Source organism: Lygodium microphyllum, chromosome 2 (genome assembly GCF_053477565.2).
Source record: "Lygodium microphyllum isolate KBCC chromosome 2, Lygodium_microphyllum_v1.1.10, whole genome shotgun sequence".
NCBI classification, from domain to species: Eukaryota; Viridiplantae; Streptophyta; class Polypodiopsida; order Schizaeales; family Lygodiaceae; genus Lygodium; species Lygodium microphyllum.
The window spans coordinates 80195309-80267397 of NC_141136.1; the positions used below are offsets into that span (position 1 = coordinate 80195309).

General features: G+C 42.2%; 1 protein-coding gene across 2 annotated transcripts; it reads right to left on the reverse strand.

Moving 5' to 3' along the window:
* Positions 1 to 5400: 5400 nt before the first annotated feature.
* On the reverse strand, positions 5401 to 30523 carry MEE21 (PIN domain-like family protein). 2 transcript variants are annotated; one of them, XM_087695346.1, is made up of 7 exons: positions 30248 to 30523; positions 8751 to 8831; positions 8535 to 8655; positions 8081 to 8416; positions 5871 to 5936; positions 5711 to 5789; positions 5401 to 5609 (listed from the first exon to the last, which is right to left on the reverse strand). In XM_087695346.1, exons 1-6 carry the CDS (start codon positions 30436 to 30438, stop codon positions 5715 to 5717), a joined length of 870 nt encoding a protein of 289 aa, XP_087551472.1. In that variant the 5' UTR covers positions 30439 to 30523; the 3' UTR covers positions 5401 to 5609; positions 5711 to 5714. The 2 variants fall into 2 exon arrangements, with proteins under 2 accessions (XP_087551472.1, XP_087551477.1); XM_087695351.1 differs by lacking the exon at positions 30248 to 30523 and adding an exon at positions 30107 to 30192 and having other exon boundaries at positions 8751 to 8817.
* Positions 30524 to 72089: the final 41566 nt, after the last annotated feature.

Genomic DNA, 72089 nt, shown 5'->3' on the forward strand with positions numbered 1-72089 from the left:
AACAATTATGATATTCACTTGTTTTTAAGATTTAATATAACAGAGAATGAACACTTAAAGCTAAAAATGAAAATTACTCACAAAATTATAGCCATGAAAATGTAAAAGTAATGAAGACAAGATTGAGGGTTGAAGATGGGCAACCCCCCTCGAAGGAATGTATTTCTGCTCAACCCAAGTCCCTTAGGGAAGAGCTCAGTTACAATCAACCTGAGAGTGAGAAAAAGGTAATTCTCACTCTCACAAGATCATGCAAAGATGTACAAACACACATGCATTATCTATTATGCAATGATAAGAACTGATTTCTTTACAGTATGAGAGAAGAAAAAGGGGAAATCAGCCTTTCTCCATCGTTGATCAGCAGTACATGGATAGGGCTTGCTTCTTGTTGCTAAAATGGAAGAAAAAGCTCGAGAAGGAGGTGCTATGATGAATTTACAGGCTTGCTGTCCTGTAAACAGCAGTGATAGAAGAGGGCATATGGAGGAATTTGATAATGGAGAAGTGGGGGATGATGATGGGGATGGATGGGGCCAGTTTCTAGCTATCTGTGGGTGCTGTACATGAGTTTACAGCAAAGAAAAATGATGATCAATGAAGAAAAACGAGCTCTTATTTATAGGAGAGGGGAGAGCTAGTACAAAAGGGGAAAGTGGAGTAGCACAAGACAAGTGTCCAGCCACATGTCATGAGATGTGACAAGTGGTGGGACACTTGGAAACTTGTGTGACAAGTGTCTTGACACTTGTCTCTTCTCTATGGCCTTCCTTTTTGGGTTGAATACTGTCAAGAATAGAAACAACCAAATTTAGTAAGCACAGTCAGAGTACAGAACTTACTATTTTGAGAATGACATCCCTATTTTTTTAGGACTAGCATTTTTAGGCTAATTCGAGGCTCCTAAAATTTAGGGATCTCCTAAAATTTAGGGACCCCCCAATATGGGTATCATATGAAAGCTTTTTCCGTGTACATCGCAAAAATGGTATCCGAATCTTCATGTGACTTTCCTATGCAAAGAAATGTGCATTTCAAGCTTTCAGCCCACACATGCACATTATACAAGCATTTCATGATCATGCCATCTTGTTGATTGTAACTGTCTGTTCTGGTGGATCTAGCCCACACTTCAAGGCATCAATCCTTTCTGTGTGCGAGTCTAACCCTGATATGCGTGAGTTCTAGTCACAGGCGCCCAATCGAGTCATATAGGTGGAAGTGTGAACTATCTTTTCTCTAACCCACCCCGTGGGTCCACCATAACCTGTGACCACTCATCAATGGCCAGCTCCAATGCACTTTTCTTTATATCTAATTAGTGCAAAGGAAATAAATTTAATAAATCATTACATAGACAAATTAATGAAAAAGGATACAAATTCTGTTTCTATAGAGTTGTGACAAGCATCTTCTCCTTATACTATCTGTGGCAGTTTAGCTACTCTTCAAGTCATTCTTGCTCTAGGAGGGTCACATGGAGTCAGTTTTGCACCTCTGCCAATCTTTTAGATAACACCTCATCTTTCTGTGCCTCTGTATCGTGCAGTTCTTTGAGCAACCATTTCTTTTACTATTTCTCCTTACGGAACTCTGGATAGGTCCGAGTCTTCACTCTTTTCAATTCCTCAGTGAGCTCATCTATGATTTTCTTCAATTGCTTGAGGTGCTCCTCCATGTTCTTATTTTATTGTAGGAGAATTGAGAAATCCATCTCCAGTCCTATCTTCTTCATTGCCTTCGCATCATGGGGCTCTGTTTGCACTTTCTTCTTCCTTCCTTACTTCCAACTCCTTCTTTAGGTTGTTGGGGGTAAAGGCGCCTCTGCCTAGCCACCCGTGTATTACTACACTGACAGTACCCACGCCTGCACATTGGAGGCGGCGGGCGCCCGTCACCGTCACTTTATTATTTATTCTTTTAGTAATAAATAAATAAAGGGAAGGCTGGTTACACATTGTGACTATTGGAGTTCCCACATTGTGAGTCTCTCTCTCTCTCTCTTGCTCTTGCTCTCCCGCCATAGCTCTCCCATGTAAGCTTCAATCCTTCTCACCTTTCAACTGGTACTAGAGCATGAATGCTTGAGCATTCGATCTTGGTCCATGACTCTTTTAGCATTCATTCAAATCCCTACACCATTGGTTCTCACTCTTGGCAACCATATCCGACTCCTTTGAGCTCTGATCACTCCACACCTTCTCGAGCACCTACCCGGCCCATTTGGATACCCTCATGGCATTCATTCAAAGGTATTGAAGCATTCTTTTGAGTGTTTATTTTAGTTTGTAGGGTATAGCAAGAAGGGACTGCAAAATTTCGTTTTTTACTTTAGCCCTCCCTTGGCACTCATTGGCAGCTTGAAAACACTTCATTTGGCACTTATGAACACCCCCTTGATGCTCGGCATTGGTGGTTATCATTGGCATTGATTTGTGGACTAATTTACCTCAGTCCAAGACTATTTTCCACAGTCTACAAGCAACCACAGACAATATTACATCAACACTTTATGTTTATGCTTGGTTGGCATTGACATTTGATGCCCAATTGGCCTGAATGGTCCCCGAATGTTAGGAGAATATATGCCTATTGATTGGCCATCATTTGGAGCTGATTTAGTGGCCTAAAATACTTAGTTTTACACCGTAAATCACTACTGTACACTTCAGGACTGAAGCTTATTTAGTCACTTTATGCTTTGCATATTGGTCACACGGATGCTTCTCGAGTGTCTCATATGGCTATTGGGATGCAAATGAAGGTTGGCAAATACTTTGGATGGTTCTGAAATGTATTTTGAGCCTTGTTTGAGCTCTGTTTTGGTTGGCATTTACTTGACATTGGTCTATACTAGCATACTTTATAACAGAGGTTATACCTATGATCTATATATGACTCATTGGTACATGCTTGATGCTTATATTACCTACACATGCTAGTTACATTGTTTAGACTTGAATGCTACTAGAGCTTCATTTGGGCTTGACTTTGGATTTCTGTCAAGTCTTGACAGTGGTATGCACATTTTGTCTCGTTGATTTGGGAGGGTGTACTGACTTTACTGACAAACTTTGTTTGACATGCTTGGGTGTTGGCTCATGTCAGTTTGACTGTTACATGCTTGTTTATGCCCACTTGATGCTGGTTTTACATTGGCAATCAGTGATTTGACTTTGAATATTGTGTTTTGCCTACTATCAACTCTCATTGTACACTGCTGTCATAAATTATAAGCATATATCTCTGGACTGTCATGTATTTTTCATGCTAAATCATCCTAGTTTGATGTACTTTTGATGATACCTAGTGGACAGCATCATTAAATACTCGTTTCTCACCATTTTGCCTTATTTTTTATGATTTTTTTGTCATTTTATATAGTTTACAACAAACAATTTTGAATTGTTTGCATTGTTTTAACTTGCAATATGACATCTTCTTCCACTAACATTGCTATCTTCAACATCACTAAACTTGATGATACGAATTATGCCTATTGGAAGAGCCAAGTTTGGTAGGTATTGATACAAAAATCGCAAATAAAGCCACTAAGGTTGAGTGGAGAGCAACTTGAAACTATGACTAATAATGAATAGATGCAACTTGATGAGTTATGCAAGTCCACCCTCATCTTGTCTCTCACTGAACACATGCATTACAATGTGGTTGAGGAAGGAGAGAGCGCTTGGCAACTTTGGGATAAGATCAAAAGCCTCTATAGCAAGCGAAGTCCTACAAGTCAAATATATTGGCTAAAACAGCTTATATGACCATGTCAACTTATATGAGTCAATTTCATGCTATTTTTAAGAACTTGGTTTCATAAACCATTGATTTCAAAGAGAATGTCACTCTCTTGTTCTTACTTGGAACTCTTAATGAGTCTTGGGATATATTCCACACTATCTTATGTGCTTCTGCCGCTACTTTGAAGCTATTTGATGTTGAGAGCTCTCTTCTGCAAGAAGAGATAAACCGTAAGAATGTGGATGCCTCTCGTGTGTCTCATGCTTTGGCAATTAGAGAACGATATGATGAAAATGCAAAGAATGACCGTGGACAAGATTCGTAAAAATCTCAGTCTAAGTCGCATGGCAAGTCGTACAGTAAGTCTCGTCGGAGAAATGCAAATCTGACTTGTCATCATTGTGAAAAGAAAGACCACATAAGGCCAGAGTGTCATGAATTACGCAATGAAAGACAAAGACAAGGAAAAAGAGAAAGTACAAGAAAAGTCTTCTGATCGCAACATAGTATTTGCTAAGTCAAGTGTTAAAATTAAAGAGATCAATGTTATGCAATAGCCCAAGGATAGTGATGGGGATTATATCCTTGTAGCAGCTTCATCTAGTGCTTCACAGATGTCAAAGATGCACTCTATGTATGCACAGTGTTAGCTTTTGGACTCAGGTGTATCTTTTCATGTGACACCTTGCCAAGAGTGGTTCCATTTATACCATTCTATTTTGAGTTCTGTGTACTTGGGTGACAACAAATCTCTTGAGATTGTCAACATTGGTGACGTTAGACTGCTGCAGTTTCCTTCTAGTAACAGTTTTGTTATGTAAGATATATGCCATGTACTTGCATTGACACGTAGTCTCATGTCCACTGGATAGCTTGATGATGAGGATATCATGTATCTTTTGGAGACTGCATGAAAGATTACTCGTGGCATGCTTGTGCTTGCAAGAGATGCCAAGGCTAGCAACCTCTATCCCTTAGTTGTTTCTAGATCTATAGTTGATCATGTTTTGTCGGTGAGATTTTTACCTCATGTTTTTTAAAAAAGAAAAAAAATTAAAATGTTTTTAAAAAAGAACAAAATAAAAATAAAGAAACAAATATCAATTTCACATTGTCCTAGATTCCTAGTATTTTTAGTCCATCAATCAATCATGAAATATGGTAGCAAAGAGCAAACACTTGGACAATATTCAAGGTAGCACCAGCTCAACGCAAGGCAAGATGAGCATTGAGACTTACCAAAGAAAAGCATCTAGAGAAGGAAAATGAATAGCCTGCATATCTAGCAAAGTAAAAACACCAGCCACACAAGTAGAACTATTTTTAGCTCCATACATGTTCCCTCTCTTTCACATCACATACAAACAAGGTATGAACTTGATTGGGTAGTTCCATGGTCCATTATACAGAAGGAGAAGCATCAAGCAATCATGAATATGGTGGCTAGGAATATAAGATAGTAGCCATGGACATTCAAAGTGCCTCAAAGAGTAAAAATGTAAACAATGAGACCCCCCAGAGTAAAAGCATCTAGAAGAGAAGGGAAATGAATAGCCTGTATATTCTCTGGCCAACTATGTGAAAACACCACCCACACAGGTAGAACTAGTTTTTCAGACATAAATTTCCAAAAAGAGGAGGCATCAAGTATATCAATCAACCCAATAACATATTCAAAGATTGCAACTTCAGAGATTATCACATCACATTACATTGCTTGAATCATAATCATGATTTATAATTTCACCAAATACAACATCCTGGTGGTGCATATAGTCTTGCCCTTGGGCTTGCAGTACACTTGAAGGGCTTCATCCCTCTTTGTATAAATTTTCCTCATAAGATCAAAATGGTGTTTCCTGGGTACAAGGTTATCTCATAAGAAATATGTCCTTAAATCATTACATAAATAAAGAAAAATGCATCAATCATAACAGAAGCCAACATCTCATACACCTACCCAGTTACACCTTGGAGACTTTCTTTCTGTTCCGATGCTTCCGCTTTTTTACGACCATTTCCCCATCTGCTCCTTGCTCCTAAAAATCAAGGAGATGTTTATTTTCCACCATGATCATATATTGCAAGCTTTGGAAATCAGAATGACAGTTGTTCCTTACCTTCTTTATGAGACCTTCCATTTTTGCTGGTTTCTTCGACTTCTTGCAGGACAATGGATTTGGACCCTGCCCCATATCCACATCACACTAAGCTTCAGCCCATGATCAACAAGAAAATGATCGTTTCACTAAAAACTTTTTTGCTAGCATCAGGAGTTGACAAGAAGTAGAGAGGCCATTAAATGAACTGCGCGTAAAGAGACAATTGAGCTTAGAAAAGAAATAGTGTGAAACTTCAAAAAGTTCATTTACAGACCAACACCTCAGATGACAGAAGCTTTACATAGAGCTAGATTTCCATGCATTCATACAACAGATGTAAGGCTTGAGAAAAGATTTAAGCTGCAGGTGAAAAGCACTCTTTCACAGTAAAAATGGAATCTGGGTACATGCTTTGCTTCATTGGAGCTACCTATAGTTGGTTAAACTGTCACAATTAACCCAGAAAAAAAATAGAAGTCATTTTGCACTTTTTAAGATAAAACAACTGCTTCTATTCTTTAAATTTCTAAGCAAGAAGTTCCCCATGTGAGCGATACTCAAATCTCTGCAGTAGAAAATAGTGGAAAAGTAATCTTACAATATCTTACAAACAAAACAGTAGAAAATCTAATCTTTTTGCTGCTGGCCTATCTGCTGTACCAGACCACAGATAGTTGGATAATATATGCAATTGTCGATCTGAGATTGAGTAGAGGTCAAAAATCTTGTCTAATGCAAGGATCATGGATAAGCAACCAATTGTCTGCCATATGTTCGAGATGTCCATCAAGAAAAAGTTCACACAACCTCACTGCCCAAAGTGCAGAAATCTTGCTTTGAGATCTCTGGTATTGGTACAATAACAGAATAATGTTGTAACAGTGTTCATGGCAGAATGAGGGGATCATGCAATAGAAATTTCCCTTTTTGCTAGATAGTCTCAACAAGCAGTAGACATTTTCCTTTTTGCTAAAGGCTCTTCAACAAGGAGCCTCTATATTTTGCTAGAAAGCTTCTCACCGCTTCAAAGAGAGCTTCTCTTTTCACAGTTTCTTTGGAGTTAGCTTCCACCATTTAGCTGTTCAAATGAAATTTTCAATGCTTTGTGGATGCATTATGACCATAAAGAGAACCTTGTAACTAAATACACCTAGCTTGAGCCAGAAAAGCCCTCCAAGTTGCCTGCCTTCCTTTTCCCTTTACTCCCCCATAATTCAGGTTGTAAAACTCCAGCTGGGCCAGAGCTACAGAAGACAACATAAACCACACATGAACTGTCTTACTGATGTACACAAACACTGCACAGCACTGTTGTATTGGAATTAGGCGCACACAAAACTATGCAAGTTAAATCACCAACACAAATGAACCAAGTTTCCCCTCTCCAGTTGACATATCCCTTGTTCAGCTTGTCAACCAGGCTAATCAATTCTGTTGACATATCACCAGGGCTGTTTGAATAGAACAAGACTGAAAAACAAGATTTCAAGAGTTCATCTTTGACTGAAGTGCTCAACTTTTATTGCAACTTGTTAATTGTTGGTTTCAATCTTATTAAGCTGCATCGAATAAACCCAAGACTGGCAAGACAATGGACATAGGACCCATGGTGTCTTTTAATTGATGATAAGCCAGGATTTGGATGATGCAGCACTATTAAAATGGTGAAGATTTAAGCATTGTCTTGAGGTGCAGTATGATAGCCCTTAGTTCTTTACAATGCTTGTGCAGAACTGAGGTCTTATCTTCTAAATCAGTCTCAAAGTTCAAGCAAATTTGTATTTTGAATATGGTTTTTTTTTTCTTTTGCATCTCTTACTTACGCCTTTACTTAAAAATTCTGTGACTAGGGTCCTCCTTCACCCTATGCTGGTGTTCCTCCCTTAATTTACTTACTACTAATATTGTGCATCAAGTTAATTGAAGAGTATCAATTCCTGCCCCAGTAGAGGGACCTCTCATTCTGTATCATGGGCATCTCTTTGAGAAAATTTCAGCCAGTTTCCAGCTCAAATGTCTTCTTTGTATATTTTCTCCACTAACATTGACATTGTAAAAACCCTTTTATCTCCTAGAGTTTAGGTAGTTCAAATTGCAAGTTACCAGTATCAGCTATCACTATGAAACTTCACATCTGAGCATATCTAAGTTTAACAAAGTAGGATGGACCCAAATATGAGTCTGCAACAGGAGCGCACTCACATCTCTATGCCATACTCAAAACTCACCTTTGCCCGCTTCTTCTTGAATTGAGGACGATCCTTCGCTATGAGGCCCTTTTTCCCCTTTTGATTTCCTTCCGAAACATTTCTACCCTTAAGGGAGAGCTGGACAAGATGATTGGGACCTGCCCCTGGATCCTCTCCTGTAAATTCTGTAGTTTCTTCCATCTGTAGCCTTGCTGCATCTCTTTTCCTTCTCTGAGCTTCAAGAATCTCAAGTTCCCTCTCACTAGCATGAGTTCTCTGTGCCTCACTGGCATGTGCAAAGTTTTGTTGCTTCTCAGATGGTGGTTCAAGAACCAAATAATTATTTTGAGCCAAAATGATGGGAACAGCAGGAAGCTTGAAACCAAAGATCAGACAAACAAGAGCTCATTAGCTTTCCATTTATTGTTCATAAATTGCTCCTTGCACCAAGAAAAATAATGTGCAACCTGTAGCCAGTCCAAAAAAATTATACCTGCCGTAGCTTTACACGAAGCTCAGCATCTTGGGTTGCTACCCAGAAGTGTTCAGAGTTCCCATCCCCTGTGAGACTTTCCAGACACTCAGATCCAGATTTCAAAGGTTCATGATTGCACCTAGCCAGACCACAACAATGTAATCGATTGTTTAAGCCAGCTTAACCCTCAAGATTGTGTAAGCTCAACTTTTACTGAAAAATATATGACCATACTTGGCTGAGTCAAGCTTGTGAGCAGCAGAAAGAGTCCCAGAGAATGAATTCCCAAGCTTCTTTAATTCTGCAATTACACATCTACAAAAAAATTATCAGGGTTGTATTTGGACCACCCACATTGCTGCAAACATGATATTTAATCAATACAAAAACTTACAATTTGTTACTCTCCATAAAAAATACCCAACATCAACATGCATAATCCCGAAGACCTTTAGCAATGTTACTGATTGCAAATGGCACAAGACTTCCAAGAATAGCATTTTCCATTGTAATAGTAGTTAAAAATCTAGTGCACAATGTCAAGGCAGTATTTTAAGGACGTGCATTAATCATGTAAAACAACACTGCTCCAACTTAATCCATTGCCTCAATCCAGTGATATAACCGAAACACACATCACAAGCTACAGCTTAATTCCAAGGAAGAGCTCCAAGTTGCTTGAGACCAATCCTTTAGACTGAATCTTGCTAAAAGCTAATAAGCGCAATAACAAGAAATGTTTGTAGCAATATGGAACAGAGGGAATGGTGACTTGGAATGGGGAATGCTGTTCCCTGCCAGTGAGGAACTGGGGATGTGTTCCAAGACAAGGGAAAGTTCCAGCCCCATTCCCTAGTTCGAACATCCCATCCCACTTCCCTTGTAGGGAACAAGCTGGCACCTTTTTAATCATCTTATTTCACCTTGGAGTCGATCATTTTTTGTGCTCCTTCCCAACACTCATGTCTCGATTTTCCTTGCCCTCACTTGTTAGAATGACCAAGTGACCAGAGAGACAGTAGGGTTTGCAAGGGAAAACACAGTGTGTATACGGCAAACACTGAGAGAGAAAAGAAACACAAAAGATGATGAAAGATGAATCATGTTGATGAAGTGAATCTGATACAAGGGCGCCGTAGCACAAAGGAAGCCTTGGAGTGCAGGAAGACTGCTGAAGAAGCCTCTCAGTCTGCAAACGCAGAATGAGGAGGTGTCGCCTAGAGCGGGGAGACTGTCATCAAAAGGTGAGGAGTCTCTGAATCTGCAAACACAGGGATAAAGAGTGGTACCTACGAGCAGGGAGACAGCCGATGAAGCCTTTGTCTACAAACGCAAGCCTGATGAGGTGACACCAGTTGCTAGAGTGACGTTAGAAGGGTGGGAAGTAGCCAAGAACCAAACGCAATGTGCAACTGCCTCCGATGAAGGTGACCCCTGCTAGAGAGCGACACCAGATGGTGAGGAACCTCCCTGGTAGCCAAACGTAAGAAGGTGGAGCCGCCACAAGGGTGGAGGATGATGCCAAAAGAGAGTGTGGACTCCAAACACAAGGTGTAGGAACACAGAAGATGCTGTCGCCAACAATGGAGGATGGACGCCAGCTGAAGAGGAGCACGCTGCCACCATAAACGCAACCAACTGGAGATGAAGACTGGCGTCAGGAGAGTGTGGAGATGGTGATAGGAGAGGAGAGAGAGAGAGAGAGAGAGATGATGGAAAAGAGAGAGTGTCAAAAGACTGACGAAGAGAGAGTGGGAGTGACAGATTGAAGGATCAATTGTTGTCGTGCCATTACGCAAACACGGTGTGAAAAACTCTAGAGTGCATCATCATTTGACTTTCTTATTGATCTAGAGAGTCAATATCATTTGGGTCATTAGTGCTAGTGTCCGTGACATGGATGGTCCAAAAAATACTAGATTTTTGGATAATTTTAGCCTATTTTGGATATTATTTATTGTAAATGTCCTAAAAAGCCAGGGAAACTACTAAAATAGGGTGGCATGTAAAAAGCAAGTGGCTTTTCAACCATTTTTGGATTTTTCATTTTTAAAAAAAGAGGTGAAATCACGCGTCGTGATCACAATTGATAGGTAGCAAACAACACTTTGAATTGGGAGAAAAAGGAGTGATCTGTGAGATTTCTGACCAAGTGTCCTAAGGTTTTATCCCCCTTTTGAAGCCAATGGAATCAACTGATTCGGGTTCCAAGCAGCAAAGAAGAAGTAAATGTTGAATGCACGTTTTGTTCTATGAGAAAGATCCAAGAGATCTAATGCTTGGAGATTGCTTCTGAGTAGTGCCAAACAAGGGATTTCAAGTTCTATCAATACATAGAGATTTGATTCATTGTACTGTGAGTCTTATCATGTTTACCTCTTGTCTATTCTTTTTCTTCTCTTCCATCTCCTATTCTCTACTTCCTTCTATCTCTGATCCCTGGTGAATACGACCTTTCAACAAAAACCCCTCAGACGTTGGTGAACCTGACGTGAAAGGTCGCCAGAAGAAAAGACAAGATAAAAGAACCTTCGAGCACAATTTCCAGTGATGTTTTGCAGTAGTTAGTACACAATATAAATATGCTTATGCAGGTACAACAAGAACAACACGTGATGCAAGCTTTTGCTCAAACAAAAACTATTGTGATGAATGCTCTACAAGCAGTTGAACGTGAGATGAAGTTGTTCAATGGCAAGAATGTATCTACATATGTGCATACCTATGCTCAAAATATGGAATTCTTTGGGGTGGCTTAACTTACATGGAGCAAGTATTTTGTTCGAATCACTATACATGAATTGAAAGCGCGAATTACTAAATTGTACATGTATTATGCTACTAATCATTGGACAGCATGTGAAAAAGAAAAGAAAGTAACTGAAAATGCATTATCTTGTAGCAATATGCATGGTGGAATAAGGCAGATGCAACAATATGGGAAAGAGACTCTAGGATTTATTCCTCGAAGTCATTATACCAGAAATCATTGGGTCAAGGCTACCACTGAAACGGTAGTGAAAATAGGGAAGCGTGAAACTCCTTGTGTTGCTTTGCTTGACTATGGGTCTGAGATTAATGTCATTGAGCGTGGATTGTATGAAAATGGTGCATGGCCTGTAGACACTAATCATGGTTGGTGTATGAAGGCTGCAAATAATTCTTCAAGGGAGCTCTATGCTACATATCCTAATGTAAAAGTGACAATTGGTAATGTACAAGAAGAGCAACACTTCTTTGTGCAAGATAGTTCCTCATATGCAATGATTTTGAGGCAGCCCTATATTCCAAGGGTGCATATGGAAACAAAGGTGCTTGATGATGATTCTGCTTATGCAAGAATCAGAAGTAAGGATGGGAGGAAAGCAGTCCAATTTCTTATCGTTTGTGTTAATCATCCTACGAATCGGGATACACTTCAAAAGTCTCCTTTGCCAGCCCTTGATCCTATTCGGGCTGCATGGATAAACTATGGTTGCTCCATTCTCACCGACGAATGGAGTGGTCGTAAGAAACAAGGCATCATCGACAGGACACTTACTTTTTGTAAGCCATAAATATCAGCAAAAGAGGGGGAGAAAAATGACGGGCGCATTCATCTACTGCCACATTTAGCAAGCTATCATTGAGGTATACATTGCCTTTTAAATTTGTTTCACTTTCTTTCATTATGATAATTGATTTATGCATAATTATCTATCTCCCTATTCTAATTTCTCTCTAATATCTATCTCGATTCTCTCTTTCCCCCTGGGCCCCAACCCCCCATCTCTCTTCATTCTTGAATCTTGAAAGTTGAAGCTTGAAAGGCTCAACTCTTTCTAACCTCCAACTTCCAAGTATTGTTACTAATAATTTGTAAATTGTGATTGTAGATGGGCCGTCGAATGTGATGCAAGTTGTTACCGACAATACATCGAATTGTCGACACATGGGTCATTTACTTGAGGCCGAGTTTCCCACAATTATGTGGATTCCATGTGCAAGTCATTGTTTGGACTTGCTCATGGAGGACATTGGGAAGCTCAAGTGGGTAAAGAGGGTGGTCCGCAAAGCTACATCAGTTGTCACCTTCACAGTAAAGGTAAAGGTGCTTGCACACTGGAGTTGAAGAAGCCTTCTTCAACTTGGTTTGCTTACATGTGGTTATTGTTGGAGCGCCTTTATGAGGTGCAGTCCGCCTTGCGCCAGACAATGATACCCACTCTATGGAATGAATTGGAGTCCAAAGCCATGCAATGCTTATGCCTTGATGAGCTATTTTGGTAAAAAGTCTGTGCCACTGTCATTGTCGTAACTCCCTTTTATAGGGTGTTACGTATGAGAGATTGCGAGGGATCCACCATGGCCCTTGTCGTTCGTTTCTTTAAAGCGGCATTGATGAAGGCATAGTGATCACAGAGACACAACGTGCACATGTTTTAGAGATAGCAAAGAGGAGATGAGCATGGATGCATAAGCCCATCCATGGTTTTACCGCATTGGTATATCCGGCCTACAAGTCACCGACGCTCATGGATGATAGAGAGCTCCATTCAAACCAGCATGCTTATTTGATTCATGAGGTCCTTGTGGGTGACCACAATGCAGTGTTGGAGAAGCTTGGATGCTATGCAGATCAAAGCAGGCATGTAGCTTTTGCTTCTCCTGCTAGCTGAAGGAGAGAGTCACTTGTGAAGATTTTATTTTGGTGACAAAACTTTGGATACACATTGGAGACGCTTCAATCCTTAGCCATGAGGATCCTTGCCCAAGATTGCTCTTCACATGTATGTGAGAGAAACTAAAGTGCCTATTCTCTCATTCACACGAAGATTCACAATCGGCTAACTTACACATGATGAGGGCTATGATAAGCATGGGTAGTCCAAAGCAAGTAAAGTTTAAACACTTAACCATAAAATTTAAAATTTGTTGTTTTAAAATTTGAACTTTGAAGTTTATACTTTACAATTTAGACTTTAGCATTTACAATCTTATGTGCATTGTGTAGATGAATGTTGACACATTCAAGTTGACGGGCAACACTCTTCCAAGTGTACATCAAGAGGTGAACAAGGAGAAGAATGAGATTTTTGCAAAGCTCTACAGAGAGCTTATAGCACCAAATACTCGTGACACTCGCAGTCAACAATGCTCATGGACGAGGAGTTCAAGTAGGTGGTAGCAAGGGCATGGTCATTCGGCGCCCTCCAACATCGAGGAGGGGTGGTTCGAGTGGCTTGCAAACATATGTAAGGTGAGGCTCTAGTAGCTCATATCCTGTGCCTTATGATGACATCCCCCCTTGCCTACACAATCGCCACCTAGGTAGCCATTATTTGATGATGATGGTAACCTCATCAATGAGGATGAATATGAGTGTGTCTCGTCCGATGCCGAGGAGTCATCTTCAAACTCTCTTGATGAGCACTCTGATGGTTCTAATGATGATAATGATAATGATGCCTCATCATAGATTCATAGGTGTCTCTTTCTTTTGTATCTACTATCATTGTATCCACATGCATGATGCCACGATGATATACTAGACAAGTTGTATCGCATGTTTTGCATAGCCCATGCAACCATGATGATCACCCTCATGTATTCATCTTATTTTGTAATGAGATGGCTATTTCCACTTTAAACATGTATTCTATCATTTAATGATTTATGGTTTTTTTTAATCACATTTAAAAAAAAATCGTGCTAACATCATACCACATCTTATAAAATCATAAGGTACCATTTAGTACAATATTTTATTGTATCATACCTTTTATACCTGACAACTGTGGATGGGTCATCCTATCAATCCTCATCTTCGGAAGTATGCATTCGTAGTTGGTGATCTTCCTCGACTCCGATGGCATCTGAGGACTTCGCTGCCTCGACAACTCTCCATCTTCAAATTGCTTTGACATCCCATTGTCAAAAGACAACGTACCAACAAGACAATAGGGTTTGCAAAGAGGAACACATAGTGAACTCGGTAAACACTAAGAAAAGAAGATAAGAGAGAAGAAACTCTGATGAACGGAATGATGAAGATCTGAAACATGGAGTAAATGTGATACAAAGGAACAAGGGTGCTGTAGCACAAGGAAAATGATGAAGACAGCCACGAACCACGAACCGCAATGTCCTCCTGAAGGGGTGTGAGGACAGTGGAGAGACCGGAGAGAAGAGGTGATAGATGAATGAATCAGCCGTAAAGAATGAATGACAGAGGCAACCTATAAATAGGCAAGAGACTATCTAGGATGGTGCCCGGAGGGAGGGCACCGGCTTGTCTAGGGTGGCGCCCCACTGTGGGTACCTAGCCCCTTTTTGGGGTTGTACACTATGAAAACCTAAATGCAAAACGCGAAACACAAAACTGTGGATGAAAGGTTTCTCAACACTCCCTCTCAAGCCCAAAAAGGGAAACAAGAGAAGAGTGAGGTGGAGATGGAATGCTACATCCTGAAGAATACTCATGCAGCAGGTCCCACTTGAACAGTATCCCTCCTAGGAAAATTATTCACTTGCCCAAGCATCCTAGTACAAAGATGATGAAAACATGCAATGCATAGGAGGAATTTCAAACTTTATGTGGTGCTGACAACCATAAGGATATGCCCATACTCGATCTCGAGAGTTGGCTCCGTGCTGACCAAGTGACCAAGGCAAGAATAAGAGGAGGAAAAATATGTAGAGGATCCCTAAGATCCAAGATTTCCACTTGAAAGGTAACCTACAGTAAGAACACTAGACAGAGTGAACTCGAGAACCCGACACTCAACCTCGAGAGAGAAGCCACTAGCTCCGTACATCCATGCAAGAAGGAATACGAAGGCCTCATGACCAAGTTGCGGCTAAACCTCCAAGGCCCCGATCTAGGTAGATCCTCAAGATCCTGGGTAACAATAGGTGAGATGACTGCTGGAAGTAAGCCACCCCATCCAAGGGTAGAAGAAGAAGGTAAAAGGCCTCCACCAAGGTGTGCGAAGGATTGAGCAAAGGGTGGGGATCCCCTTTGAAATTGGAGAAAAAGGAGTCCCCTCTGAAGTCATAGTAGATGTAGATGCCCCCTCAGAGGGCAAAGGAAGATCATCCCCCTCTAAGGTAGATAGAAAATCCAAAAACTCATGGATCATGGACTCTGAAATGTCTCAGGATAAAGAAAGTGCGGTTGGTCATGCCGAAGAAGATATTTGGGGTGGTGAAGAACTCCCAAAGGTGGCCTCTCAAACCTGAGTAGGCAAGGGTGAAGCATGGGGCTCAGACTGAGCAATGAGTGGGCAACAGTCGCTTCTTCTCAATGGAGCAAACCGGGAAGCCGAAGAAGAGAAAGGAGTCGAGCAGCCACTGTCTCTCGAAGGAGCGGACTGACGAGGAGACGGTATCAAACAATCATTGTCTCTCGATGGAGAAGACTACAGAACCGCGAGCCGTGGTAGCCATTGTACCTAATAATAGGTGGGAGAAGACAATCGTTGGCATTGCGACAATCTCCAAGAGCTCGTAGCGCCAATCGATCCTCCATCTGCTTGAAACGACTTAGTGCACATCGGATATGTCTTATTGCCTTTAGCATAGTACTCTAGTAGCTGATGCAGAATGATCTCTATGGCCCAGAAAGGAGAGGTGGCACAAGGAGTGACTGGTGGAAGACGCAAATACTCCAAGGGGTAGGAAGCAAAGGTCAAAGTCGACAGTCTTTGGTGGGATGATTACTCATGCCGCAACAGGAGCACCCAGTAGTCGGGTCATCTGTTGGTAAAGAAGCCATGGGTATCAATGTGCCTTATTGAAGAAGGAAGAGGTCAACCATGAACCATGAACTGCAATGTCCGTCTCAAGGTCTAGGAGGCTAGTGAAAGGGTGGGAAGTGAGCTGCCAATGGAAGGAGGATGCGACCAACAATAAGAGGTTGCAACCAATAGAAAAACGCAAGTGAGGAGAAAAAAAGAATAAAAACACAAGCTACAAAAGAGAGAAAACAGCAAACGCAAGCAGTGGAGAGAGAAAATCTGCTGCGACAAGCTAAGGAGAAAATTTGCTGCCACAGGTTGCAGAGAACAACTGCCAGCAACAGGTAGATGGAGGTGGCAACAGCAACCCTGAACGCAAGCTGGAAAACTGCAAATGCAGGAGAAAGCAACCGCCAGTTAGGATGTTGATGCAGCAGAAGAAGAAGAGAAGTGGATGCCAAACCCGCCACCAGTCTTTGCCTTTAGTGGAGTGGAGGATCTTTGCCACTATTTGAGCAGATCTGGCTCTGATACCATGTTAAAAGACGGCATACCAGCGAGACAGCAGGATTTGTGCAGAGGAACACAGAGTGAACTTGGCAAACACTAAGAAGAGAAGAGAAGAGAGAAGAAACTCTGATGAATGAAATGATGAAGATCTAAAACATGGTGAAACCAGCCTTCCTTCTCGGATGGAGGTAGAGCTTGCTCCCTCTAATCACCTCTCTCTCTCTCTATTCTCAGAAGAAATGCTTTGCATAATGGATTGATTCCATCGAAGGTACAATTCTGTGTTTTCTCTGTTCATGCTGAATAAGAACAGTGAACTCTACTCATGTTGAATAAGAACAGTGAGCTCTGCACATACTGAATCGTAAGAACAATGAACTCTGTTCATGCTGAATAAGAACAATGAACTATACATATACTGAATAAGAACAGTGAACTCTGTTCATGCTGAATCAGAACAGTGAACTCTGCATATGCTGAATCGTAAGAACAGTGAACTCTATTCATGCTGAATCAGAGCAGTGAACTCTGCACATGCTGAATAAGAACAATGAACTCTATTCCTGCTGAATCAGAACAGTGAACTCTGCACATGCTGAATCGTAACAACAGTGAACTCTGCACATGCTGAACAATAAGAACAGTGTGCTGGACAATAAGAACAGTGAATTTTGCACATGCTGGACAGTAAGGGATGTTGATCTGGACATGCTGTACTGTTCCTATGCAGCTGGGATTTACTTAGGAGAGATGAAAACCAACTGTTCACAGGTTATGTATTTTGGAACATTACCATTTTTGTAATTTTCTATCTTTTAATTGATAAAGAAATACCAAGAGGGGCGCCGGTCTTCGGGGCCAATCTCATGTTGAGCGAGGGAGAGAGGTCTCTGTTTATGTGTGTGTATGTAAAGTCCAGGTGTTAATTGAAGGAAGTACCGCTTTATGTGAGTCATAGAACGGTTGCAGTGACCACATGAGTAGCCCATGGAGAAGAGACAAGGACACGTGGGGCAAAGGATGAAAATCCTTGCATGGGAGTGACCCATGGGGTGTGTGACGACACATCATAAGCAAAGGATGGGAATCCCTACATCTAGAAGGTCAATAAGTGGAGAGGTGAGTGACCAAGGGTAGTGAGGGGGATGCCGATCACAACAATCCCAAGGTGAAAAGAAGTGCTCACTTGTGGATATATAGAAGGTATAGTGTTAAAGGGTGGCATTCCCCCTAACGATGTACCAAGGTGGAAAGAGGTTGTGAAGTGAGGGTAGGTAGAATATGGTGTGGAGAAAGAGAAAGTGCTAGGAGCAGAGATGGAGGATCCAAATCCTAGTGTGCTCGATCCAAAAGTGAAGTGTAATTCGAGGTTTTGGAATAAAGAAGATAGGAAATCGAGGTGTGGATCAAAAGAGGGTGGGATGGAAAGGATTTGGAAAGAGTGGTTTACATGCTCAAATTAAACAAAAAATAGAATACTTGATAAAGGATGTCGGCTTCGACAGCCTCCTTTATTGAAGTTTACATACTAAAAACGATCAACATCCTGCATACCAAAAGGAGAAATAGGAGAGGATTTTGATACATACACTCAAGGGGGTTGTACATGTTGAAAAACCACTTCTTCACTTACACACTTCAGTTAGGGTTTTGCACTGACAGCCCCGAAAGGACTTGTGTCCATATTTTGGTCACTTTTTCAATGGGCGCCCACATAGTGGTGCGCCACCCTAGACAACTTATGCCTATAAATAGGCAATCACTTCATTCATTCTTCATCACCACCCACAGCCCACTTCAATCATTCTTCAGACTTCTTCCCTCTTCCTCTATCACTCAGACACTCTTCCCTCTCCACTCCACTACTGCCCATATCCCTACTGGAGGACACCGCAATTCATGATCAACCTTCCCCTTCTCCTTCAGGCACCCTATCCCCATTACCTTTCAAGCTACATTTGGAGGCTCCTCCTTGCTGGTGACATCATCTGATAGCTGGCATTTTCAGCACTTGGGTTATTCCTGCTTTGTGTTTACAGCTCCTCTCCCCAAGTATTTACGTTTTGCAGCCTAGTGACTTCTACATCATCTAGCATCATCCTATTCCTCCTGGCATCAACTTCTGGACTGTCATCATCTACATTTGGCAACTCACTCACATTTGGGATTTGCGTTTTGCTGCCCAAGCCAATGCCCTAGCAACTCAGAAGTGCAGTTCGCTCCCTTGACAGCTGGCGATCATCTTCCATATCTTTGACAGCATCACAGAACTATAGTTCACTCCCTTCTTCTTGTATTCATGAGTTTTTCTTCTCTCTCAATGTTTGCCATACACACTCTCTGTTTCTCCCCACAAACCCTATTATCTCTCTGCATTGTTGCGCATTTTGACATGGTATCAAAGCACACCTGTTGTTTTGATAAGATGAAAAGGATGGGTCGCCAATCATCCCAAGACGCCATGTCCTCCATGATTGGAGAGGTGGCCAGCCTTACCAACCCATTCAGATGGAGTAGCAAAGCTAGTAAGAGGGGTGTAAGCTCAACTATACATGTTGTGCAAGTACTCTTCAAGCTCCTCCTTGGTCAAGAGATTGAAATCTGAAATAGGAGAAGAAAAAGAGGGTGAAATTGAAGGTGGGGTGTCGTCTGCCTCGCCAAGTCCATAATGCCTCCCTGAGATCTCCAATGATGGAAAAACCTCATAAGACATTGTGGTATCTCGAGAAGGTGTTTAAGACATTACGAACCAATTACGTGTGTTCATGTACCTCGCATAAAACCAAGCCCTCACAATCTCCGCACGATACTCTTTACAAGAGCACCAGCTCTAATACCAGGTGAAGATATGCTAGGATTTGCATAGAGAAAACACAAAAAGTACAACCACGAGTAAAACACAAAGACTTAAATAGTGACGTACAAAGCTCAAACCCTAAACACAAAACACAAAGGCAAACAAATAAGAAAGAGAACTCTCAAATGAATGAATCAATGTTGTAAACGAATGAGAAAATATACAAAATGCTCAAGGGTTGAGTTATCCAACAACCGATGGCTCTCGTGGGAGTGGGTTGTAGGAGGTGTCGATATGTGTTGTCCACCAAAGACAGATCCCGAGTGAAGCAAACCACCAATCGAAGTCGAGGCTGATGAAGAAAAGTGTTGAAAACACAAAAATGACCTCATATAGACAATGAAAGTAGATCACCGACAGCAATGGAAGGCTGGGTAATAGCTATAGACCATGTAGCAACAATTGCCGGGGACTAGACAACTAGTGAAACTTGCAAGAGAGCTAATGGGTTGAAACCTACAAGACAAGGATTGGAGCTAAATGGTGGGCAGCCTGTCTATTTATAGACATGGAAGGATCTCCCCAAATTAGGATTTTGCATGTGGGACACAAAAGCACTCTAGAACCACTCCCCCCTAAATGAAACTTTTAGTAATTCATTGTTTTAGGGTTGTTTTATAAGAGATAATCAGAATGGAATGACGTTTTAGCTCAACAATCCTAGCCTTGTGCAAGTTGAGCGAGCGAGCGAGAGAGAGAGAGAGAGAGAGAGAGAGAGAGAGAGAGAGAGAGAGAGAGAGAGAGAAGGCTGCCATTGCTGCTACAACAATTAACAAGCCATTTCTAGCCAACAAGAGAACCTCCAAGAGCTGATAACATGCCTAGAAGAGACTATAGCAATGGGAGACAACAGTTTGAGGGCTATTTCAGCCAAGTAACATCATATTTGGAATGTTTCATCAATGGAGACAATTTTCATAGTTGTCTAGAGAAGACAACATATTTTTTTTCCATTTTCTCACGATGAAAGTCTGCTTTTCTCTCTCCTCAGCATTCTCTCTCATCCTCCAACCTATTCTCATCATTTTTCAACAATTTCCAATAAAATCAACCATTGGAGGTGAAGACTTTGACTAATCTCTCCTGTAAACCCTAATTTACAGCAAAAATTAGGGTTCGACAACCAGCTTGGAAAGCATGCTCAGAAATTGAAGGCCTAGAGACCTCTATTGTAAACCCTCATCAATATGCTGTCCAGCCCCTAGCAACTAAAGCCCTCCACCTTCTAGCACCTAGCATGTCATCTTCAGCTACCGCCTTGCTACTTGGAGCTTTCTTGCTACTACATTTCCTCTAAACCCTAATGTACAACAAAAATTAGGGTTCGACAACCAACTTGGAAAGCATGCTCAGAAATTGAAGGCCTAGAGACCTCTATTGTAAACCCTCATCAATAGGCTGTCCAGCCCCTGGCAACTAAAGCCCTCCACCTTCCAACATCTAGCATGTCATCTTCAGCTACTACCTTGCTGCTTGGAGCTTTCCTGCTGCTACATTTACAACTTTTGTTGCTAGCTGCTTCCCTATCAACCACTCCCATTCTATCTACATTTGTTGTCCCTGCAACCAAGCAATAGGATGCTACCACTTCTGGCATCTGCTATGCAGTCTATGTTTTGCTACCCAACAAGCCACCCTCCATCAGCACTCTTCATTCCAATTGTTGCCTAACTATCCTCATCTTCGAGTGATCAATTCTCAGCTTGTTCAAGTGGTACACTACTACATTTACCAAATTTCAACCTCCAAACTCCTGTGTTTTGGTGATCATTCTACTACCCTTCATTATTCAGCACTCTCTTAACTTTGACTAGTGGTTACAACACAAAGGATCTGTCTCCAGTGGATGTCATCGCTCACCACTCTACCATGAGCATTTTGTACACTCTTACATTCATTTACTGCATTTATTCATTCACTTCAAAGTTCTCTTCTCTCTGTTTGTGTTTGTGTTTTTACGTTTTGAGTTTTGACTTCGAGTTTTGTGTTTATTACGTCACTATTTAAGTTATCATGTTTTAGTCATGTTTGTAAATTCTATGTTTTCTCTATGCAAACCCTAGCATATCTTCACATAGGTGCATGCATGTGGAGCTTCTATCAATGGTGGGCTGCAGCAATCAATTACTCAAGCCAACATTAAATTTCAGCCAGTTTTGGTTATGAGACTCTAAAATTTCTCTCTCCACCTTCCTCTCTATCCTCTCAACCAATTCACAGCTTTCCTCAAAAGATCTCAGCCACATTCAGTCCCAAAAAGGTACAATTTAAAATTTTCTGCTGCTAAACCCTAATTTAGGGTAGAAATTAGGGTTTACCAACCACCCTAGGAAGAGTGCTTAAAATTTAGGGCCAAGTACTTGAAATTCAATGGTTGAAATTTAGCAATTTCAGGGAATTTCAAGAGGCTAGTCAGTCAACATTAAGTTAGGGGCAGAATTCATCATCCAAGGAGCAAATTGAAAGCCAATCGCCATGTAAACCAAGGGGAAATTTGGTTTAAAGGCTTACTGATTGCTATGGACAGCAAGATGTATTGAAGATTGAAGGAGATCAAGCTAGATCTCAGTATACTTCAACTTTTAGCAATACAAGTTAAATAAATACCGCAAGAGGCACCAGTTTTGGGGCCAACCAAGTGTCAAATGTCCACGATTAAGTGGTAACATTTGCATTTTCAGTTTATATGAATTTTATGATTATTGTAATTAGTACGTAATTAGATTATTTACCACCCTATCTAAAAAGGAAGGCTAGTTTCATAATCCTCCTCTAAAACTAGACCAAGGACGAGAGAATCCACGGCTAGATCATAGATGGAACCACCAAAGAAGATCATGGAAAATGTGAAGAAAAGTATGGGATGGAAAGTAGCATATAAAGAATAGGTGAAGCAAAGGAAAATGGTGAGGAAGACCCTACTAAAAAGGAGTAGTTACAATGGAATGGAGCTGATAAAGCCTATGCTCTTCACGACTTCTCCAAAGCATGGCTCATAAGGTAGCATCCTCCACAACAAAACTTGAGTACTGAGATGGGTAATGCCATGAAATGGGGGAAATTGACACACAAGATAGATTAACAAACTATGTCAATGACAGGGCTCTCAAAATCCTCATCTTACTCAAATTAACGCTCACAAGTAGATGTATACATTACAAGACAAAATCACATGTCTAGTAGCACACCTTTCAAATCTTAAGTGTGGCCAAAGGCAGGAGATGAAACCAGCCTGTTCACTGGAAAGGGCGGTAGTGTACAACCAAAATATATAAATGCTTTCACCCAATTCACAGTCGCCCACTTTACCTGAACTTAAAGACACAGAATCAAGAAGAAATACAGGAAGCTAGAATGCTCTTGTTGTGACATAGACACCCTGTTGGCCCCTAGGTCAGGCGCCCCTTGCGGTATTTCTTTATTCATTAACAAAGGGATAATCCCACAATAACCTACCTACAAGCTGTCCCTGTACAAAGTGGAGACGCAAACACAGTTTCAACCCGATTTCGACACCATAACGGCAGTACAACTTGACCTGGTCATTATCCCTACTCAATTGGTGCCTCCATACACCTAAACACACTCAATGAAGTGCCTGGTAAGATATTCAGCACGCTGCATTTTCTGGTTTTTGTCTTTAAACTGCTCCAAAATACAAGTGCAGTGTCCCTAGAGCTTTCTTGAAGCTTTTAGAGCAAATAGACACCAAAAAATGTCCAAAAACCCAAACCTGCAAAAATATACAGCAGGCTGTAATTTCCTGTTTTGGGCCCTATTTTACCTACCAATCACATGTGTGCGTAGCCAGCAGGCTCCCGCACCTTATGGGCCACTTGCCCTTTGAATCTTGCGAGATTTCACGCAAGAAATCTCAGGAAAACAGCGTTTTCCACACAAGTATCTGCTTGGAAATGCAATTAGCAAACCCTGTACCTGTTCAAGAGGCTCTTGCCTCGGCAATTATGCATAAACCCACAACACTATACATGATCCATCTGATCAGCCCACAACACTGTACATAATCCATCTGCTCAAAGAAGGAGAGAGTGACCTAGGAGGAGCAAGCTCAACCTCTCTACATGAGTCAGAGATGAAGAAGTACCCTCCATAGCTGATGTATTTACAGCAATCTGCCCTCAGCCCCATGAGTTCCATGCTCCAATCTGCCCCTCATGCATTGAAACTCGTTTTTGTGTTGCTCTCTCTCTCTTTTGGGAATTTATGCCCAAATTGTGACACATGGCATACATGTAACAATTTTCCTGTTTAAACCTTTTGGTCTAAAATTCTCTATGATCGGTGCAAAATTTGACCTCGGCACAGACCAGAGAATTAATCCTCGTGCAAAAATGAAGATAATGACGCGAACAGATTCTAGAATCCAAAAATAGTAACTCCCTAAATTTTAGGAGCTGCTTCCATTGCATCCCCACTAGTCTTCTGAACATCTTTGCAGACTATGGCTACATCCAAATTTGCAATGTAGCTCAACTGAAAGTGAATTTCCACTGATGACCCCACATGGACTAATCTCTTGGAGATTTGTCCATCTTCACTTTGAACTAGTCTCTTCCAGGCTAGTTCTTCAACACACGTGTCCATATACACTTTCACAAGTCTCTTCCAGGCTTGTCAATCTACAGTGCCATCAATCTCTTCCAGACTTGTACTGGACCTTAACTGTCCAGTCTTGACTCACTGGACATTCCTGTCCGTTTCACATACTGGCCATGCAACTCAGGCGTTTAGATTTCAAGCGGGATCCTTCCAAAAAGAAAAACCAAATAAAGTAGTAATAAAAAAATCAGCAAAAAGGTAATAGTTGTCACAGTCTTATGACCGGAGAAACAAAAAATCCAATGGAAAATTAGACCGCCGTGTGATTGTTGATAAAGTTCATTGATGAAGTTATCTGGCAGAGTAGCATGAAACCCTTCCCAAACAAGACCCACCGAGATGGATGACAAGAAAACACGAGGTCTCTGACAAGTTACACCAAATGTATCCAAGTCTCCAATCTAACAAAAGATGATAGCAAGGAGCTATCGAAGGCGAGGAAAATACACTCTACCAAGGATAAGTATCAAGGACCATAGGGTGTTAAGAAATACTCAAACATAGAATACAAACACGATCATATGATAAAGTTGTCAGAAGTGGAGCAGCGGTGGAAGCATAAACATGTGTTGAAATAAACTGCTGAAACACAAGACAAAAAGAGAAAAGAAAAGAACACGATACAGATGAGAACTCGGATGTATGCACGGGAAATGGAATCCATATATCTGAATACGAGACAGTCGCATACAACAGTGAGTCACTGGCTGCGTGGGCACTCGCACTGGCTCCTCTCTCCATAGAGTCTGCAGATGGTGAAGATGATGATAATGCTGACTGAGGAGGAGCAATAAATAGGCTGAAAAAGTGGGGAGTAATAATGCTGGTCGGACAGCATTAATGCTGGCCGACTGGTGCATAAAAATGCTCCACTGGCATAAAATGCCACACCAGAAAAAACCTAAATACCTAATAAAAAAGCCCAGCCAAGATCAAGCTCAGACTCACACATGAGCTGACAAATACTTTGCTAACACCCTCTCTCAAATCATGAGTGATCTGATACAATACAATAGGATAATGAAAAGGGATCAGAAACTATACAACATAGAACCACCAAGTAGAACCATGGATACCCAAGCAGTGGGTGATCAAGCCACCACCAAGGTGCCTCGGAGAGAACCTGATGTCGATGTCGATTGTACCAAACACCTGAAAATAGAGAAGATCATAGCATGTCTCTGTGTCCATCATCAATGTCTCGCAGGAGCATACAAGACCATCCTGTCAAAAATGCCCCTGAACATAGGTGACCATGGATTCCCACCTTTGGCCAGACCGCCAAAGTGTCCCCTCATGTGAGCTCCAAACAAAAGCCTCCCGCTCTCGGTCAGATAACTAGCTCATCATGAACCTGGATGTCAATCCCAGCTCCAGGATTTGATTCCGCCAGACTGAAGTCGATGCGTCAGGGACGGCCCTCTCTGGAACCTGTGCACCTGTATAAAAGTATAGAGGGGGCTCGGCGGCCCCATCTGAACACCCGCTCACACTCCCTCTCTGGCACAAGAGAGTCGTGAGGGATGACCTCATCACCACCACTAGAAAGCAATCGAGGAAGGGGCCACCAAGCCCTTCCCGCGATCCGAAGAAGAGGATCCCTTCCGCGCCTTGGACTTCACCTTGGTCGGAGGATCTAAGTCAGAGTCTGATGAAGGAGAGAACTCATCGGTAGGGTCAACATCCCGCTTCGTCTTCTGCTCCTTCTTCTTGGAAGCCGCTAACGTCTTGCAATCCTTCCGCAAATATCCCTTCTTGCCACAGTGGTAACACTGGGCCTTCGACTTCTTCTTCCCGTTACCCCTCTCTGAAGCTACATAAGCCTCACCTCCATAATGTGCCGGAAGCCGCCCATGTAATCTCAAGGATGTCTCATGCTCAAGAAGCATCGAGGTCATATGTGTAAAACTGACAGGAGTCGATGATGTCTGCGCCCGCAAAGCATTGGCCACTCCATCAAACTCTGGGGGGAGCTTGTAGAGGACCGTCCCGACGAGATGCGCCTCGGGAAGAGCAGATTGCATGTGCCGAAGCTGGTCCTGTACATCTGTTGCAACTTCTGCCATACTTCAAGAGGAAAAGGACGGAGAGGTCGAGCAATAGCTCCACAGACGATGTACCATAGCCGCTTCTGCACAAACCAAGCTTTCATGACAGCACTCCATGTGAGATAATCAGGTCCATGTAACTTATCATCAGTGGAAGTGCACAGAGGAGCCATATGGAGAGGATAAGGAGAGAAGTAGAGAAGAGATGGAATTTAGAGAGGAAACACAGCCAAAACACAAGCACAGACTACAGAAAATGAGAGTTCACATGCAATAGAACCAAAATCTGATCAATAGAAGACAAAATCTGCTGCAGAAAGTCAAAAAATCAGTCAAAAACTGCCAAAAACAGAGAAAACGGCCTGAAGTAACAGTCATCCAGCCACGAGAGATGCTGAATCAGCAAAACGCAGGCTGTAAACTGGAGAAAAACAGGTAGAAAACTATCGCCAGCAGCTGCAGATGAAAAACGCAGGCAGCAGAGGGTGCGTAGGCAGCAGAGGGTGCGGAGCCAACAGGCGATGGCAAAACTGCAAAAAACGCAGGCTGAAAACAGCCCCAAAACAGGTCGCCTGGCTGCGACAGCAGTCGTCTGATCAGCAGGGGTACAAAACAGTTCTGAAATCAGCAAGAAAACACAGCAGAAACACAAATCCTGAAAACTGATACCATGTCAGAAGTGGAGCAACGGTGGAAGCATAAACATGTGTTGAAATAAACTGCTGAAACACAAGACAAAAAGAGAAAAGAAAAGAACACGATACAGATGAGAACTCGGATGTATGCACGGGAAATGGAATCCATATATCTGAATACGAGGCAGTCGCATACAACAGTGAGTCACTGGCTGCGTGGGCACTGGCACTGGCTCCTCTCTCCATAGAGTCTGCAGATGGTGAAGATGATGATAATGCTGACTGAGGAGGAGCAATAAATAGGCTGAAAAAGTGGGGAGTAATAATGCTGGTCGGACAGCATTAATGCTGGCCGACTGGTGCATAAAAATGCTCCACTGGCATAAAATGCCACACCAGAAAAAACCTAAATACCTAATAAAAATGCCCAGCCAAGATCAAGCTCAGACTCACACATGAGCTGACAAATACTTTGCTAACAAAAGTATAGATTGATAAAGGGTATCTCAAAGGCAATGAACACAAAAGATGAATGATGAATAAATACCATGCTCAATGCAATAAACACACTATGCAAGGTGAATACTAAACCTCGAACTCTAAAGTCTTTGAAGGACCTGAGCAAAGGGTATGAGTTGGAGAGTGTGTCATACTCTATATGGATCCCAAAATGCAGCAAACAGCCTCTGAGAGTGTTCAGCAGCAACAAAAGCAGATCGGGAGTATCTGGATCAGGCGGCTACTGATGGATAGCAACTCGAACTATGATATTCACCAAAGAGGGGATATTCACCAAAGAGGGGTATGGACAACAGAGAAAGGGCGCTAGTAATCTGCAAAACAAGATAGGTCTGGGTCATGGGCAGCCTATCTATTAATGAATGAGTGGAACCTCCCAAATTACGGTTTGGCATGTGGGGCACGGACACTCTCTAGAAAAGCAGTAATTCAATGAAACTTCTAGTAATAAGCATATTTTGGGGCTGTAATAAAAAGCTTTTCAGTATATAACTCATTTTTAGCTCAACAAAGAGCACAAAGTTAGCTTCTGAGGGTCCTTTGTATTCCAAATGTTAAGTTTTAATCTTCTTTTTATCTATACTCCCACCCCAATAGATGTAGTTGGTAAAAGCCTTAATGGTTATTGTATGACAAGACTCCTACTCCAAATTAGAAGGACCTTAATCTTCTTTTTATCTATACTCCCACCTCAATAGATGTAGTTGGTAACAGCCTTAATGGTTATTATATGCCAAGAGTCCTACTCCAAATTAGAAGGACCCAAATCCTCCCATGTCAAAATCTCATGCACTAGTGAGGTCAGTAAATTGGATTACTAGATGTCATGTCTAGAAGAGAGAAGGTAAGCAAGCAATGTTACCACATCATTTGAACCTACCCCCTTCCCCCATGCAACCAATTCAGCCACCTCCTACATCTTATTGATATGATTCATGGTGGGGGGATTCAAACGGCAACAAGTATTGCAACCATTCATAAATTGTGTCTACCAAAGTGTGAACCTCATAGAGACACTAATTTTTTGTCCAAATCCAATTAGCAATGATATCTTTCAAAGGAAGCAAAACAAAGCTCCAGCATTGGTCCAGTTCCACAAATTAAAGGATCACCATCATCAAGTATAGAGCAACATGCAAGCTTGATAATGAAAACTCTCATGTTAGATGTGACCATTGGCAAAGTCACAAAGCTATATAGAGCTAAGTAGCTCTACCCTATAGTCATTGACCATGAGATTTTTAGAGAATCCAAACTATCATATCCCTTTACCATGGACATTCTCAGAGAGCTTAATCTCAAGAGATGCCATCATTGATGTTTTGAGATCCTTCCATATGTGGTTGTGGAGCAAAGGGCTCTTGTAAACACACATGGCTCTACTTTCTTCATATTTATTTGTTTATCCATGACAAGACATGCCATGGATCAATTGTCAACGCCAATTTGATCGCATAGGTCATTTTCGTTTTATGGGTCCTTAACACAACCTACTTTCTTCTTTCTCTCTCAAATGTGTTAATATTCCTCTATCATAAGTTCCAAAGATTGTGTTCTAGAGTTTGCTTATCCATGACAAAACACATCATGGATTGGTTGATTAGTTACATCCATTACTTTGGGTTATAGATCCTTATGGACTTCACCAAACATCACATATCCCTTGCTATTTGGAGGAGACGCCTTCCTCACACTAGTCATAGAGTCCCCACACTAGCACCACCTAGGCCAATTCCTAGTCAAGATTCAGAGGCTCCGCACATCACTGCTACAGGCTGGCATTACATAGAGAGGGGAACGTCAATTACAGTTCACTGATTTCTTCTAAACAGTAACCGCACACATAGCACCCACACAGAGGAGTGACAAACTACGATCCAAAGAGCCAAGGAGATCAAAGCAACACGCCGCCCACAAACACAAGGGTACCAAACACAAATGTTGCATCAGAGAGAGATGAGAGAGATCCGCCAGTGACAAGCAACAATTGACAAAGTTGAGAGCCCAATCTAGATGCTACCCTCATACTATCTTATCCACGATGTATGACATACTCTATCCACCGATCATGACTAGGTGAAACTAGATGTAGGGATATCATTCAGCCACACAACTAGACATGTAATACCTCATCCTCCCATTGTATCCCTATATAAGCATTGTTTTGTTTTGTACATCACCTTAACTTCTTTCCACAATATATCACTCACCATCTTTTAGCATGTCACACTTTGATATCTAGTGATGAACAGAATTGTACATGGTTTTGTCTCATAGGCTGAGTTTGGCCTCAATAAACCTCTCTCTCTCTCTCTCTCTCTCTCTCTCTCTCTCTCTCTCTCTCTCTCTCTCTCTCTCTCTCTCTCTATACACACACACACATATACACATATAGAACTCGAAAAGTAGCCCATGCATATAACAATGTACATATTTACATGCTTTGGCTTAAAGTTCACCCAAAATACTTTAAAATGGGTTTTTCACAACATTCACCCAATTCTTTAAACTCTTGGCCTTCCATCAACAAAACATTGGCCCACCTATTTGCAAACTAAAAATCTCTCTCTCTCTCTCTCTCTCTCTCTCTCTCTCTCTCTCTCTCTCTCTCGTTTAGAGAACCGATTTCTCATGGAAGACTGATGTGAGAACAGTTCAAATTATAGTCACCCAAAAGACGAACCCACAATACTGCTAACGATTGCAAAAGACGAATGCACTTTGGATGCTGTCATAGATGACCAACCCCCACCCCAATACAGCCAGCGATCAGAAATCATTAAGCAGAATTTCGGTAAGATAACGTGGAGTGGCGAGGGTGTACCTGGTTATGAAGGGCCTAGTGGGAGCAGAGAGGAGACGGGAAAGGTGGTCGTTGGGGCTGCCCATCTTGTGGGTGAGAAGGTGGTGCAGGAAGGTGCCATCGCACAGCACCTTAAAAGGCTCCCTGAACCCGCCGCATGTTTTGTAGAACCGAATAGAGCGCCTGTGTATTTTCTGCCTCTTCACCCTCATCTCCCTTCCCCTCTCTCTCTCTCTCGCAAACAATCGCTTCTCTAAGTACTTCTAAATTTCAACTATCGACCCGCGCGCTCTCTCTCTCTCTCTCTCTCACATATCTAACAAAGATTATTTCCAAATATAATCACATTTAGTTAATTACTTGTAGCGGTTTTTATTTATCCTTTTTTGTGATTTCTACTTGAAACTTCTAAAATTAAAACTTAATTTTATTTGTCAAGAAAGCAGGTCATTAATGAGGGTTTTTTTCATTTTGTATTTAAAAATATTTTAAATTTAAAACTTAGTTTTATTTCTTGGCTTTTATTTTGTTATTTTCACTTTATGGGCTTTTATTTTGTCATCAAGGTTGACATTGGTGAGCCACACCCACTAATGGTGCATTGTGCAGCTTGCAAGCTCGCAAAGCTTTTGTGAGCATGGTTCCTTTCCTTTGCTCATATAAGAAATACCGTTTGGCATCAAGGTTGGCATTGGTGAGCCAGGCCCACTAACGGTGTATTGTGCAGCTTGCAAACTCGCAAAGCTTTTGTGAGCATGGTTGCTTTCCTTTGCTTATATAAGAAATACCGTGCTCCATGCACAACAAATAATGCACTCTGCACCTATTTTAAAATACCATGAATCTAAAGGGGCTATTTGTTAAGATTATTTGCATATAAGCATGTAATTAATTGTCAACACTACAATTGACAACATATGTCTATCTACATGGAATAATGCATTCACTCTTGTGTTCTTCAATGTGTGTGAATACACACACACACTCACTCACTCACTCTCTCTCTCTCTCTCTCTCTCTCTCTCTCTCTCTCTCTCTCTCTCTCTCTCTCTCTCTCTCGTGTGTTCTTCGATTTGTGAGCCACATAAAATATCACTTTTAATGGAAGCATGATAAGATGTAGATAGGAGAACATAACTATGACATATATATAACATGGAAAATTAGTTGAACTTAAGACTTGTTGCCATTTGCTTTGAAGACATAGGCAACTTTTTCATCAACACAATTTAAGGACTCATAATTAATAGCAAATGAGATGATTGGATTACAACCATAAGAACATCGACCAAAGAACAAAGATGTTGCAATCTAGACCATGCTGGAAAAAAACTAACAAAAAGCAACACTATCGATGCACATTGCAAGAATGCTACCCTTAAAAAGTATTTCTTTGTACAAATGTGTCTTATTAGAAACTATTGGTGCCTATACTACAGTATGCATTGGAGAAGCAATACATCTGTCATATGAATGGTTGCAATGTTTCATAGACATTCCATTAGTCTTCAAAAACTTTATTCTACCTGAAAAGACGTAGGATATGTCTTTTAGCAAGAGATGTGGCTAGAAATAGAAATGAAACAAAAGAAAAATGGTAGTGAGATTCACTAAAATTTAAAGCTACTGCATGAACCTTTGCTCTCTGCCATAGGACATGATTGGACTTATGTGCAATTGATGCACCCTAACCAAGCACGAGAGATTTAAAAACTAATGATACTCATAGAACTAAGGGATCCTTAAAGACTATGATCTTTGGATTGAAATTGAAAACTGACAAGAGGAGAGAGAGATGAAGAATCAAGAGCATACACACAAAGGCAATGGAGACTTGAGCACATAGAGAGACACGGCTAAAATCTTCTTATTCTTATTCCTTCATCTTCCACAAAAAAAGCCAAGTCTACAATATAATAAAAGACTAACATGAAAATACCGCAATGTATGTACATGTGGTCAGTAAGTGTGAAGTCTTCTTATTCTTATTCCTTCTTCTTCCACACAAAAGAACTAAGTCTACAATATGATAAAAGACTAATATGAAAATACTACAACGCAGGTACATGCAATCACTAGGTATAAACCCACAAAGAAAAAAAGAGGTGGGACAATGAATGTGCCATAACCAAGGATGGTTGGACTATGTGAGTGTAGTCCAATCGTAAAATCACTCGTACATCCACATGTTAGTGACCTAACATGCTAGTGAATGATATATTGTCACATCACCGAGCGTGTAGTGGATACCAACTCATGTAGAGCTTGACATCTCAACACTCCCCCCCGAGCTCTGCATGAGCTCATGTAGTGGATACTAGCTCATGTAGAGCTCAAAATTTCAATACTTCCCCCCGATCTTTGTATGAGCTCATGAACTCCAAGCATAGTCTTGAAGTATTGAGCTTCAGATCCTAAGGCCTTGGTAAAAATGTTAGCAACTTGATCATCTATGCTAATGTAAACCAAGTCAATATCACCTATTAGAATCGATGAAAGGTGAGAAGGATCAAAGCTTGCTTGGAAAAGCTATGGCGGTAGAGCAAGAGCAAGAAAGAGAAAGACACAAAATGGGAACTCTAACAGTCACAATGTGTGACCGGGCCTCCCTTTATTCAAATTGTCACTAAAAGAATAAAGAATAAAGTGACGGTTACGGACGCCTGCCACCTGCAATGTGCAATGGCGGGTACTATTAGTGTAGTAATACATAGGCGGCTAGATGGAGGCGCCTTTACTCCCAACAACCTCCCACTTAAAGGCGAATCTGCCCCAGTGAGGAGTGAAAAGAAAAAAGAAAAGGTAGTACAATGTACACATGTACAATAGGATGAGGAAAAACATCATCTCATCCAATGCCCATCAATCTCATGAGGAAGGCAAAGCGCTCAGTAGTGAAACTTTTCGTGAGCAAATCTACAGGATTTTCGTCAGTGGAGATCTTGATAAGGTTAACAGACTTGTTCTCCACTACCCCACGTATAAAGTAATATCTCACCTCAATGTGTTTCGTCTTCGCATGGAAGACAAGATTCTTGGCTAGCTAAATAGCACTCATAAAATCCAAATGTAGCGTCAATATAGCATCAATCCCAAGGTCATGAACCGAACGACCTAACCATATGGCCTCCTTGCAGGCCTCGGTGGGTGGCTGCAACATACTCGATCTCAATCGTAGATAGAGCCGTACACTTCTGAACCCTAGACATGAGCCCTAGATATCCAAGAGATAGCACCTCCAACATAGGTGAATGTATAGCCAGAAGTGGATTTCCTACTATTTGCATGTCCTACATAATCAAAGTTTGTGTACCCACAAACCTGTATCTTGGCTGCCATAGTAAAGACACATATCTGTTGTACCCTTCAGGTATCTCATGATACCCTTCACAACATCCCAATGCTTCTTGCCAAGTGTGGCCATATAGTGTGCCACATGAAAGGTGAGAAGGATCGAAGCTTGCATGCGAGAGCTATGGCGGGAGAGCAAGAGCAAGAAAGAAAGAGACAAGAAATGGGAACTCCAATAACCACAATGTGTGGCGGGCCTTTCTTTATTCAAACTATCACTAAAAAAATAAAGAATAAGTGACTGTGACGGGCGCCCACCACCTGTAGTGTGCAGTGGCAAGTACTGTCAATGTAGTAATACACAGGTGGCTAGGCGGAGGCACCTTTACCCCCAACAACCTCCCACTTAAAGGCAAATCTGCCCCAGTGAGAGAGAGAAAAAAGAAAAGACAATACAACATGTACACATGTACAGCAGGATGAGGAAAAAGACGTCATCTCATCCAATGCCCATCAATCTTCTGAGGAAGGCAAAGCGCTCAGTAGTGAGGCTCTTCGTGAGCAAGTCTATAGGATTCTGCTCAATCAAAATCTTGACAAGGTCAACAGACCTGTCCTCAACGACCTCGCAAATGAAGTGATACCTCACCTCAATATGTTTCATCTTCGCATGGAAGACTGGATTCTTCGCCAACTGAATGGCACTCATAGAATCTGAATGCAGTGTAGGCATAGCATCTGTCATACCAAGGTCTGCAATCAAATGGCCTCACCAGATAGCCTCCTTGCAAGCCTTTGTGGCTGCAATATACTTGGCCTCTATAGTAGAAAGGGCCGTACACTTCTGCACCCTGGACATCTAAGAGATAGCCCCTCCAGCATAAGTGAACACATAGCCAAAAGTGGACTTCCTACTATCTGCATGTCCTGCATAATCAGAGTCAGTGTACCCCACGACTCCTATATCCTGGCTGCCATAACAAAGACACATATATGTTGTGCCTTTCAAGCACCTCTTGATACCCTTCACGGCATTCCAATGTTTCTTACCAGGTGTAGCCATATAACATGCCACAATCCCAACTGCAAAAGCAATATCTGGACAAGTGGCTATCATGGTATACATAAGATTGCCCACGACTAATGCATAGGAATCTTGGCCATTTCGGCCCTCTACTCATCTGCTTGCAAACAATCGACCAGTGAAATCTTCAATCAGAAGGTAATGGATACCCGATAGGCTTAACATCCTGCATGCGGAAGCACTCAAGGACTTTATGAATGTACTCCCTCTATGACAGATAGAGGGGTCACTGAGATCTATCGCGCGTAATGCACATATCAAGTATATGAGAGGCATGTCCCAAATTTTTCATCTCAAAGCTCTTCTTGAGCTGAGCCTTAAGAGCATTGAGCTCCTCATGAGCTGTCCTTGCTAAAAGCATGTCATCCACATAGAGTACCAAAATCAATAAAGAACCGTCACGGGCTTTCTTCATATACAAGCACGGATCCATAGCACTGCGGTTGTAGCCCTGTGACTGCATGAATGCATCAAGCTTATGGTACCATTACCTAGGTGCTTGCTTCAAGCCATATAGACTCTTCTTTAGCTTGCACACTAGGTGTTCCCTGCCAGGGTTTGCAAATCCCTTAGATTGCTCCATGTAAATCTCATCATGCAAGTCTCCATGTAAAAAAACCATATTGACATCCATCTGGTACAAGTCCAGGTCAAGCTGTGCAACTAAGGCCAAGACTAAGCATAGGGTGGTCATCTTGACCACAGGAGAAAAGACTTCATCAAAGTCAACACCATGCTCCTACTTAAAACCCTTAGCAACCAATTGAGCCTTGTATGCCGGCTTTGGCTGTCCAGGGGTACTTTTCAGCTTATACACCCACTTGCATGGCAAAGCCTTCTTACCCTGAGGTAAGGAAACCAAATCCCAAGTCTTATTCTTATGCAATGAGTCAAGCTCAGACTGCATAGCCCTCTCCCAAGAGTAACAATCACCCCTACGCATAGCCTCATCATAAGTAAGAGGCTCTCTTACATCTGTAACCAGTACATAATCCATAGAGAGTGCAAAACAGTCAGGAGGTCGTCTATCTCTAGTAGAACGCCTCAAGCTAGGCTCTGCTACCTGACCAACATCTTGTCTAGCATCAACATGTCTAACATCTAGGCTATGAGCATTAGGTGATGTTGTGTAGTGTCTAACTGGCTGTGGAGTGGGCTGAATAGGAGCAGGTGGCTCCTCCTGAAAGATAACTCTGCATACTTCAATCACTTTCTCAGGATGTATATGCATTTTGTCCTCATGAAATATGACATCATGGTTGTGGATTACTTTTCGCGTCTGCGGATCCCATAGATGGTAACCCGTCTCTCCTACATCTCCATAGCCAATGGAAATGCATTTGACACTCTTAGGATCCATCTTATTGCGTTTGTCCTTGGGCACATGGCAGAATGCCTCACAGCTAAAGACACGAAAATGATTATAAGAGGGGGGTTTTCCTGCCCATACCTTCTCTACAACCTAAAAGTCTATGCCACTGCTAGGCGACCTGTTAATGAGATGCACTGCAGTAGTAAATACCTTAGTCCAAAAGTGCTGCATAAGCCAGCTTAGCTAAGCATGCTACGGACCCTTTCCTGAATGGTTCTATTCATGCATTCAACCATACCATTCCGGGGTGGGGTGTAAGGGGCGATCAACTGACGCTTAATACCTCGCTCATCAGAAAACTGCTCAAAAGTACGTGATACATACTCACCCCCATTATCTAACCTTAGGTATTTGAGCATTTTCCCAGACTGGTTTTCTGCCAATGCAAGCCAACGTTGAAATGTGTCTAAGACATCGTATTTTCTCTTTATGGGATAAGCCCAAACCTTACATGAGTAATCATCTATGAAAGTAACAAAGTACTTTGCTCCACCAAGTGACTGACAGGACATGGGCCCACATACATCTAAGTGCACAAGAGCCAAGGGCTCACCCATGCGTTTCTTACCAGACTTTTTATGCATATTTCTAGTCTGCCTACCATACAAACAATAATCAGAAGAATCAAAATGTGAAGAGTCAAAAGGCGGAAGATACTGCAAAGCACAGAGCATTTTCATTCCTTTAAGAAACATATACCCCAAACAAGCATGCCAAAGGGATACATGGAAAATAGAACCCACAGACAAAACATGATCCAATGTAGCTCCAGATATAAGTAAGGGATAGAGGCTGTCAGACTTGGCACCTCTTGCAAGTACAAGCCTGCCACGAGTAATCTTCCATGCATAGTCTCCAAAAGACACAAAATACCCTACATCATCAAGCTGTCCAGCTGACATAAGGCTATAGGTCAACGCAGGTACATGGCATACATCATGTAAAACAAAAGAGCTGCCAGAAAAAAACTAGAGCCTAACATCTCCAATGCCCACAATATCAAGAGACCTGTCATCACCAAGACACACAGAACTAGACATGGTACGATAGGTATGAAACCAATCTCTACAAGGTGTCACATAAAAGGACGCACCCGAATCCAAGAGCCAGTACTGCACATACATGAAATGTATCTCCGAAGTCTGTAAGGCATCACATGAAGAAGCTACAAGTATGTAATCATCTTCTGAATTAGTAGCGTGCGTGACATTAACCTCTTCTATCTTCACACTAGACTGGGCAGGTACTATGCTGCGCTCAAAATACTTTTCTTGCACTTTATCTTTTCCCTTTTCCTTGCGCTTATCATCGCACATTTTATGGCACTGCAGCCTAATATGTCCTACTTTCCCATGATCCGGGTTTTTTACAACCCGGATTATTACCACAAAATTTGGCCAAAGCCCCTATCAAGAGCTTACCATATCACTTTAGGTTTACTCTTCAAGCACTAGGTATGCTACATTGCTTCTCGATTATGATAACTCTAGCAAATGGGGGGAACAAGTTCTTAGAAGGCATGTCAATGTAAAGGGTAAATGGGATGGTTATCTTAGTGAAGATGAAAATGGATTACACCTAGGAGTTGAGTGAATGCATAGATTTTTCAAAGGACTAGCCTCCAACTACATATGGGCTCCGTCTGCATCACTAAGATTTGGAATCTATCACCATCATTAGAGGACACCTCACCCTTTCACACAAGTCAATATCCACATCATGGTGTCATTTGGATCTTGCACAAAAGCTTACAAGCATGGACCCCTTTTGTCACATGCTTATATGTATTTATATACATATGGGATACTAAAGTCAAAGCAGCTTTTGGAAGCCCTTTTTTATAATCTCAATAACTCCCAAGAAAAAGCGAATTTCAAGAAAATTCTCGCGAAGGCCGATCGGTTTAAACCTGATCTACAAAGTTGCAGAAGAAACTTTTTCCAAATTCCTCACGGATTTGAAGTTACGAAGGCGCAGACTGCTGGCTACATGCAATTTTCTTCTCTCTTTCACCACACCAACTTTCCACTCTATCCTTCTTGTAAATATATTATAATAATGTGCTTTGGGCACCCACCTCTTGTAATCTAGCTCAATTTCTCTATTTTGTCTACCACCACCCTTGGCTTCTTGCATGATGACCAAGGTGGGGACTTGTCCCATCCACTACTCTCCATATTTTCAAAGATGCCATACATCATCTAGGATTATGTTAATCAAGAAGATTAGCTTAATCTAATCCCTCATGGAGGCTATATAAAGAGCCCATGGAGAGAGGGGGAGAGGAAAAATGACAAGTCCATGAGAGCATTCTAGAATACCCTCATCTCTTTGAGGGAAGCTATGAGTGAGTTCTTTTATTATGTAGCATAATGGCAAGCTTCTTCTATCTCTTCTCCTCTTGTCTCCCTCTCCTCTCATCTCTCTCTCTTATATTCCAATATGGTGTCTAGTACATGTATTCTCTCTTGTAAATTTGTGTCTTGGTTCTCTTGATTCTCTTTGAGAAAAGAGAAGAAGAAGAATGACAAGTCTATGAGAGCATTCTAGAATACCCTCATCTCTTTGAGGGAAGCTATGAGTGAGTTCTTTTATTGCGTAGCATAATGGCAAGCTTCTTCTACCTCTTCTCCTCTTGTCTCCCTCTCCTCTCATCTCTCTCTCTCATATATTCCAATATGGTGTCTAGCACATATATTCTCTCTTGTAAATTTGTGTCTTGGCTTTCTTGATTCTCTTTGAGAATAGAGATGTCCTAGCCCATCCTCTCTTTGGCTAGGTGGTGCCCCTCTTTAGTTCTCTTAGTGAGGATTGGAGGTTGGATGGGTAAGAGGCAACCCGTTCATCATTTCAGCCCTCACCCACAATAATGACAGGTAAGATCGGACTTTCGTCCATGGGATTTACTGTGACTATGTGACTTGGACTTGGACTTTTGAGAGTCCCTGCCCTTATGATCATTATCATGCCTGCCATGTCTGCCACCTCTAACGGTCAATGCATGTGAAGAACAGGAAGTATCATTGTTTCTCCTGTTGATTTCCTCAGTCAATAAAGCACTCTCAACATCTTTGATTTTCAGTCCATCAAGCTTATTCGTGCATATGGCAGTACTGAATACATCCCATGATTCAGGCAAGGTGCCAAGCAGAAATAACAGGTGTAGTTGTTGTTGAACTCAATACCCTGTGTGACAATAGACTCTTCATGATAGCATGAAATTGACTAAAATGAGATGATAGGGATGACCCGTTCTTCATGCGAAGGTCCATTAACTACTTCAGCCCAATACATCTATGACGCAGGACTCTGCTGCGCATAAAGCTCCTGAATTTTCTCCCATAAATCCCATGCACTCTGATTCTCATCTTCAACAACATTATGTGGACCTCTTCTGAGAGTGACAAAATAATGGTAGACTTGTATAGCTCATCAACTTCCATCCAAACATTATCATCCATATCCTCAGGTTTGATACCTTTGAAATGCAAGGGTTTAATCTGCAACTTCTGCACCAAAACCTGCCATATTTGGGACTTCCAATACCCATAGTTGGTACCATCCAACTTGGCAATGTTAAAGAGAGCCGTGTCTTTCAAATGACCATCCATACTGTCCAATGCAAAAAGGTAAAATTACAGGTTGTTGTAATTAGTAGAAAATGCACTAAAACCACTGCTAAAAGTGGCTGAAAGAGTGGATTTTACCAAGAGAAGCACCTATCCACCACATATGACCAAGATAACATCAAATAGTAAGCATTATCCTCAGAGAAGTGCTCAAAATCTGCAGATTTCAGCTTGCTGTAATAAATGAGAAATTTCAAGTAATGAGAGCTAACTGTGCCAGAAGTGGATCCCAAGTCAATCATATATTGCCAAGACCATAACCAGCATCATGCGGGCATAACATAGGTATATGACAGTCAATAAGCATGAATTCAACACCCAAACATGTCATGAAATATTTGCCAGTGAGTAGGCACACCCCCTAGTCAATGGAGCAAAGTGTGCCTGCAACTACCAAGACTTGACACAAGTAGGTGTCAGCTCACAAGGAAAGGGACCCAAGTCAAAGAGTTAGCTCATAAGCATCGGAAGGAACCAAGACATATGAACCATGCATCATCCTAAAGGGTAAGAAATCCCAAATAGTCTCAAAAGCTCAAATAGCATAGACCGCCTGCTCAATGTTTGTCAAGCATCCAAAGACGCTCCCAGTGGCACAAAGGCCATAAATATCACGCAACAAAGCTCGAACAAAGCATATACAAGCACTAGTGACAAGTGTCCAAGATCAAGCATCAATGAGACATCTTGGACATGGAGGCGGTGTGACACCCATATGTAGCATCCATAGACATCAAGTATATCCTAGAATAAACTCTGGCAATCCAATAAATCTCCAAAATATGCTCTAGACAACCTAATGTCAATCCCAAGTAAAGCTCCAATAGCTTCCAAGCTCAAACAATGTAACTGACATAGGTAGGTGACATGAGCATAAGTGCATGTCCAAAGCGATCAAGCATAGACCGATAAGTGTCAAGATGCATCCAAGATAAATATCCAAATGCTATGGAAAGCGGAGCTCAAGCTCAACCAATGATTAAGAAGCAATGTCAAACTCTTTTCCAATCCCTGATGGTCAATACATCAATGTACATCTAGCATGGGCATAAGCATACATGAGTAGAATAGCTTCAGCCCAACTGTTTACAATAGACATTCACTGCTCCAAACTAAGTATTTTAGGCCTCAAATCAGTACCAAAATGATGGCAATCCATTAACATAGCATCTCCATACATGTAGACATTATCTGGGCATCATTATGCATCAAGTGATCAATTCGGGTAAGCATATACTTCAAGAGATAAGTGCTGCCTTGTTTTGGCCAGATTTGGGACTATTCAAAATAGTCAATGACTGAGCTAAATCAGCTCCAAATGCATCTCACATAAGAGGCATAACATCCATAAGTGATCCGGTATCAATAGACATCAATAGAAGCATCACATAAGCCATAGGTATACAAATACATGTTGTCTCAGACTTGAAATCTGTTGCAAAATATTTTGTCATCAAAATTTGGCAAATCTGACATCACTATCACGTCTAGAGTGTGCCAAAACCCCAACTTAGACTCTTACCTTGCCTAAATCGAGTTTTGAATGCCCGAGATATGACAAAAAGAGTGATTTTTGAGCCATTTTTACAAACAGGCGCAAATAAAACGTGAGCATACTGTTGTACTTAAGGGGCCAAATCAGGGTGGGTAGGGGATAAGTAAGAGCCCAATGAAGGCCTACAATAGGCCTACACAAGCCTAGGACAAGTCCAAGCAAAAGATGAAGAGAACAAGCTTCAATGATGGAAGCTATGGTTGCCTTTTCATGAAACTCTATTATTCATGTCAAAGAATAGTTGAGAACTGAGTGAGAAGCAAGCTCTCATACCTTGTGTAGATGCCGGGGAAGACCGGGAAGCGCTCACAAAGGACCTGCTATGATACTAGTTGAAAGGTGAGAAGGATCGAAGCTTGCACGTGAGAGCTATGACGGGAGAGCAAGAGCAAGAAAGAGAAAGACAAAAAATGGGAATTCCAATAACCACAATGTGTGGCTGGGCCTTCCTTTATTCAAACTGTCACTAAAAGAATAAAGAATAAGCGACTATGACGGGCACCTGCCACCTGTAATGTGCAATGGTGGGTACTGTCAGTGTAGTAATATACGGGTGGCTAGGTGGAGGCATCTTTATGCCCAACACCACAACACCAAACTGAAAAGGTAATATCTGGTCAATTGGCTATCATGGCATACATCAAACTTCCCATGGCTGATGCATAAGGGATCTTGGTCATCTCGGTCCTTTGCTCATCTGCGTGCGGACAATGGGTCTATGAGACCTTCACATAAGAAGGTAATGGACACCCAATAGGCTTCACATCCTGCATGCGAAAATGCTCAAGGAGTTTATGAATGTACTCCCTTTGTGAGAGGTAGAGTAGTCCTTGATGCCTGTCACGCTTAATGCATATACCAAGAATGTGAGAGACTTGTCCCAAATCCTTCATCTCGAAGCTCTTTTTCAGCTAAGATTTAAGAGCATCCAGCTCATCATGAGCTTTCCTTGCTATCAGCATATCATCCACATAAAATACCAAAATAAGCAATAAGTCATCATGGGCTTTCTTCGTGTAAAGACATGGATCCATAACACTCCTGTTGTAGCCCTGTGATTGCATAAACACATCAAACTTATTATACCACTCCTGAGGTGCTTGCTTCAAGCCATAAAGACTTTTTTTCAACTTGCACACTAGGTGCTCCCTGCTAGGTTCTACAAAGCCCTTAGTATGCTCTATGTAAATCTCATAATGCAAATCCCCATGCAAGAATGCAGTCTTGACATCCATCTGGTATAGATCCAAGTCAAGCTGCGCGACAAAGGCCAAAACCAAGCGTAGCATGGTCATCTTGACCACATGAGAAAAGACTTCATCAAAGTCAACTCCATGCTTCTATTTAAACCCTTAGCAACAAGTCTTGCCTTATAGGCCGGCTTGGGGTTTCCAAGGGTACTTTTCACCTTGTACACCCATTTGCACGAGAAAGCCTTCTTGCCCTTAGGCAATGCAACCAAATCCCAAGTCATATTCTTATGCAAGGAGTCCATCTCAGACTGCATAGCCCTCTCCCAGGAGTGATTGTCACCCCTACGCATAGCCTCATCATAGGTGAGAGACTCTCCTGCATTTGTAACCAAAGACATAAAGCATCGAGGGCTCAAATATATCAGGCGGACGTCTACTCAAGACCATCTCATTGCAGGCTCTATTGCATGTCCAACACCTTGTCCATGTGTACCAACTGCTGTTGCATGCTGTCCAACTGGTTGTGCAGAAGCACGTGGCCCCTCCTAGAATATAACCCTGCGTATCTCTACCACCTTTTCATGCTGCCAATGCATCTTGTCTTTATGGAAGACTATATCATGGTTGTGGATGACTTTCCACGCCTACAAATCCCAAAGGTGGTAACCCATCTCGCTTGCATCTCCATAGCCAAGGAAAATGCATTTGACACTCTTAGGATCCAGCTTACTACGCTTGTCCTTGGGTACATGGCAGAATATCTCAAATCCAAAGACACATAGATGCACATAAGATAGAGGTTTCCCAGTCCATACCTCCTCTGTAACCTGGAATTCCAAACCACTAGAAGGTGATCTATTTTTGATATGCACGGCTGTACTAACTACATCAGCCCAAAAGCTCTATGGTAAGCCTGCATGGCTAAGCATACTGCATACACACTCCTGGATGGTTTTATTCATCTGCTTAGCCAAACCATTTTGGGGCGGGATATAGGGGGTGGTCAACTAACGCTTAATACCCCTCTTGTCACATAGCTACTCAAAGGCATATGACACATATTCTCTCCCATTGTCAGTCCTAAGGCATTTTTGCCTATGCCCAGTCAAGTTCTCAACCAATGCAAGCCATCTTTGAAACACAGTCAAGACATCTGACTTAAGCTTAATGGGATAAGCCTAAACTTTACGCGAAAAATTGTCAATAAACATCACAAAATACTTTGCACCACCCATAGATTGACAAGACAAACCCATAGACATTCAAATGTACCAATGCCAAGGGCTCACTCATGCGTGTCCTACCAGTCTTCTTATGCGTATTCCTAGTATGTCTACCATAAAGACAATGCTTACATGAATCAAAACATGCATAGTCAAGGGGCGATAAGTACTACAAATCATAAAGCATTTTCATTCCCTTCAAGGACATATGGCCCAAACGGGCATGCCAAAGAGATACATGTGGGATGGAACCCATTGACAAAACATGGTCAACAAAGAGGACCCATCAACTACAAGAGGATAGAGACTGCCAGCCTTGGCACCTCTAGCAAGCACAAGTTTGCCACGTGCGATCTTCCAAGCAGAATTCCCAAAAAAGACATGAAATCTAACATCATCAAGTTGCCCTACAGACATAAGACTACGTGTAAGTACAAGTACATGACGTACATCTTGTAACAAAAAAGTATTGTTAATAGAGAACTGCAATTGTACATCCCCAATGCCAATAATAGCAAGTGACCTATCATCACCCAAGCGAACTGAACCAAAGATAGTGCAGTAGGAATGGAACCACTCATGGCATGGTGTAACTTAAAATGAAGCACCATAATCCAAAAGCCAGCACTACGCATACATAGAGTGAACCTTGGTCAACGGCATACTATCACAAGAACTAGCTGCAAGTATGTACTCCCCATTGGAGTCCTCATTTATCTTCTCAATTTTCACACTGGATTTCACAAGCACAATGCTGTGATTAGAGGACTTTTCCTGTACTTTGTCTTTCCCCTTCTCTTTGCGCTTCTTATTGCGTAACTCATAACATTGTGGGCATATATGACCCTTCTTGCCACAATGATGACATGTCACATTAACGTTTCTCTCACGAGATTTGTTGCGTGACTTACCACGCAACTTAAACTTAGACTTCTGCGAGTCTTTGCCATGTCCATTCCCACAGTCATTCTTTCTAGTACCATCTCTGTCTCTAACAGTCAAAGCATGCGACACATGAGAGACATCCAAGTTCTTATGGTTGATCTCTTTCTGTAGAAGAGCACTCTCTATATCAGGCAAGTTCAAAGTAGTAGCAGAAGCACATAAGGCAATGCGGAATACATCCCATGACTCACTCAGAGTCCCAAGCAAAAACAATGGTGTAGTCTCTGTCCTGCGAAGTCAAGTTCTTGAGAATAGCATGGAACTGGCTCAAATGAGCAGACATCATCACATTCTCCTTTATATGCAGGTCCATAAGCTACTTCAGCCAATACATCTGACTTGTTGGACTTTTCTTGTCATAGAGGTTCTTGATCTTATCCCAAAGCTGCCAAGCACTCTGTGCTTTCTTAACCACATTGTAATGTACTTGTTCAGTGAGAGACAAGATGAGGGCGGACTTGCATAACTCATCAAGCTTCATCCATTCGTCATCAGTCATAGTTACTGCAAGCTGAAATAGTGTAGACAACTCAAAACTTCTTGTTGTTTTCTGCAGTAAACATCCAAAATACCACCAAAACCAAGGCAAAAATGACCATGAACTGATAGCTAATGATGTTTCCTACCAAGTATTATCAAAAGTACATAAATCAAGATGATTCAGCATGAAAAATACATCACATTCCATGCATAACTGCTTGCTGTAATAAATTACAGCCAAGTACAATGAGAGTAAATTGTAGGCAAAATGAATGCACCAAGTTATCCACTGACTGTCAAAGCATAACCAGCATCAAGTGGGCATAAATCAACATGTGACAGTCATACAAGCATCGATCAAACACCCAAGCATGTCAAATGAATCCATCACTAAGCTGGCACACCCCCTGTGTAATAGAGCAAAGTGTACTCAACACTGGCAAGACCTGTCACAAATAGGTGTATGCTCAGGGAGTGCAAAGCCCAAATCATCCCAAGTACATCTATGAGGACAACAACATATCAACCATGCAACATCCAAATGAAGATCCCAGTCTCAAGTATTTGAATGCTCAAGTAGCATAAACCCACCTGCTCTATGTCTGTTAAGCATATCAAGATGCTCCCATTGGCACAAAAGCCGTAAATATCAAGTAAGAAATCTTGAACAAAGCATGTAAGAGTGCACCAGTGACAAGTGTCCAAGATCAAGCATCAATGAGACATCTCGAGCATGTAGGCCCTGTAGCATACATAGACATCAAGTACATCCAAACTGTAACTTTGGCAAGTCAAGAAATAGCCAAAGTAAGCTCTGGGAAATCAAACGTTAAGCCCAAGTAAGCCGTAGTAGTAATCAACTCCAAGACAATGTTAAAGATGGTGATTATTTGATGCTTGTCTTTTCCTTCAACTTGAGTCCCATCCTTGTTGGTAAAATCACTGAGTAAACACTCAGATTAGAGTGACAGTACAAAAGCCACTGCAACCCATTTAAATTCATCTTCTCTTGCCCTTGATCACTTGATCGAGTACTATCATCAAGGGTGGTGGAAGAGGTGATTAAGCTTTTAATGCGGCTGTGAAAAATGTGGCTAGAAGAAAGGACAAGGCAACCAACACTATTGCAAAGTGAGCTAGCCAAATACTGGGAGGATAAAGTGATGGATAAGCATACTGAACCTCCCATAAGGCAGCTACAGGACAGACCCCTTTCCAGCTAGTTTATGGTATAGAAGCCGTCTTCCCTATTGAACTGGAATTGCCCTCTTTGCGAGTGGTAGTTAAAGAACACTTGGGAGATGATGAGTCATAGTTACGCTGCCTCCTACATTTGGAATGTTTGAATGAAATATGGCAGATGGCCCTGCAGTGTATGGAAACCACTCAAGTGCGATGCAAGGCCTATCATGATAGTTTCATCAAGCATAAGGAGTTCAAAGAAGGTGATTTGGTCCTGGCCTATGATTCGAGATTTGGTAAGTTTCCTGGCAAGCTTCAACAACGGTGGATGGGCCCATAAAAGGTACTTGCTGTCAATCCTAACAGCTCTGTTTAGGTGTCCAAACCGTTGATGCCTTTGATGATCCCTTCTTGATCAATGGCTATCGTCTGAATAAGTACTTCCCTCCTTGGGAATCTTGACAATCACAGTTGACATATCCTCTTCCTTTTGGGCATTGCACTTGTTGGGGGTAAAGGCGCCTCCGCCGTGCCGCCCCGTGTATTACTACACTGACAGTACCCGCCACTGCACACTGCAGGTGGCGGGCGCCCATCACGTCACTTTATTCTTTATTCTTTTAGTGACAGTTTGAATAAAGGAAGGCCCGGTCACACATTGTGACTGTTGGAGTTCCCATTTCTTGTCTCTCTCTTTCTTGCTCTTGCTCTCTTGCCATAGCTCGCGTGCAAGCTTCGATCCTTCTCACCTTTCAACTGGTATCAGAGCTTGGCATTCTCTTGCTCGAGCTCGACTCGGTGCTTCCCGACCTTCGCATTGACTCGCTTCACGCATTGGGTCTCCATCCCGGCAGCCATAGCCGACCTCTTGAGCTCCCGACTCTCCCCGGCTTCTCGAGCTCCATCCTGGCCTTCTTGAGCTTCATCAGGGCCTTGCCCTTGAGGTATTGCTTCAGCATTTGCAGGCATTTGAGTGTATTCTCAGATTGAAACAGGGCAGGAACAAAGGGCAGCCACTCTTCTTGAGCTCCATAGCTCATATCTTCCCTCCCCTTTGCATTGGGCCTTCATGGCTTGGTATGTGCCTACCTTGGGCCATCATTGAGCCCCCCATTACCCCCTTTTCAGCCCATGTGGAGCAACAGCAAGTTCAGCACCAACAGGGCAGATTGCATCATTTTTTCCAGGCTGTGAGCACTCATCTACTTCAGCTCCACACTTGGCCATTGCTTCTTGCTCTCTACCTTGATCAAGAGGGCTATAGACTTCATGTTTGATGTCATTCAAGCTTTGGGTATTGGTCTTGATCTTTCGGGGCTGATTTCTTCAGATTTGGGACTGTCATAAACTGTCATAACAGGCTGAAAACAGGGCAGCACCATTGGCATTAGCATTTGTTGCTTATACTCCATTCCGGTTGTGCTATTTGATGCCCGTATGCGGTCTACATGATGCCTAGTGCCTTGGGAATGTATGCACATGATTATGCCATGATTTTGGCTTGAAATATTGGCTGATTTGGGACTGTTATTTACTGTTATACAGTGCTGGAAACAGGGCAGCCACACTTGGCATTGGCATTTAATGCTTATACTCTACTCCGGTTACCTTGTTTGATGCTCGTATGCGGTCTACTTCCTACCCGGATGTATTGGGGATGTATGCATTTGGTTTGACCATGATTTTGGCTTCAATTTGGGGCTGAAATCTACTGTTTAGAACAGTAAATACATGCTGGAATAACAGTGGGCTGAAGGTACTTTACATGCTTTGGCACTTACCTACCGATACCGGATGTATGCTTTGAGCTTTGGCATGATATCTCTGACATTTGGGGACGACTTGGAGCATATGTATGAGATTATGGGATGCTTTTGAGCTTCGCATTAGCTCCGTCTTCACTGGCATTTGGACCGACTCGGCATGCTCGTGGACCGCCTATGCCTCATGTCTCTGCTTGACAGTTAGGCTTTTGCATTACATGCTTTGGTTCGTGACATATGCTATTTGGTTCGTGTATGCCATACCGACATTTGGAGCTTGGATTTGGATGTATTTGAGCATTCCCGGCTTACTTGATCACTGATCTTGGTTGCTATTTGGATGTCATTGAGTTGACCGAGAGCTTATTTGGGCTTATGTATTGCTTCATGGTTAATACGACCGGTGCTTCATGTATGTCATGCTCTCTCGGATGCGCTTGATGCATTGACAGGGTCACTTATCACTGGTGCTTTCTCTTGGGTTGTTTGAGCTTCTGAGCTCGCTTTATACGCCTTTTGTGCCAGTGGGAGCATTTTACATGCTTTCTTGACCTTTGACAGTTGCATGCTATTGGAGCACTTACATGTATTTGGAGCAGTTTATGTCTTGAGCAGCTACATACACATTGAGACTTTGGGATCATACTCCGATCTTTATGGATATGCATTGATGTACTCTTGGTTCACAGGATGCTTATGAGCTGAGTCTCATATTTGGATCTTTCTCTTTGAGCAGATACCTATTTGTGTCAGGTTTTGGCAGTTACAAGAACACTTTGCCTAGAGTGTCTGGGGGTGTGCCTTTCACCTTTCAGCATTGTCCTTCTCAACCCGACCTTGTTCTCTTCTCGTCTGATCCAACAACGGTGGCGAGGTTGGTCTTGACACATGATATTTCTACCATTCTCCTTCTTAACGAAAAAGAAAAGAAAAGAAAAGAAAAAACAAACGAAACTGTTATGGGAGAAAAGGAAGAAATTTCTTGTCATAACAGGCCTCGTTCCAAGAAAAAGTGGAAACACCCTTGGACGAGAAGCTGACTGTGGAAAAGGTGGTAACACCCCGCAGTTCACGATATCTAACTCATCAGCAGTACCTTTCCAGCAAGTAATTTGATGCCACCTCCCTTGGTGCTTTGTTTCTACAATGTCAGTCAGTCTGCCCTTCTTAACAGATGATCTTTCTTATAAATCATTGAAGTATGAGATTTGTAGGCTGCCTCCCTGGGTACACCTCGTCTTCAAGATCCTGATGACAACAGCCGACATGATCTTCATCACCAACCCCTTGAGTGATGTGAGCTTTCCTCCTAACAGGATGGGGACGTGAGTGTGGGCTGCCCTCTGTATCTATCAGCGAGTGAGACAGAGGGTGGGGTGAGTGACCAGTCTTTCCCTTAAAAAAAAATGAGAGGTGAGATGTGTGAACAGAGTGTTGCACGCACGAGTTGGGCCTCTCAATGCACAATGCACGATTTGTTCCTGTGCACTGCACCATAAGGCTCCCTGGCCTTCCTTCTTGCACCGTATGCTGGCACAGGATTGGATGCACAGTTGCACCATCAACAGAGAGTGAGACAGAGGGTGGGCTGAGTGTGACTGATGTTTCTTCAATCAATTATTGAGAGGTGAGGATTGAGGGATGTTACGATCATTGGAGCCAGGTACGATTCTGTTTTCTTTATGCACCCACGTGATGAGTCTCTTCCATCAGGGCATGACACATTACTCTGTTCTGTACATTGCACTACAAGGCTCCCTGGCCTTTCTTCTTGCACCTATGCCAGACAGGGTTGGACGCACTAATGCACCATCAATTGTGTACCCTGGCATACTCCCTCTACACCATCCACTTATTGATTCCTAAACCGGGTGTGCGATCTGGGTTTTCATCATTATTTCCTCAAGTGATATTAGTAATGGGGCGAGTGACTGCTCTTTCATTCCATTGGAGTGATCATGAGTTGAGTGCAATATCCCTCGTCATCGACGAATTTCCTGCGATTCTTTCAACTAGCTACCTCCCTGGGTGCTACCGCATGGTCCCTGCTACAAAGAACGTGTGCTGTAAAGACACCTTGGTACCTCCTGCAGCCGACAACGATACGCATGACTTCGTTTGCATTTATTCTTTATTTTGTGATTTTTCCATGTGAACGCACCCTATGTTCACTGAGAATCACATCCAAACCTTACAGTCATGTTCGTCCCTTCGAACTGCCCATTTTTCCTTTTTACCAACTCCTGTTCGGACAGACAGTTCTAAAGTTATTAATTTTTGAAGCAATTCTCATAAATTGGACAGTTTTCCATGTGAACGCGTCTCTATTGCTTCGAAACCCTGATTTGATGTGCCAACCCTATCCTACCCATTCCCCCTGATATTTTTCCTTTCTACTCTCTATCATTTCGATGTACGGTTAGTCCGCTATTAATTTTTGCGGGTTTTCGGGCCCGTGATAGGGTTGTTGGACACATTATTCTGCACATTTTTCCTTCTTTCCGCACATCCTTCCGACGTGCGGATTTTTTGGTATTAATACATGTATGTGTTTTTGGGTCTGTTTCTTGCGTTTTTCTTATGTGAACACCCTGATTTTTCCTCGAAACCCGTGTCGCATTTTTCTATCATTTTTCCCTCTTCTCCCGGTTGGCACATTTTTCTTTTTTATGGTTTTTCGATCCGACGTACGGTTTGAGTTTTATTAATTTTTATTTCTTTTTGCCGTGTGGCCGTGTTTCTCGTGTCGCACGTGAACGAGCATGTTTTTAGTTTTACGCACCTTGAGACGCCCCCGCGGCGTCTGTGGCTCGCGTATCGCCGTCCTTGCCCTGCCTGATCCCGCCAATGCAAAATTTTTTACTCCCATCCCGCACATACGCACGGGACGGGGATGCGCTCATTTTTACCAACCATAATAAATTTAAATATTTAAAAAAACACAAAAAAACCACCACCCCCACAAACAAACAAACCAACCACGAAACACAACTAAACAATTACAAAAAAAAACACATATACACACACATTTAAAAATAATAATAAATAATAATAACCTTTAAAAAAAAACACAACCTACCATCCAAAAACAAAAAACAAAAAAAAGCATAAAACAAAAAAAACAAAAAAAAACCACACATAAGGACAAAACACACAACCAAAAAACCAAAAGAGAAGAAAATCAAAGAATTAAAAAAAAGAAATTATCTCAAAACAAAAAAAATACAAAAAAAAAACAAACAAACTGTCTTACCTGCGCGTCCGCGTCCTTTTTCCCCTTCTCCACGCGGCCTGCCCCCACACCTCCTCGTCCTCTCTCCTCTGTGGCTGCTCGCCCTCTCCTCCACAGGTTCTCCCTTGCCCTTCGCCGCCGAGGTCGCCTGCCTCTCCCTTGCCCTCTGCCGCCGAGGCCGCCTCCCTCTCCCTCGTCCTCCGCCACCGTGGCCTACCGCCCTCCTCCTACCAACCTCCTCCCTCGACGCCTCCTCCTACCACCCTCCTCACCTCCAACCTCCTCCCTCGGCGCCTCCTCTTGCCGTCCTCCTCGCCTTCAGCCTCCTCCCTCGGCGCCTCCTACTCTCGTTCCCTCTTTGGAGCGCCCCCCCCCCCCCCCCCCCCCCCCCCCAATTTGATGTGCCAACCCTATCCTACCCATTCCCCCTGATATTTTTCCTTTCTACTCTCTATCATTTCGATGTACGGTTAGTCCGCTATTAATTTTTGCGGGTTTTCAGGCCCGTGATAGGGTTGTTGGACACATTATTCTGCACATTTTTCCTTCTTTCCGCACATCCTTCCGACGTGCGGATTTTTTGGTATTAATACATGTATGTGTTTTTGGGTCTGTTTCTTGCGTTTTTCTTATGTGAACACCCTGATTTTTCCTCGAAACCCGTGTCGCATTTTTCTATCATTTTTTCCTCTTCTCCCGGTTGGCACATTTTTCTTTTTTATGGTTTTTCGATCCGACGTACGGTTTGAGTTTTATTAATTTTTATTTCTTTTTGCCGTGTGGCCGTGTTTCTCGTGTCGCACGTGAACGAGCATGTTTTTAGTTTTACGCACCTTGAGACGCCCCCGCGGCGTCTGTGGCTCGCGTATCGCCGTCCTTGCCCTGCCTGATCCCGCCAATGCAAAATTTTTTACTCCCATCCCGCACATACGCACGGGACGGGGATGCGCTCATTTTTACCAACCATAATAAATTTAAATATTAAAAAAAACACAAAAAAACCACCACCCCCACAAACAAACAAACCAACCACGAAACACAACTAAACAATTACAAAAAAAAACACATATACACACACATTTAAAAATAATAATAAATAATAATAACCTTTAAAAAAAAACACAACCTACCATCCAAAAACAAAAAAACAAAAAAAAGCATAAAACAAAAAAAAACAAAAAAAAAAACCACACATAAGGACAAAACACACAACCAAAAAACCAAAAGAGAAGAAAATCAAAGAATTAAAAAAAAGAAATTATCTCAAAACAAAAAAAATACAAAAAAAAAACAAACAAACTGTCTTACCTGCGCGTCCGCGTCCTTTTTCCCCTTCTCCACGCGGCCTGCCCCCACACCTCCTCGTCCTCTCTCCTCTGTGGCTGCTCGCCCTCTCCTCCACAGGTTCTCCCTTGCCCTTCGCCGCCGAGGTCGCCTGCCTCTCCCTTGCCCTCTGCCGCCGAGGCCGCCTCCCTCTCCCTCGTCCTCCGCCACCGTGGCCTACCGCCCTCCTCCTACCAACCTCCTCCCTCGACGCCTCCTCCTACCACCCTCCTCACCTCCAACCTCCTCCCTCGGCGCCTCCTCTTGCCGTCCTCCTCGCCTTCAGCCTCCTCCCTCGGCGCCTCCTACTCTCGTTCCCTCTTTGGAGCGCCCCCCCCCCCCCCCCCCCCCAATTTGATGTGCCAACCCTATCCTACCCATTCCCCCTGATATTTTTCCTTTCTACTCTCTATCATTTCGATGTACGGTTAGTCCGCTATTAATTTTTGCGGGTTTTCGGGCCCGTGATAGGGTTGTTGGACACATTATTCTGCACATTTTTCCTTCTTTCCGCACATCCTTCCGACGTGCGGATTTTTTGGTATTAATACATGTATGTGTTTTTGGGTCTGTTTCTTGCGTTTTTCTTATGTGAACACCCTGATTTTTCCTCGAAACCCGTGTCGCATTTTTCTATCATTTTTCCCTCTTCTCCCGGTTGGCACATTTTTCTTTTTTATGGTTTTTCGATCCGACGTACGGTTTGAGTTTTATTAATTTTTATTTCTTTTTGCCGTGTGGCCGTGTTTCTCGTGTCGCACGTGAACGAGCATGTTTTTAGTTTTACGCACCTTGAGACGCCCCCGCGGCGTCTGTGGCTCGCGTATCGCCGTCCTTGCCCTGCCTGATCCCGCCAATGCAAAATTTTTTACTCCCATCCCGCACATACGCACGGGACGGGGATGCGCTCATTTTTACCAACCATAATAAATTTAAATATTAAAAAAAACACAAAAAAACCACCACCCCCACAAACAAACAAACCAACCACGAAACACAACTAAACAATTACAAAAAAAAACACATATACACACACATTTAAAAATAATAATAAATAATAATAACCTTTAAAAAAAACACAACCTACCATCCAAAAACAAAAAACAAAAAAAAGCATAAAACAAAAAAAAACAAAAAAAAAAACCACACATAAGGACAAAACACACAACCAAAAAACCAAAAGAGAAGAAAATCAAAGAATTAAAAAAAAGAAATTATCTCAAAACAAAAAAAATACAAAAAAAAAACAAACAAACTGTCTTACCTGCGCGTCCGCGTCCTTTTTCCCCTTCTCCACGCGGCCTGCCCCCACACCTCCTCGTCCTCTCTCCTCTGTGGCTGCTCGCCCTCTCCTCCACAGGTTCTCCCTTGCCCTTCGCCGCCGAGGTCGCCTGCCTCTCCCTTGCCCTCTGCCGCCGAGGCCGCCTCCCTCTCCCTCGTCCTCCGCCACCGTGGCCTACCGCCCTCCTCCTACCAACCTCCTCCCTCGACGCCTCCTCCTACCACCCTCCTCACCTCCAACCTCCTCCCTCGGCGCCTCCTCTTGCCGTCCTCCTCGCCTTCAGCCTCCTCCCTCGGCGCCTCCTACTCTCGTTCCCTCTTTGGAGCGCCCCCCCCCCCCCCCACAAATTGACCCCACCCCTACTATATTTACCCTCCCCACCACATTTGACCCCACCCCTACCATTTTTACCCCCCTCCCCCCCAACCTAATTTACCCCCCGCCCACTATATTTACTCACCCCCACCGAATTTAACCCCTCCTGCTAGATTTAACCCCACCCCCCACTCACACCGGTTACCCCTCCCCTAGCCCTCCTTCCCACCCACCACCCTCTCCACTCGCCGACCTTCTCCCTCCCCTATTCCCACATCGTGCAGCCGCTCTTGGTGTGTATGTGTGTAAAGGTGTGGCTCGCGGGCGTTCACGCGTGAGGACGCGCCTCCGACTTCTTCGTGCGGTAGTGAGTTGCAGTTAGCTGTTCACACGTAGTCATCCTCCGTTGTTCACATGCAGCTCAGTACCAACTTTTAATTTCAAAACTCGAAAAACACATAAACACAAACATAAAACACAAAAAAAAACTTTAAATTTTTATTAAAATTTATTTAACATCCAAAACCTCCTTGCCTCTTTTGCCAATAATTTCTCAATTGAAAATGCTTCCATAAATGGCTAAAGTATTATTTGAAGCCAAAACCGTAATTTTAATACCTCACCTCATGAAAATTTATTTTGAATTCTAAAAATTAGCTAAAAAATCATGGATAAATTCAAACACATTGTTGACACTTTTTGGATTGCTGAAATTCCACCCTTACAGTTCACAACATATTCATGTGTCCTAAATTCGATTTTAATCATTTAAAAAATAAAAAATGAAGAAAAAAACGAAAAAAAAAAAAAAAAACCAAACAATATACACGATACAAACACACCTAAATTACAATTTAAAAAATAAAAAAGAAAAAAGAAATAATAATAATAATAAATAAAAATAAAACAAAAACACTAAGGTGCTTTATTATTTTTTCTAGTTAGTGGTTTTTGTTTTTTTGACTGGATTCCTTGCATTTGAGACTACTTAGTGCGCCTTCAGTCTCTTGTATACACACCCCTACCAGGTATCTAGTTTTTGAGCTTTATTTATTTTGGTCATCCCTTAACCACAGTTAATTGTTAAAATGAACTTTATTCATGTACTTTTCCACGCGCGTTCACGCTAAACACACATTTTTTAAATAATTAAAAATCAACCCGTTGTTCACTTTGCACACACTACATGCGCTTCAGATGCACTTTAATTTTTAATAAAAATGAACCAACCGTCACAAAAAAACACGCACTGGAAAAAAACACTCCACATCACCATTAATTTTTTAATTAATGAATATGCATTTAGAGATCCCAGTTTGGGTATCACAGTCCAGGTTTCGTTTAAGCACCATTTCACCATAATAAATTATAATTAAAATTTTAAGAAGGAATCACTGTTTTCTTATTAAGGTTTATAACCTAATAAAATTTCACCCATTGTTAATAATTTCTTAAAATGAATCCTTTATTAAAACCATTTTCCCTCTCATTGCACTTTTTTTTCCCTTTTTAATAAACACGCTTCGTGGGATGGGCACATAAAGTCCTTTAAGTTGACATTGTTGGTCAAAGTTATGGTTAGGTCCTGATTAGGTTTTTAAGGTATAATGGTTTGCTTGTGTGATACGATTACGGGTGCGGTCTGTAGTTTTTTTTTCTTCGGGGTCTTGGGTGCCTGTTTGTTGCATCGCATGAAGTTTTCGATTACATATGTATAGAGGTCATGCCGAATTTTTTCTAGGATGTGGGTTGTTTGGGGTGGTCAATTGGTTAGTTATGTTTGTGTGTGTGCTTCTTTTGATCGATTTCTTTTTTATAGATATTTGATTGTTTTGCAGGCATTCTTTATGATTGTTTGTGTTTGTGGTATGTGTGTTTTCCATCTGAATGGTGCCTCATGCTCCTCCTCCTATCCAGTATGTCCCGCTGATCAGTAGGGATTATTATTTCCTACTAGCTTTTGAGCCTATAGCGAAAGCAAGACTTGCAACTTTCGTGGCTGCTTCATTCCCATTGATTGCATACGATCCATCTCTGTGTGATGAGTTTCTTGCATCATACAATAAGAAATTGGGCTTGGTTCGTGGTGCTTCCATGGTATTGACACCTAGAGGGTTAGGGAAGGCTTTGTCTCTTCCCTACAAAGGAGAACCCTTTATTACAGCCAGACAATTATTCTCCAATGATGAGATTCTCAAGTTGTTATAGAAGTAGACCAAAGAGATCCTGGATGTCAAGAAGGTGATTAATACTTTAGGAGTGTCTTTTTCCATGATCACTTATCCTCTCTGGAAGTTAGTCTGCCAATTTCTCCAAGACAAGTTTATGCCTGCCAAGACACCATCTCATTATTTGTCCAAAGAACTCTTCACAGCTTCCAGGATGGTGTTAAAAGGGGTTGCCATTGATTGGAGTACTTACTTGCTTACAAAGATGGACCAACATTTTGTCAAAGTGACCAGAAAGAATATCACAAATGTCACTTATGGTTCCTATTTATATGATTTCTTGACATACTCCAGCCTTAAGAAGGGTGTGTTACCACCTCCTCCATCTGATCTAGTTCCTCCCCCTCCACCTTCAGAGGATTCAGAACCTATTGATATAGAGGATCTTGATTTCCCTCCTCCATTGGTCATTCAGAGGAAGCGCTTGAAGCGTGTAGCAGAGAAAACTCCCTCAGTCATTCCTTCAGTCATAGTTCCTACTACCTCTGGAAGTGACCTCCCTGCCTACCTCACATGCAACAATTTATTCAAGGCACATAGTGAGGGTTCTTTGGAAATATCAGTCCCTTCACTGAACAGTTTAGTGTCAGGAGATGCTATTCCTTTCCTTTGTAGTGACATCCAGAGTTCTATTGAACTCTCAGTACAGCTTGTGTTCAATAGTTATATGCTTCTTTCTATGAAGAATTGATGCAATCCAAAGACTAGTTGCATAAGGCAAAGCTCAGTCAGAGGTCACTAGAGTTTTGGAAGAGAAAGAGAAAATGTCCAAAGAAGCTCAAGAGTTTAAGACTCTTTTAGATGCGAAACTGTCAGCTTTGCAGATTGCTCATAATACATTCGAATCACAATCTTCCCAAATTAAGCAGTTGCAAGACCAGCTGGTGTAGTCATGGTCCATTCCTCCAAGCCCCAATGTTCCTATGATTCCTTCTATATCTCAGTAGGACTTGGCAGTTCTCTAGAGGCAGGCCACGTTATGTCCATTGTTTCAAGATAAAGTGGAAAGATTGCAGCCCAAGATGGATTTTTTATGGTCTACATTTGAGCACTTTCAAGAGTATGTTCCTCCGGACCATTCCTTTTTTGTCCACTATCAGTTGCAGAAGTTGGCCTTCTATATGAAGCTTTTAACGATGGATCTCCCTCTTCTAGAGGATGATTAGAGTGGGGCTTGGTCTTTTGATTTGCTGACAGAAGTTGTCCGTATGGTCTTTGAAGCTTCTGTGTGACGACGGATACCATGTTGATATCTTATATCTATTTACGAGGTGATCTGTTGATTTCAGATGATATAGATCTGGCTTGGTATGTGGGGGATGTGGTTTTGCAAGCTACCTTATATGTCAACTATTTGGATTTGAGGATAGAAGACATGTTCCAGTGTTATTCTTTTAAAGTGGCTACTTGCCCTGACACTTCATGGCATTCAATGATTGATTCTGTGGTCCTGAATCAATGTCAGAATATAGCTTCTACTTATGTGCAGAGCACTAACCAATTGAGGGTGGATCTCTTAGCTTATCTTTCCAAGAACCAACCATTTGATTCATCCTTTTTTTATGCCTATCATAGATGATTTGTTTTAGGTCCCTCTGTTCCTAGCCTATTGTACTACCATCAAATGGCCCATCGCTATGATACTTATCTTTCCCTTTATCAATCCAACTTAGCAGCTATCTTACCTCTCCTTTTCCAACCTCACGGTTTTCCTCAAATTTTCATATTTACCTATTGTTCTTTCATCGAAGATCAAGTTTTTTCCCCTTCTCCACCATGCCATTCTCCATCTATCAATATACCTTCTACTTTTCCTGCTTATCAATTGACACATTTCCTAACTGATTCACTTAAATTTTCAGCCACTCCTTCTTTAGCTTATTCCTCCTTTTATGATTTTGCATACCCATCTCTTCATCCTCTTTTACTTATTCCACTTCCATCTCCTGCCACTTCCATCTCCTGCCACTTCTATTTCTCAACCCCCTCAGTTGGTTAGTGGGTGGGTACGAAGGATTTGATCAGCAGATTCCGAGAAGAAGAGGATGGAGCTCAGCTGATTCTCTTTTACTTATTCTACTTCCATCTCCTGCCACTTCTATTTCTCAACCCCCTCAGTTGGTTAGTGGGTACGAAGAATTTGATCAGCAGATTCCGAGAAGAAGAGGATGAAGCTCGACTGATTCTCTCACGGGACCACATATTAATTGGCCATTAATTCCAGGGGATTGGACCACTGCTAGTTAAGTATACCACAATTACCTCCATTTTTCTCACCAATATTCACAATCTCTAGATCCTTCAGTGAGATTGACAGCTCATTTTGCTTGGTATCTAGTATATATGCATAGGCATTCCCATAATGATCAAAAGGCCATTCCAAAGCTCTGTATGAATGTCAATGTGAACATTGATTCCCAACAATTGGATGTCCTATATTTTCATGCCCTATGTCTACCTAGCAGATACCTTGTTTTGCTAGAAAGAATATGCTGCCTTCAGTTCTTTCAAAATCCTCCCAAGACATTTATGGACGAGTTCTTCTCCATGGATTGTTTTCGAAATCACCAAGCCTTCAAAAAAGATCACCTTCATTGATGCATTTGCAATGTATTGTGGATGATTCTTAATGATGGAGGTGTCATTCAGATGGTTGTGTTAGTTTTTGTGTGTGTGTTGTAATAATTTGTATGTGATGAGTTCGTGCTGGTTGAATAATTTGTTCGAGAGCTCTTTTCAACTATTGATGGTGATGGTGGATGGCAAGTCTATGATGGAAAGTTGAAGGTCCTTTTATATCCTTTACAAATTTGTTATGACTTTCAATTGATTATCAGATGTGTTCATGAATAATGAAGTTTTCCTTTAGTAGTATTCTTTTCTAGAGATACAAGTGATATGTTGGGGTCGTGGTTTGGCAAGATTATTGAAGACACTACAGAAGATAAAATTGAGATCTTTAGTGAACTTACATTCTTCTTTTCCTTAGGTTGCGAGGATGCTTCCTTTCTAAGTGTGGGGATATGTTGAGAGTGAAAAAAGACTGAATTTTTGACTGATTTTTGTTGTTTTTGAGGTATGAATGATTGATTTTTAATGGATTTAGAGTGATGTATGGTTGTTAATGGAAGTGTTTGAGAGTGTTTTGGATGATATTGATTATGTTTTGGAAGCTCATGATGATTTTTAGTGGAGATATGAAGCTCTATGATATTGTGATAGATTTTGTTGAGATTCTGATTGGTTCTGTATACCTTCTGTATAACTTCCGTTTTGTTCTGATTTTCTTCTGTATGAAGCTCTCTGATGACCTTTTGTAACCCTCTGTAAACCTTTTGTAGAGCCTCTGTTCCTATTCTGTATCTGTTCTGTCTCTGCTCTGTATCTGTTCTGTATCTGCTCTGTTCTTGTTCTGTAGATCTTCTGTAAGTATTTTGTAGAATGTATGTGTGACTTTGGAAAAGTTTTCTAACTTTTGGAAAGGATGAATCTAAGTTCAAAAGAGCTAAAACAAATGGAAAAAGTAGCCGCTGAAGAGACTGAAGAGAAGATTGGAGTGATAGTGATAGTAGTGAGCTATGAAGATACACTGTAGTGGCTCTGGTGCCTCTTCACATCAGACATACCTCTTGGGAGGAAGGATTATTGAGAGTCATTTTTGAGTATTGTAGTGAGGAGATGATGTACTATTAATAGAGATAGAGAGAGAGAGAGCCAGAGATAGCCAATTCTATCAAAATAGTGTAATTATATATGAGAGATTGAGAGAAAACTATGAAGACATTGAAGATGAATACTATGTGATTGATTTCCATTCAAAAATAGTGTATTCTTTTATGTTCATTGTTCTATTGATGGACTCTATGAAGATGTTGAAGATTATGGTTGATTCTATCAAATCCGTGGGAGATATCTACTATGATGTTGCACGAAGAATTGCTGTTTTTTTTGTTTTGGTCATCAAAAGAATGAAATAAAAGCTTGTTGATGTTACAAGATAGTTTTTCTTGTAGTAGAATTCCCTTTTCCTTGGTGTTCCTCTTGGGGCTCCAAGTTAGTAAGATTACTAACTAAAGACTAACTAAGGTAAAAACTAATTAATGTTAATAGTTAATAATTTTTATTTAATTAAAAATCTATTTAAAAAATCCAAGAGTCATAAATTTGATATTTTTCTTGGATTGACAAGGAGCATAGCCACCCTTCACGGAAGTTACAACGTGAACGAGACTTATGAGCCATATTAATCACTAGTATTAATATGTATAGTATGGATCATCCAAAAATATTAGATTTTGGGTAAAACTAGTATATTTTAGATATTATCCTAAAAAGATAGAACTGAAAGTCACTTAAAAGAAAAAAAAAGTGATGTTTTAGTTAGTTTTGGAGATTTTATAAAAAGAAAAAAAATAAAGAAAACTGTTTAAGGAAATCGTGTGCGCTTTGATCGCGGTCTACAAGCAATAGACATCACTTCTAATGGAGAAAAGAAGAAGGATTGAACTGAGAGCTTTCTAATCAAGTGTCTTGGAGTTTTACCCCCCTTTTGGAGCCAATGTAACCATCAGATTTATGATCTGAGCATCAGATCACCGAGTCTTCCAATAGCCCCTCCACTCTTGTTCTCAGCCTTATCCCTCCTCTCTAATTCATTATAAATATGAGGCATGGGGCAGCACAAGGGAACATAAGGTAACCCTGAAAGGCTGTGAGAGAGAGGTAGAGAGAATGATACCTCTCCAAGAGATTTTGAGAGAGAGCTTGAGAGAGAGAGAGAGAGAGAGAGAGAGAGAGAGAAGAGTTACCTCGAGAGGCTACACAATTCTCTCCATCTCGATCCTCGACTTAGCTATCTTCTCTTACACTCTCCCATCGCAAATCTATTCCGCCTTCTTAATCTCTTGAGTCTGCTTGCAGACGATGGCCTCCAAGCGAAGAATGTCGCATGCGGATGGCAATCCTACAACTAGCAACAAAGCTTCGGGTGAAGGCATCAATGTCAATCCAAATGCGGTACGGGTCGTAAGTAAGGTATTTCCAAATTGATATATGCTTGTTTTGATTCTCTCATGAGATACGTTAGGCTCCATACTATGATGGACGAGAATAGGTAATGGGAAGGGATAGGCCTCTTCTCATATATTTGAAAGATGGAGTTTGCAAAGTGCATATATTAAGGGAAGTTAATTTGCACATAGTTGCGTATGGTTTATTTATTGATAAAGCAATCGGTCAGGGGTTATGAATAGCATAATCATAAAAAGAATACATTAAGAAATGTGCATGCAAGTATTAAGTAAATTTTGCATAGAATCGCTATTTGATCCCCAAGGGGGAGAGCAAATATGCGATGGGATTATTATCGCATCTATTATTGTATTGTTTGGAAAAAAAATACAATTAGTTTTGTTGGTTGATTGACAACACCCTAAATGCTGTTTACAATCAACTGATTGTTGCATTGTGATTTGGATAAATAATCCAAGTACTTGTATTTGATGACAAAAGCATGGCAAGGGTCAGAAGTGACAAGTAGCTATGGGAAATAAAGGAATGTTTCAATGGAAGATGATATTAGGTTGTCTGCCTTAATTGTGCTTGATTCCTAAAAGGATTAATTAAGGAATGATATTTTGCGTGGGTGGATCATCTCCAAGATCGCACCACGGATTACCTCGAGAGGTCAAGTGGTGAAAAGGCCACCCACAGATGTTGTGTCTCACTCCTAGGATGCTTGGGGTCAATGGAGCTCTGGACACCCCTTGCCGAGTCCGGAACGGAGCTTTAGACTGTCGTGAGCCCAATGTCTAATGCATTGGAAGATCCTATTCTAGATAAAGGATGGAAATTTTGGTGCCATGTGGTTTGGACCAGGACTTCTATTGGACAGAAGGGATACATAATTCTCCTCTGTGGGTAGGAAACAAAGATTAACTTGAAGATAAGTTAAAGAACTTGTTTGTCAAAATGACTACTTGTTTTGTTTTTGTATCTATGCTGTAAATTACGCGAACGAACTCTATTCTCTAAAAGACTTAATTAATGAAGCTGATTTTAAATATCACACATAAATGTGGTACGACCTAATTAGAAAACTAAAGCTATCAAGGGAAGCGAGTGGACGGAATCCCTGATGGGTCCGTCCTACGACAGGGTGGTCCCAGAGAATTGGGAGGCTTCTCACAAGGATTTATCGCCAGTTGACTTTAGGTATTGTTAAGTTAGAATGTGATTCATGCCATTTTAGGGGACCGAAATGGGACTATGTCCTACGAGCACAGAGGTTAAGTGGTGCATCCCTCTCGTTTTCCATTATCTTTGAACCAAGTGCGGTATGGATCTACTTTGGATTGGGTATCTCTGTGTAAGGTAGGATGTTCAAGACCCAATGCTAGAATGCTATCAGGAGACTTTGACAACTAGGAACTCAGATTTCAGGTTACAAAGTGGGCAGAAGCATGAGCCACAAGGAAAAACAATGCTAGAACCATTGCTAAGTTCCTTTGGGAGCAGGTGATCTCATGCTTTAGCTGCCCCATTGAATTAGTTAACGATCAAGGCACATACTTCATTAATAAGGTGATCGCTCATCTTCTATCGACCTTTCTAATCATCCATCAAAAATCCTCACCCTACTACCCTCAAGTGAATGGCCAAGCTGAGTCTACTAATAAGATCTTAGTGAATGTCCTAATCAAAGTAGTCTCTACCTCACACAATGACTAGGACAACAAACTGATGGCAGCCTTATGGGCCTATCGAACAGCCTATAAAATAGTGATAGGACAAACTCCCTTCAAGTTAAGCTACATGACTAAAGTTGTTAACCCCAGTTTGAGTTGGAAGAAAAAGAATTCAAGAATGTGGATGCAACGGAAGAGGCAAGATGGAGAATAGCTAAAAGTGCAAGGACAACCTAAAAAATCAAGACAAAGGCAAAAGTGCATTTTTAAATGCAAGGTGTCCCTAGAACTACTATAAAAGAGCTCCAGGCTCCCTCCTTTGAAAATTGTAAAAGGTAGATGGGCATAGGTAAAGAGAGAAGGAAAATACAAGGCACATAGAAAGAAATGGAAAAAAGGACCTTACCACAATGGTCAGTCATGTAAAAAAGAGATGATCGCCCAAAAGGGATTTAGGGTTATGTATAAAAGCCAAAAAGTGAATAGAGAAGCTCATTCTTTGGTGTGTGGAAAAAGTGGACTCTTCTTCTTCTCTTCCTCTCTTCTTTTTGCTTGCTTGTGTATGCTTGAGAGAGGGAACATGAGGGAGTGAGAGAGTGAGTGTGTGAGGGTGAGGAATGTTGGAGATGAAGCTCTCCATCATCTCCTCTCTTCTTCTCCTCTCCTCTTCTCTTCTCTCATCTCCTCGCACGAGGCTATGGAGGATGGAACTTGGAGGTGGAGGCTTGAGGATTCTTGATCTTGCATCATGAATCATGGAGCTATTGGTGTGCTTGAGGGAGGAGGCAACTCATTTGGGCATCGAGGTAATCTCACTACATCCTAGCAGGATTTGAAGGCATGTCGACTAGGTGAGAGATAGTCATAGGTGCTCACTTGAAACACTTGAAAAATAAGCAGTTCGTGGGTCTTGGCGGTTGAACGTGAGCTCCCAACATTTTGGTTCCATTGCATGGACCAATGAATTCAAGTTTGAGCTCTTACGTGCTTCAAATCGAGCGTCGACGAAGTAGGGTTCATCCCCGAACCGGTGCTCTTTGTAGGTAGAAGATTTGGGAGTTTAATCTTCAAAACAAGTATTTTGTGTTTCTGATGATTAGGCAAGTAGGAGAAATTGTTTCAATGCTTTACTTTTGATTTTTGTTGCATTTAGAGTAGGTAGGATCAAGAAATCGAAGCAGAAAAACCTTAGGGTTGTTGTTGGAAAACATGCCCAAAGAGGGCATAGATCAGGGGGAAAGAGAGTGCTTGAAGGATTTATGTCACTAAGAGAGTGATTGGAGAGGTCAAGCCTTAGCCGAGAGCCTTAGCCAAGGAAGGGTTTATAACCCAAGAGGCCAAGGAAGAGCCCATTTGCAACAACTACATTGAGAGAGAGAGAGAGAGAGAGAGAGAGAGAGAGAGAGAGAGAGAGAGAGAGAGAGAGAGAGAGAGAGAGAGAGAGAGAGAGAGAGAGAGAGAGAGAGAGAGAGAGAGAGAGAGAGAGAGAGAGAGAGAGAGAGAGAGAGAGAGAGACTTATTTCCCGCATTAGATTGATCACTTCACCCAAGCATTTTTAGAGCATTGCAAATATACACATCTCTTCTCCTATGTCTATGGCATTGATCTGGAGGTTTTTGCTATAGGGCATGTCATAAATCATGTGATTCAAGCAAATTGTTGTTGAATCGGCCAAAATTGCTCTGCATTTGGCTCGTTCGAGTGACGGCAATTCTGGGTCGAACTCCAGGATTGGCCCTCGTGTGTTCGGCCACTTGGTCTGCCATCATTCGAATGCCCGTCACTTGGCCCCAATCCCACTTGAACAAGTTGACATTTAGCCCGCTGTCCGAATCAACCATTCGGACCAACTTGGCATTTGGCCCACCTGACTCCCATTCGTCCAGTTGGCCCTCGGACAACTACATTCGGATGGCCCAAATTTGACATTCAGCCCATTTTCATTCATCCCTCGGCCATTCAAACAAGCCAAATCAAACATTCAGCCCCTACAATTTAGACTTGCTGGGCCGAATTTGGATTTTTTTCCAAAATTTTAACCTTTACTAACTCAGTCCACTTCCGTGAGAACCCTCGAAGTCCATATAGATGCTTAAAGAACCTTTCTGGCATGAGGAATAGATAAATCAATGAAATGCAGACTTAGAAGTGACTCTAATCGGCCACCTATAGTGGTCAAATCCACTAAGCAGCACCAAACCGAGTCATAGATCCCCAACAGATCTCAATCAAGTTGAATGATGCAACGTAGACCCTAGGACTAGTGAGAACAATCGGAGACCGAACCTATGGCCTATTAGACCAAATCTGTAAACAAGAGTGCGAGAGCCACATAATCACTTTACCTTCACACTCGTATTGATTTTTAGTACTTGAAGTACACCTAAGAAAAGCTGAAAGCCTAATAGAGCATAGTGCACGAAAGAAAGTACACTCGCACCATTGGGTGACTGTAAATTGAGGATGTTTGTAATTAACAAGGAATGCACTCAGACATAACCATAAAAAGAACCCACTAGTAGGAGAAGACCTGGAGACATAGTTGGGGAGATCGAAACCCCAAGCACAGGACCAAGAGGAAGATGCAATAGAGAAGCCAGGAAGGATAGACACCATTGGAGAAGTGGATCTAGCCGGATCTAATCAATCTCATCGACAACTTGGTGGAGAGAGAGACTGTTGACATGGCAAAGACAAGCACTAACCACAGATGGGACGAAGAGGTCGACCTAGGCGATCTCCTTGACAAAGAACCAGCGATGACTAGTCACCTATTATGATCTACATGCCTGGATAGACCACCACATTAGGACATCCGAGCATGTCATAGCAGACCTAGAAGAGGAGAGGACACTAGGGCAAGAAGCCTTGTAGAGCCTAATGACCAACAATCAAGAATAGCAAGCCAAGAGCTTGCGGCAGAGTATGGAAGTGCATTGTTTGTATTGTGGCAGAAACCACCTTCCATCCAAGTGTCAGGACCCCATGACCCACCGACCTTGCACAAATTGCAATAGGCTTGACCACGATGCCATGCATTGCGGACTGCCAAGGAGACTTCCAGGAAGCAATAAAAAAGGTGCAGAATGGAGAGGAAGGAGCTATGAAACACCTGGAAGGTCACCTCCCCATCCAGAATGAGAACAATCAAGTGAAAGAACAATTAGTGATGAGGAGGGAGCACCAAAAGCCCAGTCTAGTAAAAGAAAACCAAAAACTCCCAAGAAAAAGGCGACATAGGAGAAGCATAAAGGGAGAATGACAAAAAAGGAGAAGGAAGAGCTCATAAAAGTGCAAAGGAAGTCCAAGAAATCCAAAGAAGAGAGAAGAAACAAAGAGAGGGCTGAATTACAAAGAATAACAAAGGAATCGAGAAGGGTAGAGGAGGAAAGTCGAAGCAAGGCGGAAGAAGGGGATGAAGAGTTAAGAAGAAAGGAAGAAGAGGACTTGGCACAAGCTGTGCACATGTCCATTGAGTAGCAATGTAGGTACGAGGAGTTGGCAATGATGAAAGCACCAAGGCAAGATAGGTCGGAGACGAATGGCCAAGTACCAGAAGACTTGTGTCCACCTGTGCCAAAGGAAAAAGGCAAGGCTGCACTCCGCCCGAACCCACCCACCATCTTGTTGGCCACCCCAACCATTGTAGCAACACCAGGCACCCCAACCATGGTTGACGCTAGCAACCTCATGGCATGGGTGCAATTCTTAATCGATAGAGCACATGCCCCAACACCTGACTCTAGTGCAAGGACCCCAACAAGAATGAAAAGACCGGCAGCTATGGATGCCGAATCCCAACAGGGGCCCAAGCAACAAAGAGTCGAGGTCACAACCACTACAGGGCCACAGCCCACTAATCAGGTCAAGCATGTCAAGGAGCTTTACACTCAATTGGAAAAGGCCAAGGAAGAGAAGAGAGCCACATTGGCAAAGTTAGAAGCTGAAAGAGAAATGTCGACTACCTTCCAACTAGAAAAAACACACCAAGTGGCCATGCAACAAAAAGAAATCAAGGAGCTAAAAGCGGAGCTCAAGTCAACTAAAGATAAAGAGAACCACCAACAAAAAATACTAGAAGAAGAGAACAAGAGCTAATTGGAATGCAAAGAGAGTACAAGTTCTTGTTCCTACAACATGCGGGAGCTCAAAATGCAAATGAGCAAGCTCCAGGAGGACATGGAAGAGCTCGCTGCACTAGAGGTAGAGAGAGCACAAGAGCAAGAGGAACATCAAAGAGAGAGGGAAGAAGTAGAGTATAGAGTGCAAAGGGAAAGAGAGGAGCAAGCAACATTGGAAAGAGAGATCGAGTGTCTAACAAAGGAAAAAGAAGGAATTGCATAGAAATGGAAGGGGAAGGAGCCAAAGATAGTGGCCCTATCACAAAGGAAAAAGGAGGGCTTGGAAGAAATGAAAAAGAAGGCAGAGGAATGGGAGGCCAAGAGCAAGAAGAAAGTGAAGGACCTAGTGAGTCGTTTGGCCCTTGCTGAAGGAGGCAGAATACTAGCAGAAAGCAAGGCAGACGCTGCTGAGGCCAATCTTCCTCAACACAATATTAGATGTCACACTCTCTGAAGAGGAGGAGGCAGTCGATGCACTTAAAAGAAAACTAGAAATAACTCGCAAGGTGATAAAACAAGGGTTGTGCTTCCAAATCTAGGACACAAGCCTCAATCTAACTTGGTAAGATCAGCGAGAGAAAATCTCTTGAGAGAGGGCTTGATGTCGCAAGAGGTTGATGCATTAAGACTCCAAGAAGAACAACCACAAGAAGCAATAGCAGGATCAAGCCATGATGGGGCACAACGAGATGAGGAGTGGGTTCCACCACCTCCTTCACCACAGTTGAAACCCCCTCAAGAGCAAGATGCCACAATACAAAAGAAAGCAGAGGCTAAAAAGAAGAGGGCTACAATGCTTGACCAAGTATGCAAAAGGGCAAAAGCGCAAGTGCCATAGTCCGAGAGCCTCCCATCCCACCAACAAAGAAAGACTCCTCACCCATGAGTTGGAACACATAACTATTAGTATGGGAGCAATGGAATTATCACCGTCAACCCTTTGATTTCACCTTCCGATACCGAGCGGCCCTGAGCAAAGTGCTATCCACCAAAGTGGTAAAGAAAGTAATTGCCATGGGAAGAAGGTTTGGTGACCGATGGCTCACCACAAGAGAGAAGAATCCAATGGCTTGGGAGATAGAATCTCCAAATTACTGGGAAAATAAGGTTGAGGAGGTGCCCCACACAGTGAAAGGCTATGAATCCCAACCTACATGGAGGAGAAGAGTCTGGAGCAGCAATGTGGATGCATGGATGTTGTTTTGCGGCTCCCTGTGCTTCGAGCAAAATGATCCGACCTATCTAGCGTATCCTCGAAGGGTAGGAGTAGATTTTGACCGTGACATCCATGGACGATACAATTTCCCGAAGATCTACAACATCAATGCCACAAAGCTTGAGGAAGCACTCGCTTTCTCTGAACATGATCTATGGGACTCCATGGCTCACTCCTTGATGGAATTCTCCTCCTTCCCAAACCCTGCCTTTGTAAAAACATGTAACTATATTAGATTACTTAGGATACTCCATCTTTCGCCACTCTTTTTTGGCATTAATACAGAAATAGATAGCTGCGCCATGACTCGGCCAATGTTGCATGCTGCTCTACTCCCATCATTTTGCATGGCCCTTCGTGAAGACATGAATAACAGAGCCATTTCACCAGCTGTAGCTATCCATTTTTGTCCACCACTCCTCTCCATGTTAGGATAGGCCAAAAAGGGTACATGCTAAGTAGGCTAAGTAGGAACTTCCTCAATAAATCATTGAAGTCCCCCTACCTCCCCATCCCACACTCAAGAGCCAGAGGAATAGATTCTCTATTTTGTACTACCTCTTGTCGTGACATTGTAATTCAAAAAAACCAAAATTGAACCACCTCATGAGTAAGCAACTAGGGCACCCCACTTCACAAGCCACAAGCAATGTACCTAAGGGTTCTCAAGTTAGGTGTGTCCGGCGGATTTAGTTAACCAACTCTGTCCCTAACCCCCTAGTCATTTTTTATTCCCCACTCACATGCTTAGGGCACATCTAGGGCAAGACATAGCTAGGGAGGTCACACTCTAGACCTATCTCCCTAAACCCCACTCACCGGACCTCCCCTATGCATGAATTGGGTTCTCAAGTGTGGGACACCACCCAAGCTTACCCAACTCCCAGTTCCATAAGCACAAGCACATTGCACCACACAGTAAGTAGACACAACCCCTGGTAGTGCACCTTCTTTTCTTTTCAGGTAATACAAATGCTAGAACCCACCAACTCCGAAGGCCCCATCATCCACTCAATTCACTCTCGGCCTCCACCACCTCAACCGGGTGATCAATTTCTTCCCAGGACCAATCCCCTCAAGGCTCCATCATCATCGACTCACATGACCACCTTTTAAATCACCGGATCCACATCAACTCACAATCACAAGTGCCATGGAATCAGCACTCATCTAGGAGGGGGGTAATGTTTACGCAACATGTCACCATGCAGACAAAACAAATCAGAGGAGGACCAAATCTAAGTAAAAAATTGAATGAAAAGCTCATTCTGCCTAGGCAGGAAAAGTGGAAGAGAAGGCAAACTCAGAAGAAAAGATGAAGATCACTAAATATTCTAGCAAGGTGCTCAGAAAGAATGTGGGAAAGCAACTAATATTCTAGCAAGGCTCTCTCAAGGATGAGGGAGAACTTCCGAGGGCTCTCGCAAGGAAAGCGCAAGGAGCAATGTAATTCATTTTATCAACATACCAAACCAACATTGGAAAAGGGATAAGGCACCTTGAAGGAAATAGGGAAAAGCGATGGTAAGATGGTGTAACAACCGCAGAAAGTAAGAGGACAGATCCATCCAACACCATTGTCAATTTCAAGGAACAAATCCACTCAAGGTCAGTGTCCTGCCCAAACTACATCTTCAATTTCAAGGGCCAGTCCATCCAACACTATCCCTCGCAAGGGCTTGTATATAAACTCAAAAAAGCCATCTAGCTACACACATCCCACCTCACAACTACTACCCGTCAGTGCCATGGGACTAGCACTAGTAGGCTAGGAGGGGGGTAATGTTAACCCTAGTTTGAGACGGAAGAAAAAGAAGTCAAGAATGCGGATGCAATGGAAGAGGTAGGATGGAGAACGGCTAAAAGTGCAAGGACAGCCTCAAAAATCAAGACAAAGGAAAAAATGCATTTTTAAATGCAAGGCGCCCCTAGAACTGTTGTAAAAGAACGCCATGCTCCCTCTTGTTCAAATTGTAAAAGGTAGATGGGCATAGGTAAAGAGAGAAGGCAAATATAAGGCACATAGAAGGAAATGGAAAAAAGGACATTGTCACAATGGCCGGTCATGTAAAAAAAGGATGACCACCCAAAAGGGATTTAGGGTTAAGTGAATAAAGAAGCTCATTCTTTGGTGTGTGGCAAAAGTGGACTCTTCTTCTTCTCTTCCTCTCTTCTCTTTGCTTGCTTGTGTATGCTTGAGAGAGGGAATGTGAGGGAGTGAGGAAGTGAGTGTGTGAGGGTGAGGGATCTTGGAGGTAAAGCTCTCCATCATCTCCTCTCTTCTTCTCCTCTTCTCTTCTCTTCTCTCATCACGAATTGTGGAGCTATGAGTGAGTGTGTGAGGGTGAGGGATCGAACTTGGAGATGGAGGCTTGAGGATGCTTGAGCTTTCATCACGAATTGTGGAGCTATGGGTGTGCTTGAGGGAGGAGGCAACTCATTTGGGGATCGAGGTAAGCTCGCTACATCCCAATAGGATCGAAGGTTGTTAACCTCAACACAAGAAAAAATAGAAAAAAGTGAAAAACGTAAGTCAGGATCTAAAAGAGGTGTCCCATGAGAAAATCAAACACAACAAAAGAGGCAGAAAGGCGAATGACTAGTAGCACAAGGGGGGCCTCAAAAATCAGCTCAGAAGCAGAAGCGCATTTTCAAATACAAGGTGCCCCTAAAATTGTTGTTAAAGAGTGCTAGGCTCCCTCCTATGCAAATTGTAAAGGTAGATGGGCGGTAGGACTAAGCTAGGAAGTTAGGGAAAAGGGAAAAAGGGCCTAGGCCATGGCCGGCCATGTAAAAATGGGATGACTACCCAAGGGAAAGAGGGCATGCATATAAGCCAAAAAGTTAATGGAAACTCTCATTCTTGGTGTGTGGCAAAAAGGTTATTCTTCTTCTTCTCTTCTTCTTGTCTTCTTGTGTGTGCTTGAGTGAGGGAGTGTGAGAGAGTGAGGGAGTGAGTGTGTGAGAGGGAGGGTTCAAGGAGAAGAAGCTCCCCATCCCCTCTCTTCATCTTCTTCTCTTCTCTTCCCTTCTCTTGTCTCGCGTGGCTATGGAGGATGGTGCTTGATGGAGAGGGATTGAGGCTACTCAAGCTTGCATCGAGGATCATGGAGCTACCCGTGTGCACGTGAGAGGAGGATACTCGACCAGGCATCAAGGTTAGCTCACTACATTCCATAGGTAGGGAGAGCGCGTCAGCTATGTGAGAGGTAGCCATGACCGCTCGGCTTGAAATGCTTGACCAATAAGCAATCCCTAGGTCTCGAGGGTTGAGTGAGAGAGCTCCCTTCATTTTGGTTCCATTGCTGGGATCAATGGATTTGAGCCTTGAGCGTCATGTGATTCGAATAGAGCATGGAAGTAGGGTTTCATCCTCGAACCCATGCTTGAGATAGATAGGAGATTTAGGAGTGTTAATCTTCAAAACAAGTAAGTATTTTGGGTTTCTAATGTGTAGATAAGTAGGTTGATTCATCCCAAGCATTGTCTTGTGATTTTTTATTTTTTTTTGCATTGAGGTAGGATAGAACCAAAAAATTGTGAGAAAACAATAGGGTTTTGCTACTGTAAACATGACACAACCAGGAAAAGAGTTGGAAAAAGATGGGCTTCCAAGGAGGGTGAGTTGGGAGGTAAGGACTGAGTAAGGCAGGACCCTAAAACCCCAAGGACAGGGGGAAAGAGCTCATTTTTGCACACTAACAGAGAGAGAGAGAGAGAGAGAGAGAGAGAGAGAGAGAGA

Coding starts and splice junctions, on each gene's coding strand:
- MEE21 (XM_087695346.1), bottom strand. CDS start 30,438: ATGAGGGTGAAGAGGCAGAAAATACACAGGCGCTCTATTCGGTTCTAC. Junction 8,656..8,750: donor CACAAGCTTGACTCAGCCAA/GTATGGTCATAT, acceptor TGGTCTGGCTAG/GTGCAATCATGAACCTTTGA. Junction 5,790..5,870: donor TGGAAGGTCTCATAAAGAAG/GTAAGGAACAAC, acceptor CTTGATTTTTAG/GAGCAAGGAGCAGATGGGGA.